Below are 71,719 nucleotides of genomic sequence, written 5' to 3'. Positions count from 1 at the left end.
GTTTGGACCCCTGAGGCCGAGGAAGCCCTCGGCAACCTAAAGGCGCTCCTTACAAAGGCGCCAGTCTTGGTGCCGCCGGCGGACGGAGAAACCCTCTTGGTCTACGTCGCCGCGACCACTCAGGTGGTTAGCGCCGCGATTGTGGTCGAAAGGCAAGAGGAAGGGCATACATTGCCCGTTCAGAGGCCGGTTTACTTCATCAGCGAAGTGCTGTCCGAGACTAAGATCCGCTACCCACAAGTTCAAAAGCTGTTGTATGCTGTGATCCTGACGAGGCGGAAGCTACGACACTACTTCGAGTCCCATCCGGTGACTGTGGTGTCATCCTTCCCCCTGGGGGAGATCATCCAGTGCCGAGAGGCCTCGGGCAGGATCGCAAAGTGGGCAGTGGAGATCATGGGCGAAACGATCTCGTTCGCCCCTCGGAAGGCCATCAAGTCCCAAGTGTTGGCGGATTTCGTGGCTGAATGGGTCGACACCCAACTACCAACGACTCCGATCCAACCGGAGCTCTGGACCATGTTTTTCGACGGGTCGCTGATGAAGACGGGGGCCGGTGCGGGCCTGCTCTTCATCTCGCCCCTCGGAAAGCACTTGCGCTACGTGCTGCGCCTCCACTTCCCGGCGTCCAACAATGTGGCCGAGTACGAAGCTCTGGTCAACGGATTGCGGATCGCCATCGAGCTAGGGGTCAGACGCCTCGACGCCCGCGGTGATTCGCAGCTCGTCATCGACCAAGTCATGAAGAACTCCCACTGCCGTGACCCGAAGATGGAGGCCTACTGCGACGAGGTTCGGCGCCTGGAAGACAAGTTCTTCGGGCTCGAGCTCAACCATATCGCTCGGCGCTACAACGAAACCGCAGACGAGCTGGCGAAGATAGCCTCGGGGCGAACGACAGTCCCCCCGGACGTCTTCTCCCGGGATCTGCATCAACCCTCCGTCAAGCTCGACGACGCGCCCGAGGTATCCTCGGCTCAGCCCGAGGTACCCTCGGCTCAGCCCGAGGTACCCTCGGCTCAGCCCGAGGTACCCTCGGTTCAGCCCGAGGCACCCTCGGCCCAGCCCGAGGTACTCTCGGCCCCCGAGGGCGGGGCATTGAACGTCGAGGAAGGGCAGAGCGGGGCCACGCCAGACCAGGATTGGCAGGCCCCGTACCTGCAATATCTCCGTCGAGGAGAGCTACCCCTCGACCAAGTCGAGGCTCGGCGGGTAGCGCGACGCGCCAAGTCATTCGTCTTGCTGGGCGACGAAGAGGAGCTCTACCATCGCAGCCCCTCGGGCATCCTCCAGCGATGCATCTCCATCGCCGAAGGTCGGGAACTGCTGCAAGAAGTACACTCGGGGGCTTGCGGCCACCACGCAGCACCCCGAGCCCTTGTTGGAAATGCTTTCCGGCAAGGCTTCTACTGGCCAACGGCGGTGGCTGACGCCACTAGAATTGTCCGCACCTGCGAAGGGTGCCAATTCTATGCGAAGCGGACACACCTGCCCGCTCAGGCTCTGCAGACAATACCCATCACCTGGCCCTTCGCTGTATGGGGTCTGGACCTCGTCGGTCCCTTGCAAAAGGCGCCCGGGGGCTACACGCACCTGCTGGTCGCCATCGACAAATTCTCCAAGTGGATCGAGGTCCGACCTCTGAACAGCATCAGGTCCGAGCAGGCGGTGGCATTCTTCACCAACATCATCCACCGCTTCGGGGTCCCGAACTCCATCATCACCGACAATGGCACCCAGTTCACCGGCAAAAAATTCTTGGATTTTTGCGAGGATCACCATATCCGGGTGGACTGGGCCGCCGTGGCTCATCCCATGTCGAATGGGCAAGTAGAGCATGCCAACGGCATGATTCTACAAGGGCTCAAACCTCGGATCTACAACGACCTCAACCAGTTCGGCAGGCGATGGATGAAGGAACTCCCCTCGGTGATCTGGAGCCTAAGGACGACGCCGAGTCGTGCCACGGGCTTCACGCCGTTTTTCCTGGTCTACGGGGCTGAAGCTATCCTGCCCACTGACCTGGAATACGGCTCCCCAAGGGCGAGGGCCTACACCGAGCAAAGCAACCAAGCCAGCCGAGAGGAATCGCTGGACCAGTTGGAGGAAGCTCGGGACAGGGCCTTACTACACTCGGCGCGGTACCAACAGTCCCTGCGACGTTACCACGCCCGAGGGGTCCGGTCCCGAGAACTCCAGGTGGGCGACCTGGTGCTTCGGCTGCGACAAGACGCCCGAGGGAGGCACAAGCTCACGCCCCCCTGGGAAGGGCCGTTCGTCATCGCCAAAGTTCTGAAGCCCGGAACATACAAGCTGGCCAACAGTCAAGGCGAGATCTACGGCAACGCTTGGAACATCAAACAGCTACGTCGCTTCTACCCTTAAGATGTTTTCAAGTTGTTCACATACCTCACACCTACGCAAAGTTTAGTTGTCAAGGAAGGGTCGGCCTAGCCTCGGCAAAGCCCGACCCTCCCTCGGGGGCTAAAAGGGGGGAGACCCCCTCTGCGTCGAATTTTTTCCTCGAAAAAGGACCTCTTTTTAGCAGGATTTCTTCCGTGCTTCTTGACTACTTTGGAAAGCGGATCCTGGAAACGACGAGGTACACGTAAGCAGCCAAGGCTGACCGAGCCGAGGGACTCCTACGCCTCCGGGATACGGATACCTCACTCGTCCCCTTCTGCGATAAGTAACTTGCGCTCGGATAAAGCGACTCCGTGGACCAAACGAGTCATCACGTTCGGAAGCTCTCCTGCCGAAGCAGTCCTTCAAGCTTTCTCGACTAAATCGGGGACAGGGCCTCATGGACGGGTGAAAGTACGCGTAAGCGGCAAGGCCGACCGAGCCGAGGGATTCCCACGCCTCTGGGATACGGATACCTCACTCGTCCCTTCCGCGAAAAGCAACTCTCGCTCACACAAACATCCCTATTACCGACAGAGTCCAGATGCTCGAAACAAGAGGAAAAAGGACGCAGCTTCACAAGCGCGGCGAGGGCGTGTTCTTCTGGCCTCGGCGGCCGCAGAAAACACACGCTACAAGACGATCTGATCCTGCAGGCTCGGGTCTTCACGCCGAGGGGAGCCGTAGCACCCTCGGCATCGACGACGTCTACAGCAAAGCCCGACCCAGCCTCGGGCGGCGCCGAGGTCCAGGGGCTCCTCCAGGAATCCGGCCCGAGCAGGCGGCTCAACCGGTTACCCCTGGGGCCTCGGGCAACCGGCTTCCAAGGGCGCTAGCCCGATCCGAGGCCTCGACTGACCGACTTGGGCGTCGGCACCGCTGACGGGCGACACGGCTAGGCTCCGGCCGACCAGGTTCCCCATTCTCGAGCCAACTCCGCCTCTGTTCATACTGATATCGCTACCCCCGGCCTCGATCCACCAAAGGGCGGCCGAGGGGTCCCTTCAACTAAGCTAGAGGAGCCTCACGTAACAAGGACGAACGGGCCGAGGGATTCCTACGCCTCCGGGATACGGATACCTCACCCGTCACCTTGACACGGGGCAACTCATGCTTGGTAAAGCGGTTTAGATAATAAAACAGGCGAGACTTAGTGCTCGGAAATGAGGAAAAAACACGGCTCCGTGCCAAAATTACATACACGTTCAGGCCTCGACAGCCACAATGAACGAACTCACTGGCATTCGAAGTGCCATTACAAACGGAACTCCGGTTCCCCCTCCGCAGGTACGAACAACCCCACTCCGAGGGGGAAGGCCTGCGGAGCAACGGAAGACCGACGAACGGCGCGCCGTCACCTGCTCCAGCAGTGGCGACGACGGCGACTTCTGCTCCGGGGGGCCGAACAGCGGCAACGCTGACCTCAGGGTGGATGCCGCTGTCAGGAGGCCCCCGCCCGTGCCAAAACTCGTGAGGCAAGGACGGGCAGAAGGCCGTAGAAGATGGAGGTCAGCCCGTGGCCGGTCCCGGCCGCCGCGCCGGCGGAAGAACCTCTTCCGGCTGCCGTGGCAGACACCGACGCCGCAAGGGGCCCCGAAGCCACTCGCGGCTGAAGACCAGGCACGCTGCAGCTGCCGGACGCCACGGGCAATGCCCGCTTCTCCCCCCATCACTGAGTGGAGGAGCGGGCCACCGCCCACGCAGGGGCCGACCCCAACTCGGCACTCTCCCCTCCCCAGCCTTGGTGATGAAAATCCTTGAGGCTGAGGAAGGGGCAGAGGCCGCAGCCCGGCTCGCTTTCCCCCACCATCAAGCTGGAGGTTGCCATCTCGGGTGACCGCCGGTGAAGGGGTGCGACCGGGCTGCGTGATGAAAATCCTTGAAGCCGAACGATGGCTGAGAGGTACCAACTCCCATGGAGTTGCGTTCCTCCAACGAGGAGGCGGAAAGGCGGCGGATATCCCCCATCCGGGGGCTTGGAAGACGGGAAGACCCGGCGCTTAAGGGAGGAAGAAGACATGGTCGCCTTACGAAAGGAGCCTCCCTCCTTTTAAAGGCAACTCCCCCTACGTGCGCCCCCAGGCGCCGCGGGCCGAGTCTTCTCCAACACGCTCCAAGGCCCTCCCCTGCGACTCGGGGGCTGGGTCCCGCATGTCATGCAAGCCGGCTCAGGGCAGAAGAAGCCAAACCGCCGCGCATGGTGCGCACGACCGTCCAGCGGTTACAGGCGACCCCCATTTCCGCCCAGACCAACGGGCAGAAGGGGCGAGCAGCCATGCAGGCGGCATGCAACCGCGCCAGATGGACGCGCTTCTCCAACTTCTGACACGCCAGCCTGGGGCCCAGGCCCACGCGTCGAGCAACTGGCACGCCAGTTGCTGCATGCAAGCGACCGCACCGCCACTTGTGCCACCGTCGCGCCTCTTCGGTTGCGAAGCCTATGCCACGACTTGAGGCGACCCAACAGCGCCAGACTGGCGCGTCGGTCAAAGCGACCGAAAGTGGGCCGGCAGTAATAGCGGTGGCAGGCGGGCGGGCGCAGCGGTCACGTCGTCAGCCAGGCTCACGTCCCATCCTGAGACAGCAAGAGAGCCTCCTCTCACGGCGTGAAGACGGTGCACCCGTGACCCGTCCCTCAAACGGATCACCTACGCGCAACGGCCGCCCCGCCAACCACTCGCCCCGTCGCATTAACTCCGCGGCGGGACACGCGGCGCTTCTGGCGGGAGGAGCGCGCGACGCTTCACCTTCGCCTTAATAACCGCGTCAGAAAAGGTACGCCACGTCGTCTGATTTCGTATCCTTTTCCGTTTTCCTCTTTCTCTATCTCTTGCAACAGGGACCGGGGAAGGGGGATACCCCGAGAGGGATCCTTCTCCGCGAAGGAACCGGGCTCCGCGCCCCCCATTACTGATCAGGGGTTCGAAGGCTGGCCCCCCGAGGGTTCAACAGCCGCCTCAGATCGCGTGGGCCCGACACCCACTACTGGTCAGGGGTTCGAAGGCCAGCCCCCCGAAGGGCTCCATGGCCGCCTCAGGCTACTCGGGCTCCGCGCCCATTACTGATCAGGGGTTCGAAGGCTGGCCCCCGAAGGGTTCACAGTCGCCTCAGACACCGAGCGAGGGATGACCAGGGGTACGTTCGATACATAACCGAGGCTCGGGCTGCGCTCCCGAGGTACCCTAGGACATATCCGAGACCAGCGGGAACGATCTTGTAACGGAATCCCATCGGAGGGAGGCATCGAGCCCTCGGACCCCGTCGCCAGGGGACCGGGTCCGGCAAGTCACCCGCAGGTACTTTTGGGCGTGCCTCTGGGCCCCTAGCCGACCCCCAACGAACGGGGCACGGACGTCCACTCGGATTACCCGCTTGCAGCTCACCGGAGACACCATGTTCGGTGCCCATCGAGGGTAACATGGCGCACTCCCCCCCTCCTCCTTGCGGAAAGGCGACGTAGGGGCGTATGTAAAAAGCCGAGTCTGTCCCTGATCGTCCTCTCGCCCTGTGCAGAGGCTCGGGGGCTGCTCTCGCAAAAACCGGCTCCGGCCAAATCGTTGACAGCGTCAACATACCAGCCCGAGAGCTTGGGCCCCGACCGTGCACCCGGGCTACGGCCAGTTCGCATGAGGGAACGACCAGACCAGCCGAAGCGTTAAGCGAAGTATTAAGACCTCGAAGGAGTGTAACCACTCCTCCGAGGCCTCGGGGGCTACACCCGGCGGGTGCGCTCGCGCGCACCCACCGGAACGAAATGCAACCGAGAAAGGTTGGTCCCCTTGCAAAAAAGTGCGACGAAAGCCTCCAAGCGAGTGCTAACACTCCCTTCGAGGCTCGGGGGCTACTGTCGGGGACCATAATTAGGGGTACCCTCAAGACGCCTAATTCTCAGCTGGTAACCCCCATCAGCATAAAGCTGCAAAGGCCTGATGGGCACGATTAAGTCAGGGATCAGTCCACACGAGTGACTCGATCGCGCTTCACCCGAGCCTAGCCTCGGCCGAAGGCAGCCGACCTCGAGAGACTTCCGTCTCGCCCGAGGCCCCCCTTTTTATGGCGGACACATCACCGGCTTGCCCAAGGCCTTGGCTTCGCTCAGAAGCAACCTTGACTAAATCACCACACCGACTGACCAAATTGCAGGGGCATTTAACGCAAAGGTGGCCTGACACCTCTATCCTGACACGCGCCCCCGGCAGAGCCGAGGTGACCGCCGTCACTCCACCGCTCCACTGGCCAGTCTGACAGAAGGACAGCGCCGCCTGCGCCACTCCGACTGCAGTGCCACTCAACAGAGTGAGTCTGACAGGCAATTAGGCCTTGCCAAAGGCGCCACGGCGAACTCCGCTCCGCCCGACCCCAGGGCTCGGACTCGGGCTAAGACCCGGAAGACGGCGAACTCCGCTCCGCCCGACCCCAGGGCTCGGACTCGGGCTAAGACCCGGAAGACGGCGAACTCCGCTCCGCCCGACCCCAGGGCTCGGACTCGGGCTAAGACCCGGAAGACGGCGAACTCCGCTCCGCCCGACCCCAGGGCTCGGACTCGGGCTAAGACCCGGAAGACGACGAACTCCGCTCCGCCCGACCCCAGGGCTCGGACTCAGGCTAAGACCCGGAAGACGACGAAACTCCGCCTCGCCCGACCCCAGGGCTCGGACTCCGCCCTGGCCTCGGCCGGACGACTTCCGCCTCGCCCGACCCCCTGGCTCGGGCTCGGCCACGGCAACTGAAGGCAAGACTCAACCTCGGCTTCGGAGGAAACCCCACGTCGCCCTGCCTAGAGCACAGACCGCCACGTCAACAGGAAACGTCATCATCGCCCTACCCCGAATCGACTCGGGTCACGGAGAACAAGACCGGCGTCTCGTCCGGCCAGCTCCGCCAGAGGGGCAATGATGGCGCTCCACGAGCTCTATGACGACGGTGGCCCCCAGCTCTCTTACGGCAGCAGGACAACGTCAGCAGGGACTCGACCGCTCCAACAGCTGTCCCTCCATCAGGCTCCGCCGCACCACCGATAGCCATGACATCACGCCAGCAGGATGCCCAGATCTCTCCGGCTGCCACATCGGCATGTACCTAGGGCACTAGCTCTCCCTCCGCTAGACACGTAGCACTCTGCTACATCCCCATTGTACACCTGGGTCCTTTCCTTACGACTATAAAAGGAAGGACCAGGGCCTTCTCAGAGAAGGTTGGCCGCGCGGGACCGAGGACGGGACAGGCGCTCTCTTGGGGCCGCTCGCTTCCCTCACCCGCGTGGACGCTTGTAACCCCCCTACTGCAAGCGCACCTGACCTGGGCGCGGGACGAACACGAAGGCCGCGGGACTTCCACCTCTCTCACGCTCGGCTCCGGCCGCCTCGCCTCTCCCCCCTCCGCGCTCGCCCACGCGCTCGACCCATCTGGGCTGGGGCACGCAGCACACTCACTCGTCGGCTTAGGGACCCCCCTGTCTCGAAACGCCGACAAAGCTCAAGATGCCGGGCCCCAACGGGGTCATCACCGTCGGCCCCACGTACAAACACGCGTTCGAATGCGACGTGGAGTGCGTGGAGTACGCCGAGGCCCTCGCCGAGTCCGAGGCCCTCATCGCCGACCTGAAGAACCTCTCCAAGGAGGTGCCAGACGTGAAGCGCCACGCCGGCAACTTCGAGCCAGCGGAGACGGTCAAGGCCGTCCCTCTCGACCCCAGTGGCGACACCACCAAGCAGGTCCGGATCGGTTCCGGGCTCGACCCCAAATAGGAAGCAGTGCTCGTCGACTTTCTCCGCGCGAACGCCGACGTCTTTGCGTGGAGTCCCTCGGACATGCCCGGCATACCGAGGGATGTCGCCGAGCACTCGCTGGATATTCGGGTCGGAGCCCGACCCGTCAGGCAGCCTCTGCGCCGATTCGACGAGGAGAAGCGCAGAGTGATTGGCGAAGAGATCCACAAGCTAATGGCAGCAGGGTTCATCAAAGAGGTATTCCATCCCGAATGGCTTGCCAACCCTGTGCTTGTGAGGAAGAAAGGGGGGAAATGGCGGATGTGTGTAGACTACACTGGTCTCAACAAAGCATGTCCGAAGGTTCCCTACCCTCTGCCTCGCATCGACCAAATCGTGGATTCCACCGCTGGGTGCGAAACCCTGTCCTCCCTCGATGCCTACTCAGGGTATCACCAGATCCGGATGAAAGAGTCCGACCAGCTCGCGACTTCTTTCATCACGCCGTTCGACATGTACTGCTATGTCACCATGCCGTTCGGTTTGAGGAATGCGGGCGCGACGTACCAGCGGTGCATGAACCATGTGTTCGGCGAACACATCGGTCGCACAGTCGAGGCCTACGTCGATGACATCGTAGTCAAGACAAGGAAGGCTTCCGACCTCCTCTCCGACCTTGAAGTGACATTCCGTTGTCTCAAGGCGAAAGGAGTCAAGCTTAATCCTGAGAAGTGTGTCTTCGGGGTGCCCCGAGGCATGCTCCTAGGGTTCATCGTCTCCGAGCGAGGCATCGAAGCCAACCCGGAGAAGATCGCGGCCATCACCAGCATGGGACCCATCAAGGACTTAAAAGGGGTACAGAGGGTCATGGGATGCCTCGCGGCCCTGAGCCGCTTCATCTCACGCCTCGGCGAAAGAGGTCTGCCTCTGTACCGCCTCTTAAGGAAGGCCGAGTGTTTCGCTTGGACCCCCGAGGCCGAGGAAGCCCTCGGCAACCTGAAGGCGCTCCTTACAAAGGCGCCTGTCTTGGTGCCCCCGGCGGACGGAGAAGCCCTCTTGGTCTACGTCGCCGCGACCACTCAGGTGGTTAGCGCCGCGATTGTGGTCGAAAGGCAAGAGGAAGGGCATGCATTGCCCGTTCAGAGGCCGGTCTACTTCATCAGCGAAGTGCTGTCCGAGACTAAGATCCGCTACCCGCAAGTTCAAAAGCTGCTGTATGCTGTGATCCTGACAAGGCGGAAGCTGCGGCACTACTTCGAGTCTCATCCGGTAACTGTGGTGTCATCCTTCCCCCTGGGGGAGATCATCCAGTGCCGAGAGGCCTCGGGCAGGATCGCAAAGTGGGCGGTGGAAATCATGGGCGAAACGATCTCGTTCGCCCCTCGGAAGGCCATCAAGTCCCAGGTGTTGGCGGATTTCGTGGCCGAATGGGTCGACACCCAGCTGCCAACGACTCCGATCCAACCGGAGCTCTGGACCATGTTTTTCGACGGGTCACTGATGAAGACGGGGGCCGGCGCAGGCCTGCTCTTCATCTCGCCCCTCGGAAAGCACTTGCGCTACGTGCTGCGCCTCCATTTCCCGGCGTCCAACAATGTGGCCGAGTACGAAGCTCTGGTCAACGGATTGCGGATCGCCATCGAGCTAGGGGTCAGACGCCTCGACGCCCGCGGTGATTCGCAGCTCGTCATCGACCAAGTCATGAAGAACTCCCACTGCCGCGACCCAAAGATGGAGGCCTACTGCGACGAGGTTCGGCGCCTGGAAGACAAGTTCTTCGGGCTCGAGCTCAACCACATCGCTCGGCGCTACAACGAAACCGCAGACGAGCTGGCTAAGATAGCCTCGGGGCGAACGACAGTCCCCCCGGACGTTTTCTCCTGGGATCTGCATCAACCCTCCGTCAAGCTCGACGACGCGCCCGAGCCCGAGGTACCCTCGGCTCAGCCCGAGGTACCCTCGGCACAGCCCGAGGTACCCTCGGCACAGCCCAAGGTACCCTCAGCCTCCGAGGATGAGGCACTGAACGTCGAGGAAGGGCAGAGCGGGGCCACGCCAGATCAAGATTGGCAGGCCCCGTACCTGCAATATCTCCGTCGAGGAGAGCTACCCCTCGACCAAGTCGAGGCTCGGCGGGTAGCGCGACGCGCCAAGTCATTCGTCTTGCTGGGCGACGAAGAGGAGCTCTACCATCGCAGCCCCTCGGGCATCCTCCAGCGATGCATCTCCATCGCCGAAGGTCGGGAACTGCTGCAAGAAATACACTCGGGGGCTTGCGGCCACCACGCAGCGCCCCGAGCCCTTGTCGGAAATGCTTTCCGGCAAGGCTTCTACTGGCCAACGGCGGTGGCTGACGCCACTAGAATTGTCCGCACCTGCGAAGGGTGCCAATTCTATGCGAAGCGGACGCACCTGCCCGCTCAGGCTCTACAGACAATACCCGTCACTTGGCCCTTCGCTGTATGGGGTCTGGACCTCGTCGGTCCCTTGCAGAAGGCGCCCGGGGGCTACACGCACCTGCTGGTCGCCATCGACAAATTCTCCAAGTGGATCGAGGTCCGACCTCCGAACAGCATCAGATCCGAGCAGGCGGTGGCGTTCTTCACCAACATCATCCATCGCTTCGGGGTCCCGAACTCCATCATCACCGACAACGGCACCCAGTTCACCGGCAAAAAATTCTTGGATTTTTGCGAGGATCACCATATCCGGGTGGACTGGGCCGTCGTGGCTCATCCCATGTCGAATGGACAAGTAGAGCGTGCCAACGGCATGATTCTACAAGGGCTCAAGCCTCGGATCTACAACGACCTCAACAAATTCGGCAAGCGATGGATGAAGGAACTCCCCTCGGTGGTCTGGAGCCTAAGGACGACGCCGAGTCGTGCCACGGGCTTCACGCCGTTTTTCCTGGTCTACGGGGCTGAAGCTATCTTGCCCACTGACCTGGAATACGGCTCCCCGAGGGCGAGGGCCTACACCGAACAAAGCAACCAAGCTAGCCGAGAGGAATCGCTGGACCAGCTGGAGGAAGCTCGGGACAGGGCCTTACTACACTCGGCGCGGTACCAACAGTCCCTGCGACGCTACCACGCCCGAGGGGTCCAGTCCCGAGAACTCCAGGTGGGCGATCTGGTGCTTCGGCTGCGGCAAGACGCCCGAGGGAGGCACAAGCTCACGCCCCCCTGGGAAGGGCCATTCGTCATCGCCAAAGTTCTGAAGCCCGGAACATACAAGCTGGCCAACCATCAAGGCGAGATCTACGGCAACGCTTGGAACATCAAACAGCTACGTCGCTTCTACCCTTAAGATGTTTTCAAGTTGTTCATATACCTCGCGCCTACGCAAAGTTTAGTCGTCAAGGAAGGGTCGGCCTAGCCTCGGCAAAGCCCGACCCTCCCTCGGGGGCTAAAAGGGGGGAGACCCCCTCTGCGTCGAATTTTTCCTCGAAAAAGGATCTCTTTTTAGCAGGATTTCTTTCGTGCTTCTTGACTGCTTCGGAAAGCGGATCCTGGAAACGACGGAGTACACGTAAGCAGCCAAGGCTGACCGAGCCGAGGGACTCCTACGCCTCCGGGATACGGATACCTCACTCATCACCTTCTGCGATAAGTAACTTGCGCTCGGATAAAGCGACTCCGTGGACCGAACAAGTCTTCACGTTCGGAAGCTCTCCTACCGAAGCAGTCCTTCAAGCTTTCTCGACTAAGTCGGGGACAGGGCCTCATGGACGGGTGAAAGTACGCGTAAGCGGCAAGGCCGACCGAGCCGAGGGATTCCCACGCCTCTGGGATACGGATACCTCACTCGTCCCTTCCGCGAAAAGCAACTCTCGCTCACACAAACATCCCTGTTACCGACAGAGTCCAGATGCTCGAAACAAGAGGAAAAAAGGCGCAGCTTCGCAAGCGTGGCGAGGGTGTGTTTTTTCTGGCCTCGGCGGCCGCAGAAAGCACACGCTACAAGATGATCTGATCCTGCAGGCTCGGGTCTTCACGCTGAAGGGAGCCGTAGCACCCTCGGCATCGACGACGTCTTCAGCAAAGCCCGACCCAGCCTCGGGCGGCGACGCGGCCCAGGGACTCCTCCGGGAATCCGGCCCGAGCAGGCGGCTCGACCAGTTACCCTTGGGGCCTCGGTCAACCGGCTTCCAAGGGCGCCAGCCCGACCCGAGGTCTCGACTGATCGACTTCGGCGTCGGCTCCGCTGACGGACAACACGGCTAGGCTCCGGCCAACCAGGTTCCCATTCTCGAGCCAACTCCGCCTCTGTTCATACTGATATCGCTACCCCTGGCCTCGGTCCACCGAAGGGCGGCCGAGGGGTCTCTTTAACTAAGCTAGAGGAACCCCAGACAACAAGGCCGAACGGGCCGAGGGATTCCTACGCCTCCGGGATACGGATACCTCACCCGTCACCTTGACACGGGGCGACTCATGCTTGGTAAAGCGGTTCAGATAATCAACAGGCGAGACTTAGTGCTCGAAAATGAGGAAAAAACACGGCTCCGTGCCGAAATTACATACATGTTCAGGCCCCGACAGCCACAATGAACAAAAAACACTGGCATTCGAGATGCCGCTACCAACAGAACTCCGGTTCCCACCTCCGCAGGTACGAACAACCCCCCTCCGAGGGGGAAGGCCTGCGGAGTAACTGAAGAACGATGAGCGGCTCGCTGCCGCCCGTTCCAACCGCGACGACAACCACCCCTGCCCTAGACAGCGAAGCGGCTTAGGCAGCAGCTTTGGGGCGGGTGTCACAGCAGGAGGACTCCCCCCCGCCGAGGACGAGAACCAGCCATTCAGGCAGGGAGACGGAGATCCAGGGCCACTAGCGCCCTACATATCCCGGCATGGCTGGAGGAAGTCTCCGTGGGGCTTAAGGACGCCCTTCACCCCCGGGCGCGGGGGGAAGAAAAGGGCAGCCGACCCACGCGGGGGCGGCCCCCCGACTCGCCTCATCTTCCATCTTGGCCTGGATGACGAAAATCCTTGAGGCCGAGGGAGGGGAAGAGGCCGCAGCCCGGCTCGCTTTCCCCCACCATCAAGCCGGAGGTCGCCATCTCAGGTGACCGCCGGCGGAGGGGAGCAGCCGGGCAGCATGATGAAAATCCTTGAAGCCGAACGATGGCTGAGAGGTACCAACTCCCATGGAGTTGCGTTCCTCCAACGAGGAGGCGGAGAGGCGGCGGATACCCCCCATCCGGGGGCTTGAAAGATGGGAAGACACGGCGCTTAAGGGAGGAAGAAGACATGGTTGCCTTCCGAAAGGAGTCTCCCTCCTTTTAAAGGCAACTCTCCCTACGTGCGCCCCCAGGCGCCACGGGCTGAGTCTTCTCCAACACGCTCCAAGGCCCTCCCCTGCGACTCGGGGGCTGGGTCCCGCATGTCATGCAAGCCGGCTCAGGGCAGAAGAAGCCGAACCGCCGCGCGTGGTGCGCACGACCGTCCAGCGGCTACAAGCGACCCCCCATTTCCGCCCAGACCAACGGGCAGAAGGGGCGGGCAGCCATGCAGGCGGCATGCAACCGCGCCAGATGGACGCGCTTCTCCAACTTCTGACACGCCAGCTTGGGAACCCAGGCCCACGCGTCGAGCAACCGGCGCGCCAGTTGCTGCATGCAAGCAACCGCACCGCCACTTGTGCCACCATCGCGCCTCTTCGGTTGCGGAGCCAATGCCGCGACTCGAGGCGACCCAACAGCGCCAGCCTGGCGCGTCGGTCAAAGCGACCGAAAGAGGTCCGGCAGTAATAGCGGTGGCAGGCGGGCGGGCGCAGCAGTCACGTCGTCAGCCAGGCTCACGTCCCATCCTGGGACAGCAAGAGAGCCTCCTCTCACGGCGTGGAGACGGTGCACCCGTGACCCGTTCCTCGAACGGATCGCACGCGCGCAACAGCCGCCCCGCCAACCACTCGCCCCGTCGCATTAACTCCACGGCGGGACACGCAGCGCCTCTGGCAGGAGGAGCGCGCGACGCTTCACCTTCGCCGTAATAATCGCGTCAGAAAAGGTACGCCACGTCGTCCGATTTCGTATCCTTTTCCGTTTTCCTCTTTCTCTATCTCTTGCAACAGGGACCGGGAAAGGGGGATACCCCGAAAGGGATCCTTCTCCGCGAAGGAACCGGGCTCCGAGCCCCCCACTACTGATCAGGGGTTCGAAGGCTGGCCCTCCGAAGGGTTCAACAGCCGCCTCAGATCGCGTGGGCCCGACACCCACTACTGGTCAGGGGTTCGAAGGCCAGCCCCCCGAAGGGTTCCATGGCCGCCTCAGGCTACTCGGGCTCCGCGCCCATTACTGATCAGGGGTTCGAAGGCTGGCCCCCGAAGGGTTCACAGTCGCCTCAGACACCGAGCGAGGGATGACCAGGGGTACGTTCGATACATAACCAAGGCTCGGGCTGCGCTCCCGAGGTACCCTAGGACATTTCCGAGACCAGCGGGAACGATCTTGTAACGGAATCCCATCGGAGGGAGGCATCGAGCCCTCGGACCCCGTCGCCAGGGGACCGGGTCCGGCAAATCACCCGCAGGTACTTTTGGGCGTGCCTCTGGGCCCCTAGCCGACCCCCAACGAACGGGGCACAGACGTCCACTCGGATTACCCGCTTGCAGCTCACCGGAGACACCATGTTCGGTGCCCATCGAGGGTAGCATGGCGCACTCCCCCCTCCTCCTTGCGGAAAGGCGACGTAGGGGCGTATGTAAAAAGTCGAGTCTGTCCCTGATCGCCCTCTCGCCCTGTGCAGAGGCTCGGGGGCTGCTCTTGCAAAAACCGGCTCCGGCCAAATCGTTGACAGCGTCAACATACCAGCCCGAGAGCTTGGACCCCGACCGTGCACCCGGGCTACGACCAGTTCGCATGAGGGAACGACCAGACCAGCCGAAGCATTGCGCGAGGTATTAAGACCTCGAAGGAGTGTAACCACTCCTCCGAGGCCTCGGGGGCTACACCCGGCGGGTGCGCTCGCGCGCACCCACTGGAACGAAATGCAACCGAGAAAGGCTGGTCCCCTTGCAAAAAAGTGCGACAAAAGCCTCCAAGCGAGTGCTAGCACTCCCTTCGAGGCTCGGGGGCTACTGTCGGGGACCATAATTAGGGGTACCCTCAAGACGCCTAATTCTCAGCTGGTAACCCCCATCAGCATAAAGCTGCAAAGGCCTGATGGGTACGATTAAGTCAGGGATCAGTCCACACGAATGACTCGATCACGCTTCACCCGAGCCTAGCCTCGGCCAAGGGCAACCGACCTCGAGAGACTTCCGTCTCGCCCGAGGCCCCCTTTTTATGGCGGACACATCACCGGCTCGCCCGAGGCCTTGGCTTCGCTCAGAAGCAACCTTGACTAAATCGCCACACCGACTGACCAAATTGCAGGGGCATTTAACGCAAAGGTGGCCTGACACCTTCATCCTGACACGCGCCCCCGGCAGAGCCGAAGTGACCGCCGTCACTCCACCGCTCCACTGGCCAGTCTGACAGAAGGACAGCGCCGCCTGCGCCACTCCGACTGCAGTGCCACTCGACAGAGTGAGTCTGACAGGCAGTCAGGCCTTGCCAAAGGCCCCACGGCGAACTCCGCTCCGCCCGACCCCAGGGCTCGGACTCGGGCTAAGACCCGGAAGACGGCGAACTCCGCTCCGCCCGACCCCAGGGCTCGGACTCGGGCTAAGACCCGGAAGACGGCGAACTCCGCTCCGCCCGACCCCAGGGCTCGGACTCGGGCTAAGACCCGGAAGACGGCGAACTCCGCTCCGCCCGACCCCAGGGCTCGGACTCTGGCTAAGACCCGGAAGACGGCGAACTCCGCTCCGCCCGACCCCAGGGCTCGGACTCGGGCTAAGACCCGGAAGACGGCGAACTCCGCTCCGCCCGACCCCAGGGCTCGGACTCGGGCTAAGACCCGGAAGACGGCGAACTCCGCTCCGCCCGACCCCAGGGCTCGGACTCGGGCTAAGACCCGGAAGACGACGAAACTCCGCTCCGCCCGACCCCAGGGCTCGGACTCGGGCTAAGACCCGGAAGACGACGAAACTCCGCCTCGCCCGACCCCAGGGCTCGGACTCCGCCCTGGCCTCGGCCGAACGACTTCCGCCTCGCCCGACCCCATGGCTCGGGCTCGGCCACGGCAACGGAAGGCAGACTCAACCTCGGCTTCGGAGGAACCCCCACGTCGCCCTGCCTAGGGCACAGACCGCCACGTCAACAGGAAGCGCCATCATCATCCTACCCCGAATCGACTCGGGTCACGGAGAACAAGACCGGCGTCCCATCCGGCCAGCTCCGCCGGAGGGGCAATGATGGCGCTCCACAAGCTCTATGACGACGGCGGCCCCCAGCTCTCTTACGGAAGCAGGACGACGTCAGCAGGGACTCGACCGCTCCAACAGCTGTCCCTCCGCCAGGCTCCGCCGCACCTCCGACAGCCACGACATCACGCCAGCAGGGTGCCCAGATCTCTCCGGCTGCCACATTGGCATGTACCTAGGGCGCTAGCTCTCCCTTCGCTAGACACGTAGCACTCTGCTACACCCCCCATTGTACACCTGGATCCTCTCCTTACGACTATAAAAGGGAGGACCAGGGCCTTCTTAGAGAAGGTTGGCCGCGCGGGACCGAGGACGGGACAGGCGCTCTCTTGGGGCCGCTCGCTTCCCTCACCCGCGTGGACGCTTGTAACCCCCCTACTGCAAGCGCACCTGACCTGGGCGCGGGACGAACACGAAGGCCGCGGGACTTCCACCTCTCTCACGCTCGACTCCGGCCACCTCGCCACTCCCCCCTTCGCGCTCGCCCACGCGCTCGACCCATCTGGGCTGGGGCACGCAGCACACTCACTCGTCGGCTTAGGGACCCCCCTGTCTCGAAACGCCGACAATATTGTTGTTATTATTTAAATACACAAGCAAACAAAATCTCCAACATGATGCATCATTCTTTTACTTAGTATTTTTTTATAGGTAGTCAGAGTTAATCCCATGGTTTGAAGTATGCTAAGATGAGAATAACAACACAAGTGATCCATTGACCCTTTTATATTTCTCATTTCTTGTATCTTCTATTGCTCTCACTATTTGGGTATTACAATTCTACTCTTACTCTCTTATGACATCTCCCGTAGCGGTTTTCTCTAAATTTTCTCCACATACCTTACTACAATCATAAAATATTATTTACTACACCTATTTTTATCAATCAAGTTTTCTTCTACTAACAATTAATTATGGGCATAGAACAATATACTCGAGCAGTACAAGGGGGCACACCACGACTGGCGTGTGTAAGAGAATCCGCCATGTAGGGGGCATGGCAGGGCGATGCGCTGTAACTGCAAGGGGCGGGACTGTAGCCTCTGCATGGCGGGAGGGGGTTGCTCACGGTGACCGTTGTAGATAGTTTCATCCCATCTATGGTCGTGCTCATTTCTGTGTCAACTTGGCCTGATCGACTCATCCTCCATTCGTAGACCCGCTCTGATGGTGTTAGGGTGGTTCGAGTGCACCATCCTTCTATCGCCCTATGTCACGTCAGTTTTCGACTCCATTCTCGTCCTTGTCGTTCCAGTGCATAGCTTAGAGAGGCTATAGCCTCAGCCTGCAGCCACATCATCTTTTCTATTTCAGAATTAAGTAATTTATGCAGATTTATTTCAACCCTTAAAAATCACACAACATCATATTTTTTTATCGAATTTAAAACTAAAGTGTATAATAATTTATAGATGAAATTTGTGATTTTTTGTATTTTTTCAAAAAAATTGGAGTCCAAACGATGAAAAACGACATCAATGTGACATCGACGTGGCTAGCTGAACCAATCGGAAACCACCGCTCGCTCTCACCTGCACGTCGACCTAGAGTTGGACGAAAAACTCGTAGCTCGTTAACTCACTCGACTCAACTCGATAGTGGCTCGACTCGAGTATTTTATAATTTGTAACGAGTTGATCTTGCATTTCAACTCGTTACGATAACGAGTCAGCTCGCGAGCCAACTCGCGAGCCAAACGAGTTGAATTAATTAGTCAAATCACAATAATCTCCGATCCAAAATAGTTAATCTTGTACTCTATCATAGTTAATCTTGTTCTTTGTTGAGTCTAGAATCTTAAGTTACAAACTCTATTTTTTTTCTAAATCGATCTCTTTGTTTTCTTTTGCTACATGTGTTTATATCCGTTCGTAGACACTAGACATGGTATTATCGAGCTGGCTCGTGGGCTAAGCGAGCCAGCTCGAGTTGACAAACGAGTCGAGCCGAGTTAGATATTTAGCTCGTTAACATAACAAGTCGAGTCGAGCCAGCTTGATATCCACACCTACGCCGACCACGCCATAACCCGCCTCTCGCCCGCTATCACCGGTCGCGAGCGATGTCGCCCGGAAATACTCTCTCGCCTTCGATCGGCCGAGAGGAACGCCGTGCCGGTCGTTCTGCAGCCTGCATTGGCATCAGCCTGCCTTAGGCTGACTGCAACGGAGCAGGCATCCCGCCATGCAAAGGCAATTTGCCTGTTCATACGGGTACTGTAGGCCTTCCAACGAGGCAGCTATACGCGGCAGCAAAAATGGCAGCCAAGAGAGAGGAAAGGTAGAATGGCTGTCGCGACACACAACCAATTTGATTTCTTTGTCTCTGACTAATTAACCTCATGTGCATATGTTATGTACGGCTCACTCTCATCCTTCTTTTCTACGTGTGATGTCCAGCTATTTTATATGGTCTGTTGCAAAGTTAAAATTTTTATCTGGCCAGCCAAAATTGCATGGGCATGCAAACACCTAAATAGCTGGCCAATATGACTGCTATCTCTTGGAGGTAGTCTAACCGGTCGTCATCTTTTTAACTTGTTTTAAAGATGAAAGAGAAGGAAAGATTAAAAAAAGGAAGCGAAGAAAACCGAGTGTCATTTAGGCTTTCTGTTTTATTATCACTAGGAGTACCGCAGTGTCAGAAAGTTAACATTTGCTCAAATATTTGATTTGATTAGGAGGTAGGAGTACCAAAACCAAAATGCTGCTCTTTCCATGGTTTTACGATTTGAGTTTAAAGAAAAAATGCTGCAAGGGAAAAGCTCCGCGTGGATCTACTCGCCACATCACGTGAAGATCAGCCACCCGCTCTGACTTCTGACACGGTGTCAGCCTTTTGTTTCGTTCCGCGTTTAAATAATTTTTTATAGCCATTGCGCCATGCCGTGTCCAAGCCTCGAGAAGACAAGCACGAGCAGCGGAGCAGGGACAGCTCCAGGATCAACGCTATTTGGGTTAGGAGACCACCAGAGCCCAGCACGTTTGCCATGGGAATATTCTGGTAGATAGAGGTTTCAGTTCACTCTGTCACTAAAAACTAAGAGGGTGTTTGAATGTATTAGAGCTAATAATTAGTTGACTAAAATATTACTAGTACAATTAGCTAGCTAATAAATAGCTAGCTAACTAGTAGCTAATTTACTAAAAATAGCTAATAACTGAAATATTAGCTAAGGTGTTTGAATGTCTCTAGCTAATTTTAGTCACTAACTAAAACACACATTAAATATTTGACGGATGTAGTAGTCGTCTCATGTGGAACGAGTGCGCTTGACGGCGACCAACAAGACGAAAAGAGGTGTGCCGTCATCGCCCTGATGACTGTGGAGTGCATGCGTATATCTAGAAAATGACCCCCACAGTTGCCAAGCTAAACAAGTGCCTTAGCCAGCTGCAGCCTTAGGAGTTTGTAGTTTATTACTCCCTCCGTTTCGTTTTAGATGTCGCTGGATAGTGCAAAATTGAACTATCTAGCGACATCTAAAAAGAAACGAAGAGAGTATGTGATAATGAAATCTCTCGTAAAGGAATATGATATATTTTACGTGCACTACAATACTATAGTATTAGGACAACCGGAGTCTGGTTTAGCTTATGGCATAATGTGTCGAAGAAGAAGAAAGGCTAAAAAATTACAAATGCGGCTCTCTCAATTATGCGTATATCTAGAAAATGACCACCACAGTTGCTAAGCTAAACAAGTGCCTTAGCCAGCTGCAGCCTTAGGAGTTTGTAGTTTATTATGTGATAATGAAATCTCTCATAAAGGAATATGATATATTTTACGCGCACTACAATACTATAGTATTAGGACAACCGGAGTCTGGTTTAGCTTATGGCATAATGTGTCGAAGAAGAAGAAAGGCTAAAAAATTACAAATGCGGCTCTCTCAATTATGCCAAGAACAAGATTTAGAAAAAAAATAATAGTTCCAAGCAGCCATTCAAGAAGTCAGGGCATAACGGTGATCAAGGCTCTTCAAACAGCAAGGCTTCCGACAGCTCCAACAAGCAAAGACAGTCCGCAAATTTTCTAGTACCTCCTACACATGTCTGTACTATAAGGAAACTAGGCACAACATGAGGCAATGCCCATATTTTTAAAGTATCTTATTGAGACGGACTTTTCGTACAAGATAAGGGCCTCCAAAGAGGTAAAGAACAATTAGAGTGGTTAACAGAGTAGATGCACCAATAGAAGCCATTGGAGATCTACATCTTAGTTTATATGATGGCTTCATATTACATTTGAAAGATGTTCCTTTTGTACCCTCCTTGAGGAGGAACTTTCAGTATTGAGATTAGACGACCAGGACATTCATTATCGATGTTGTGACCATAAGCGTGTAATTCAAGTCAATAGTAATAGCGTGGGTCTCACCATTCGATTACATAGATTGCATCAAGGGTAAATTTGCGATGCAAATTTAGAAAATAGTCAAACACGGTACAAGAGTATTAGAAATTTTACACAGATATTTATGGTACTTTTCTAGCAAGGCAGTTGTCGACGAAATTTCTATAGTGAATTTATAGGACGTATCATGCGCGAGGATTTAGACAGGTTTAGCCTCTCAATACGAGATAATACCATACATTCTATGTGTTGTGATGTCTATTGACTATGCAATATGATAAGACGATCCAATAGATCTGTATTGGATGGACTCTACCCCTTTTTATAGTTTAAGGAGGTGCGGTTGATTACATAAAACTTATCTAGCTATGAGCTAGATAAGGACTAAGATCGGCCTAAAACGACCCCCACCTAAAAAGCAAGAAGACTTATCTCTTTCTTTACATGTGGACTCCCTTATAGATCAAGATATGTTGTTGTTACAAAGACACCGTCCTTATAACAAATTATCATCTTCTATTAACTGTTTATACGTGCCGAGTTTGTTCCGATATGTTGGTCGAGTACCCTAGTGTCCAAGTCTGAGTTCCTCAATTGAGTCTGAGCCAATCATGTCCACGATTCAGTGTCTTCATTGTATTTCACTTAGCAGAGTTATCAACACGGGTATTTTGGACTATGATAATCGGATCTTGCTTGACGTTATTCTTAGTACCTTCTCTGAGTTGCTTCCCCCTGGTAGCCAAATTATCTGCATCAGGATGTGGCTTCTGGGTACTAGGACTGGGCCTTTTATTGTTCATAAGTCGACAGAATTTCATCGAACCAACGCTTCAGATTTCATGTACCGCTCTGCGTACTGCTTTAGTTCCTAGCTCCCACTTCTAGCTAAATCAGGTCGTCCTATTTATGAGGTATTTTCAAGAATTCCTACTTTAGGTCGAATCATTTTAGATGGTTTAGGTCATGGGTGAAACATAACTACTGCACTAATCGTTTTGGTTCAATTTTTCAGCCAAGTCAGATAGATCTAATCGACTTCTATTCGAAAATATTTAAACATCTTGCTTTACAAGAAGTCAAACGTTCTAAAATTTAATTAAATACATAAAACTATTAATATTTATAAAGCATATTAAATATAGTTAAATTATTGATAATAAATTGTTCATAATAGATATATTAAATGGAATAAAAAGTTGATGATATTGTATTTTTAAATTTAGAAAATGTGGACTCCTCAAAAGGCTACATACGCCTGTTCGTTTGACTTTAATCTGTATCAGCTTGTACTGTTTATACAATATTTTGTCTATATAGATTACAATCGCAGCAGTCTTAACAGTTAGTGGAAGGAATATAGTTGTTCAATCTTAGATTGTCTCTAGCAAGGGACTGTAAACGGTCCGGTACGTTAAATATAGCGTTTTCAATCCTCCAGAAATCGTCCAACAACGTTCGATATACCCTCTCCACTAGAATATAGCGTTCATCCTTCGCCCGCTACATTTACCGATATCTTGTGCGTCCTCTATCCATCAAATCCTCCAGCCCACTGTCGAAGAGAGGACGAGCGCCTCGACGCCGGTCGTTGGAGTTTTGGATTAGCAATCGTCGGGGACATTGAACACACACAGAATCGCCGGAGACGAGGATGAGCTTGTGTGGCGGATCAACGGGGAGGAGCACGAGTACGTGTGGCCGTGGACGTGGAGGACGACCCCCACAATCGTCGTGGACGTAGGCGTAACAGTCACTGGGAGGACGACGAACGCGCGACCACCGAGGATGTGGGCGCGATAGCTGAACGAGGAAGAGGAAGACATATAGCAAAATAACGAGGAGTTCAACGATATCGAGCACCAACGCCATGGCGGATCATAGAGAGCCAGCAGCGGCACCCACGCCGAACACACACGTGCAGAGGACGAGATCTAGCTGGGAAATTGACTAGCCGCATATTTTAGCCTGCAAATAAAATATGTTTCCAAATTTTAATGTAATATACCGTGGCCATACTGTACAAGATAAAAAATAGAGGACCATATTATATGAAAAGAGAGAATAAATATTCTAGGTTAATTTCGGAGATATATATGATTAAATTTAGGGGACGTTGTTTAAGATGGAGAAGATATAGATGATTAAATCTTTTATAGTATTTCTATAAAGGATAAGGAATTTTTTAGAGGATAAGGCCTTAAAACTTTTCGAGAGAGAGAGAGAGAGCACCTAAATTTTTGGTCGCACGTCGCGCCTCCCCTGGCGCACTCCGGTGAAGCAGCTAGGGCGAGGCAGTGGCCAGGCGAGCGCTAGTCGCTGACTGGCGAGACCAGACCTGCGGCGAGCCAAAAAAAAAAAAAAACTGTGGTCGAACGTCCGGACGGGACACGGGAGGGAGATGCCGACGGAGAGCTCCAGAGCGGGGATGATCGATCTGTTTCCTCTGCTACACCCGGCCCCTACCGTTCTGGCGCTGTCCACGCTGCGGCGGGCGCGTGCAGCAGCCAGGCGCCAGCAGGCTCGTGCCTTTGCTGAGAGCTGCCGAGCTGGGGACTGGGGTCCCGGGGGGCCGGGGCGGCGGGCTCGTGCTACGGATGCTAGGGCAACAAGGACATGGCGTGTCGTCCCCCACGCCGGCAGCCGCAGCGGTCCACGGGTTTTGGCTGTTATCACGCCATGATTGGGCCGTAACCCCCCGATCCGGACCTCGCGGGGCAGGACTACGAGGCTGATCACGGAGCGCGGCAGCCGCGTACGGCGTGGAGCTGTAGCCAGCTTGCCGCCCGCGTTCGGGCTGCCAGTTGGCAGTTGCTGCGCCGGTGACGACGTCGAGCTCGGCGGTGACGGAGACCGACTAGGCAGGAGGATGCTACTGGATGTTTTCAAACGAACGCATGCCGAGTGCGAGGCCGTTGTCGTCGCCTCGTCGGAGTCGGAGCACAGCACACACGGGAGGCGTGCCGTTGCAGCTTGCAGGCATGCGGCGAGGGCTGTGTAAAAGCTGTGAGCTCCAGCAGTTCCAACTGACACGCTACCCTAGCAAAAAAAAAAAAAAAAACTCTTCACTGCAACAACAGCAAGTGAAAGCGAACCTATGATGAATCTCTGACCACCCAATGGGGTCGACCATCACGAAATAAATTCAATTCTTCAGTCCGACGATACACCCTTTCAGATAAAGCCTTCACGCACGCACACATTTCGAGCCCACACACTGCTGCTCCATTGTCCAGCCGTGAGCCGCCCATAACTCCCTCCGTGCACTTTAGAAAAAGATAACAAATATGTATGTCTTCAAGAAATATGAAGTATAAAAGTTCAGTCCATTACAAATCTAAATGATATATATATATATATATATATATATATATATATATATATATATATATAAAAGATGATACGATAAGGTATTATACTTTTTATATAAATCTAATCAAACGATTTGACTGAACACTATTCTAGAATCACATATTTTTTTTATGAAACAAAGGTCCTACTACTCCTATATTTGCTAAGGAGTCCAATTCCAAACAGTGGCGGACCCAGAATTTGAGGACAGCCTAGGCAAGATTAAGTTGTTATCCTCTATGCCTGTGCTTGCTTGCTTCTCTCCATTACCGTAGGATTAAGCGTATGGTGCTTGCTTGCTTCTCTCCATTGCCGTAGGCAAGCAGCCCGGCCACCACTTGTGGTGCCTGGGTGGTGAGTCCGCCACTGATTTCAAAGTCGTCTTCAGATACAAGTTTACAAATGAAACACCACGAACTACAATTATATGGCTCAAAACAAGCATGCACGAAGCTCCACACTTCATTCCAACCGTGTGGTATTGATAATGCTTGTCTTGCTTCGTTCAATGATCTGAAAGTATGCAGCAGTGTGGCATTGACATCTCATATGAGAAACCTATCTGTTCAGGGGTGTGTGTTGGGGAGGGGGGAGAGTAACGTCAATTTAGATGGAACAAATAGCATCGACATACAGTTCCACACTCACACATGCACCAAAAAACTGTACTTGTCAACAACATACACCACCGCCTTATATATTAAGTGCACTTCAGTGCTTATACAATCATCTAAAGCCTGAAGCAATATGTTAAGTCTTAAATAATGAGGCTATGCACAATAATCATCAGTTCCACACTCACATCAGGAGAACTCTCGATATAATTTAATGTTCCGTTTGGATGTCAATATTGGAGAGGATGAAATTGAATTGGGTTGAATACCAAATCAGGCATGGTACTGAAATGAGATGTAATTCTAATTCTATTGTTTGGAAGTCACTGAATTGAAGTTTGGAATTGTGTGGTCTAATTCCACACAATACTAAGGGGTGAGGTTTTGTATCGAGAGAGGAGATTTCCAGTTACAGTCCAATTCTAGAGAATTGAGTCTCTGATTCCAAATCTCAATTCCAATTGCAACGAAACAACAAAATTTAGGAAAGCTGATTCCAATTCCCAATTCTGTGCTCCAATATATACATCCAAACGGGGTATAAGAAAATTTCATCGTTGCGTTAGTTTCAAATCGCTATTTTCCAATCTAGAGTAGTTCAAACTTTTTTTTTACTATCGGAATAGCGTGACATTAACTACCATTGTCCAGTAAGATTATTAATGTCTTATTGCATAAGCTTTGGATGTCTGCACTTGAAACATAATTGAGGAAGTTAGTTTATCCAAATCGATGATCCTAAAGGTGTCCTTAAGACCGAGCAACTAGCAGGGACTGATCACTTGAACATATCTGGTAAATTCCACTCTAGACCCAGCTAGCCTCTTAGTGGGACTCAAACTATGGATGTTGGCCACATGATGCAGGTGCCATACGACAAGTCATTGTTTGGTAAGAAACCACAGTTTGAGAAAATAAAAGCGTTCATTCTAAAATAAGAGAGGTGCGGCTTTCAGCAATCACATGTGCCATGTAAAACATAATCAGAAATGTAGCAACTGATATCGTCGATTACTGATTTTTCGTACAAACAAATCGTCAATTAGTGAAGTTGCACCTAAGATGCTTACTTGTGCAAAATATACAGGTCTCTGTTTTAGTTTTCAGTTGCTGTCTCAATTCAAGGTTTTCCTCCAAGTAAGGGCTTGTTCGGTTATTTCCAATACACATGGATTGGATGGGATTGAAAAAAATTGAGAAGAAGTTTGACTTGTTTGGGATTCAAACTCATTCAATCTCACTCAATCCACATGGATTGAGAGCTAACCGAACAAGCCCTAAAACTGAGTTAGCCTCAGACATATTTGAATTATCGTAGCATGGTAGTATATATTGAGGTAAGCATCTGCATTTAAATCAAGGACCATAAATCAATTTGCCCCAATGAAACAAAATTTCTCGTTTACCAAAACTATACACATGACAGTGTACAGGAACAAATAGAGAGCACCATGGCAGAATCAAAATTTTCAGCTGCCGTGTCTGGTTTGTGGATCAACATAGCCTACGCTAGTCCGTATACAGATGGCTAAGCTCCCACACGGTAGGTTTAACATTTTCAAGAGAATCGTGTTTGGTTATGTGTATAGGTTTATACGGACCAAATGCGGTTGTTGTTCGGTTGACTGCGTTAGAACGAGACCAGATAAATAATAAATCAAATCCTTAAAATTTATATAGCAAGTGAGATATAGTTTTGTTCATAAAAATGTCAAGATCGCAAAAATGAAATCAGTATATTAATTAGATGTATTAATCAATAGATATGTCTTTTTTTTTCGAACACGCAGGAGAGCTGCGTATCATTATATTAAAAGAAGAAATAAACAAGATCTAAAATAGACCGGGGTACAACTGACGCCTTACGGCGGCCTGAACAAAACTAGCATAGACTGACTCATCTATAAAACTCTAGACTACATGAGAGAGGGAGGCAACAAGGGATGTCAACCCCTTGGCCCCGGTAGTCTCCCACAGACGGCGCTCATCCCCCACATGGATTAGGAAATTAGCAACATTAGGGGAAAGGCCATCAAAGATGCATCTGTTCCGGTGATTCCACAAAATCCAAGCGCCCAGCATAATGAGGGAGTTTAGGCCATCTCTGAAGGACCCCCTGAATAGCTTCATTTGCTTGATGCCACCACTCCATAAAATTAATATTCGTTGGTATCAGAGACCCCCTGAATAGCTTCATTTGCTTGATGCCACCACTCCATAAAATTAATATTCGTTGGTTGGGGGGCCAAACCCTGCAGCCCGAATTGCCTTAGAAGGAGGAACCAACATTCTCTTGAGAAAACGCAATTCACAAGCAGATGGTCAATTGTCTCCCTCTCCTGCTCACATAAAGGACATTTTTCCGGATGATCCAGCCCCCGCTTCTCAAGTCTATCTGTTGTCCAACATTTCTTGTGAGCCACCAGCCACAAGAAGAATCGACATTTGGGCGGAGCCCAAGTTTTTCAAATCCGCTCAAAAGGTTCAAACTCCACAGATCCAATGAAGAGCCCCTCATAAGCGGCTTTAGTCGAATATTTGCCATTAGCAGCCAACCGAAAAATATGTTTGTCCTCCTTATGGGGGTCCAGATCAACATGTGCCACCAAATCCTAAATACGCAGGAAGTCTGCAAGTGCACCAACAGATAAACTCCCAGGAATATCATTAATCCAGCCATTATCCTCGATCGCCTCCTGAACTGTCCTTTTGTTAATCAGCTTCTTAGGAATGGTCTCAATAAGTCGGGGAGCGATATCCCCAATCCGCTGCCCACCCAACCATCGACCCCTCCAGAAAAGGGTAGAAGCTCCATTTCCAATCTCAGAATACAAGGCTACTTGTAGAAACTCTCAAATTTTTTTCGGGGTATGCAAAGGCAGGGATGCCCAGGGTCGACCTAGCTCAGTTTTTTGCAGCCAAGCCCAACGCATTTTAAGGGCCCAACTCAGTTCAGTGATGCTGAAAATACCCAATCCACCAAGCTCTCGAGGTCTGCACACACTGCCCCAGGCCACTACACAATGGCCACCCATGGCATTTTTACGACCACGCCAAAGGAACCCTCTTCGAATTTTATCAATGTCCTTCAAAGTAGTAGAAGGCAAGTCTACAGCCATAACACTATAAATCAGCACCCCTGTCAAAACAGATTGCACCAATACACTTCTTCCTGCTTTAGTCAACAAATCAGCTTTCCATCCAGGTAGTTGATTAGCTATTTTATCCACAATGGGCTGCACCTGCTCCCTTCTTAATTTATGTAACGACAGGGGCAGCCCAAGGTACTTGCAAGGAAAGCTAGATATCTCACAGGGCCAAAATTATTGAATAATCTCTAAATTGTCTTCATGGCATCTGATGGGGTAGACACTAGATTTCTGATTATTATTATATAAACCAGAAGCCTCACCAAAAAGCTGAAGGATGTCTGAAACCATAGTCATGTCCTCTGCCACAGGATTAATAAAAAGAACCACATCATCAGCATAAAGAGAAACCCGGTGTTAAAGCTGCCTAGTAGAAAGAGGTTGTAATAAACCTTCCTCATCTGCTTTAGAGACAAGTTGACCAAGCACATCCATGACAAGCACAAACAGCATCGGAGAAAGAGAATCCTCCTGTCGCAGCCCTCTTCTATGAGAAATTATGCTTCCCGGATGACCATTAACTAACTCGAGTAGAGGAAGTGAGAAGCAGCCCTGAAATGATATCTCTCCAGATCTGCCCAAACCCTAGATTCTGCATGACCTCAATAAGGAAGGGCCAGGAAACCGAATCAAAAGCTTTAGTAATATCCAACTTGAGCATCAGGCAAGGATGCCTTTGTTGATGAAGTAATTTAGCCGTCTGCTGAACCAACATGAAATTATCCTGGATAAAGCGACCCTTAATGAAGGCATTTTGGTTTGGAGAGACCAAATCGTTGAGCCTTGAAGCCAATCGAGAAGCCAATATCTTTGTGATTAGTTTTGCAAAGCTGTGAACAAGGCTGATAGGTCTAAAATCTTTGACTTGATCAGCATTATCTTTCTTTGGGATTAGAGTGATAAAAGCAGAGTTCAGCTTATGAAAATTATCAAATTTTCTATTCCAAATCGCAATCACCGCAGCCATAAGATCCTCTTTAATAATGGACCAGCAAATTTTGTAAAATCTACCAGTAAATCCATCCGGTCCAGGAGATTTATCAGAGGACAGAGAATTTATAGCATTGCACACTTCTTGCTCAGTAATGGGGCTGTCCAACTCGATCAAATTTGGAGATGGAGTGCCAGCAGTTTCCAGAGCCTCAAGGTTAATCGAAATATTTCTGTCTTTACTAGCCCCAATTAAATCAAAGTAAAACTGATCCACTGCTGCAGCTATGTCGATATGAGCAGTAAGGACTTGATTTCCAACAGTAAGCTTGGATACACTATTAAAACTGATCCACTGCTGCAGCTATGTGAGAGCACCTAGAGGGGGGGGGGGTGAATAGGTGATCCTGTAGAGACTTAAACTTATAGCCACAAAAACTTGTTAAGTGTTAGCACAATGATTGCCAAGTGGCTAGAAAGGAGTCTCAGCAAAACACAATACCACAAGAGATCAAACACAGAGATGACACAGTGGTTTATCCCGTGGTTCGGCCAAGACCAACGCTTGCCTACTCCACGTTGTGGCGTCCCAACGGACGAGGGTTGCAATCAACCCCTCTCAAGCGGTCCAAAGACCAACTTGAATACCACGGTGTTTTGCTTTGCCTTTCAATATCCCGTTTGCGAGGAATCTCCACAACTTGGAGCCTCTCGCCCTTACACTTAAGATTCACAAAGAAATACGGAGTAAGGGAGAAACTAGCAACGCACACAAGACTCAAAATCAGAGCAACAGCACGCACACAAGTCGCAACAAGAGCTTGCAACACAACTCAATGAGTCCACAACTCAACAAGAGCTCTAGATGCTATCACAATGAACCAAATGCGTGGAATCGATGTCTTGGTGCTTAAGAATGTTGTAGGAATGCTTGGTGTGCTCCTCCATGCGCCTAGGGGTCCCTTTTATAGCCCCAAGGCAGCTAGGAGCCGTTGAGAGCAATTCTGGAAGGCTGATCTTGCCTTCTGTCATCGGGCGCACCGGACAGTCCGGTGCACACCGGACACTGTCCGGTGCCCGATTTCTTTCCTTAAATGGCGCAGCCGACCGTTGCAGATCTGGGAGCCGTTGGCGCACCGGACAGTCCGGTGCACACCGGACAGTCCGGTGCCCCCTTCCGACCGTTGGCCCGACCACGTGTCGCGCACAGATTCCGCGGCCGACCGTTGGCCCGGCCGACCGTTGGCTCACCGGACAGTCCGGTGCACACCGGACAGTCCGGTGAATTTTAGCCGTACGCCGTCGGCGAATTCCCGAGAGCGCCGAGTTCACGCCGAGTCAGCCTGGCGCACCGGACACTGTCCGGTGCACCACCGGACAGTCCGGTGACCCACCGGACAGTCCGGTGCTCCCAGACTCAGCAGATTCTTGGCTGCTCGAGCCAAGACATTTCCAATTGAATTTTTCCTGTTTCCAGCACTTAGACACAATACATTAGTCCATAAAACAATGTACTAAGTCTGAGAAACATACCTTAATTCTTGATTTGTACTTTGTCCACCTTTTTACACTTAGGCACTTGTGTTGGACACTAAATCACCAAAACACTTAGAAATGGCCCAAAGGCACATTTCCCTTTCAATCTCCCCCTTTTTGGTGATTTATGCCAACACAACATAAAGCAAGTAGAACAAGTACAAAATCAAATTAAATAAGAACTCAAAATTGTTTTGATTCAATTTTGACATATATGGATCATCCTTTGCCACCACTTGGTTTGTTTTTGCAAATCAAACTCAAATCTCTATCTCTAAGTCAAACACACATGTTGAAGCATAAAGAGAGTCATTCCAAAAGAGATTGATTAAAGATTTCAAAAACTCCCCCTTTTTCCCATAATCAACACTTCTCCCCACAAGAGGCCAACTTTTGACAAAAGAGACATTGCAAGAGTTTTGACAAACCAAAAGCTCTATCCTACTGTTTTCAAATTCAACACTTCTCCCCACAAGAGGCCAACTTTTGACAAAAGAGACATTGCAAGAGTTTTGACAAACCAAAAGCTCTATCCTACTGTTTTCAAATTTTCTCAAGTGGTAGCTGATCCATTGAGAGCACCTAGAGGGGGGGTGAATAGGTGATCCTGTAAAAACTTAACTTATAGCCACAAAAAAAACTTGTTAGTGGTTAGCACAATAATTGCCAAGTGGCTAAAGAGAAGATCTTGCACAATACGACAATCACAACACAGAGGAGACACGGTGATTTATCCCGTGGTTCGGCCAAGTACAAAACTTGCCTACTCCACGTTGTGGCGTCCCAACGGATGAGGGTTGCAATCAACCCCTCTCAAGCGGTCCAAAGACCCACTTGAATACCACAGTATTTTGCCTTGCTTATCTTTATCCCACTTGCGAGGAATCTCCACAAATTGGAGTCTCTCGCCCTTACACTTAAGATTCACAAAGAAGCACGGAGTAAGGGAGGGAAGCAACACACACAAATCCACAGCGAAACGCGCACACACACAGCCAAGATTCGAGCTCAAAGACTATCTCACAGTTTCTCACAAGAACAGAGCTCGAATCACTTAGAATCACAAATGGATGCGCAAAGACTTAGTGTGGATGATCAAGTATGCTTAAGAGTTGCTTGGGCGTCTCCTCCATGCGCCTAGGGGTCCCTTTTATAGCCCCAAGGCAGCTAGGAGCCGTTGAGAGCAAATCTGGAAGGCTGATCTTGCCTTCTGTCGTCGGGCGCACCGGACAGTCCGGTGCACACCGGACAGTCCGGTGCACACCGGACAGTGTCCGGTGCCCGATTCCTTTCCTTAAATGGCGAAGCCGACCGTTGCCGACCGTTGCAGATCTGGCGCACCGTTAGCGCACCGGACATGTCCGGTGCACACCGGACAGTCCGGTGCCCCATTCCGACCGTTGGCTCGGCCACGTGTCGCGCGCCGATCGCGCGGCCGACCGTTGGCCCGGCCGACCGTTGGCTCACCGGACAGTCCGGTGCACACCGGACAGTCCGGTGAATTTTAGCCGAAGTCGCCGGAGAAAAACCCGAGAGCGGCTGGTTTGCTCCGCGCTGGTCTGGCGCACCGGACACTGTCCGGTGCACACCGGACAGTCCGGTGCCCCAGCCCGAAGCAGCCCTCCACTCCTCTTCTTCTTCCTGTTTCTAACACTTAGACAAGAATATTAGTACACAAACCAATGTACTAAGGCTTAGAAACATACCTTAACTTGTGATTTGCACTTTGTTCATCCTTGGGCATATTTTCACATTTAAGCACTTGTGTTTGCACTCAATCACCAAAATACTTAGAAATGGCCCAAAGGCACATTTCCCTTTCATCCATTTATTGCTTTGGCCTTTATTTTCTCCCCCTTTGGCATCAAGCACCAAAATGGGATCAATCGTGGCCCTTTAACCCCATTGCCTCACCAAAATCTTCAACTAAGAGCAAATAGGCAATAAGAGTATAAAGATGAACTTGGAAGAGTTACTCTTTTCATCGGAGTGCAGTGGAAGTCTTGCATGGTCCAAGTCCACCTTTTCCCTTTTAATTCTCCTTCGAGACTAAAACAAGCAAACTCAAGCATATGGTTAGTCTCAAAGGGTCAAGTTGTAACACATCTCCCCCTAGACATGTGCACCACTTTGCAACGGACTTGTGAGGTCCAGGGAGTGTTTGTACAACTTGAGCACCATTATTAAGCAACAAAATGCAGAAGGAACATGATCAAAAGCATAAACACATGTATGCTACAATTCAATCCAAGTTCCGCGAATCTAAGACATTTAGCTCACTACGCAGCCTGCAAAAGGTCTTCTCATCTAGAGGCTTGGTAAAGATATCGGCTAGCTGGTTCTCGGTGCTAACATGAAACACTTCGATATCTCCCTTTTGCTGGTGGTCTCTCAAAAAGTGATGCCGGATGTCTATGTGCTTTGTGCGGCTGTGTTCAACAGGATTTTCCGCCATGCGGATAGCACTCTCATTATCACATAGGAGTGGGACTTTGCTCAGATTGTAGCCAAAGTCCCGGAGGGTTTGCCTCATCCAAAGTAGTTGCGCGCAACACTGTCCTGCGGCAACATACTCGGCCTCAGCGGTGGATAGGGCAACGGAGGTTTGTTTCTTAGAGTTCCACGACACCAGGGACCTTCCTAAGAATTGGCACGTCCCTGATGTACTCTTCCTATCGACCTTACATCCAGCATAGTCGGAATCTGAGTATCCAACCAAGTCAAAGGTAGACCCTTTTGGATACCAGAGTCCGAGGCAAGGCGTAGCAACCAAATATCTTAGAATTCGCTTCACCGCCACTAAGTGACACTCCTTGGGATCGGATTGAAATCTAGCACACATGCATACGCTAAGCATAATATCCGGTCTGCTAGCACATAAATAAAGTAAAGACCCTATCATTGACTGGTATGCTTTTTGATCAACGGACTTACCTCCTTTGTTGAGGTCGGTGTGTCCGTCGGTTCCCATCGGCGTCTTTGCGGGCTTGGCGTCCTTCATCCCAAACCACTTTAGCAGATCTTGCGTGTACTTCGTTTGGGAGATGAAGGTGCCGTCCTTGAGTTGCTTCACTTGGAACCCAAGGAAGTAGTTCAACTCGCCCATCATCGACATCTCGAATTTCTGCGTCATCACCCTGCTAAACTCTTCACAAGACTTTTGGTTAGTAGAACCAAATATTATGTCATCGACATAAATCTGGCACACAAACAAATCACCATCACATGTCTTAGTAAAAAGAGTTGGATCGGCTTTCCCAACCTTGAAAGTGTTAGCAATTAAAAAGTCTCTAAGGCATTCATACCATGCTCTTGGGGCTTGCTTAAGTCCATAGAGCGCCTTAGAGAGCTTACACACGTGGTCGGGGTACCGTTCATCCTCGAAGCCAGGGGGTTGCTCTACGTACACCTCCTCCTTGATCGGCCCGTTGAGGAACGCGCTCTTCACATCCATTTGGTACAACCTGAAAGAATGGTGAGCGGCATATGCTAGCAAGATACGAATTGATTCTAGCCTAGCCACAGGAGCAAAAGTCTCCTCAAAGTCCAAACCTGCGACTTGGGCATAACCTTTTGCCACAAGTCGAGCCTTGTTCCTCGTCACCACCCCGTGCTCGTCCTGTTTGTTGCGGAATACCCACTTGGTTCCCACAACGTTTTGCTTGGGACGAGGCACCAGTGTCCAAACTTCATTTCGCTTGAAGTTGTTGAGTTCCTCCTGCATGGCTAACACCCAGTCCGGATCTAGCAAGGCCTCTTCTACCCTGAAAGGCTCAATAGAAGAGACAAAAGAGTAATGCTCACAAAAATTAACTAATCGAGATCGAGTAGTTACTCCCTTGCTAATGTCACCCAAAATTTGGTCGACGGGATGATCCCTTTGAATCACCGCTCGAACTTGGGTTGGAGGTGCCGGTTGTGCTTCTTCCTCCATCACATGATCATCTTGTGCTCCCCCTTGATCACACGCCTCCTGTTGATGAACCTGTTCATCGTCTTGAGTTGGGGGATGCACCGTTGTTGAGGAAGAAGGTTGATCTCGTTCATCTTGTTCCTGTGGCCGCACTTCTCCAATCGCCATGGTTCGTATAGCAGCCGTCGGAACATCTTCTTCATCTACATCATCACAATCAACAACTTGCTCTCTTGGAGAGCCATTAGTCTCATCAAATACAACGTCGCTAGAGACTTCAACCAAACCCGATGATTTGTTGAAGACTCTATATGCCTTTGTATTTGAGTCATAACCTAACAAAAACCCTTCTACAGCTTTGGGAGCAAACTTAGAATTTCTACCCTTCTTCACTAGAATGTAGCATTTGCTCCCAAATACACGAAAGTAAGATACATTGGGTTTGTTACCGGTTAGAAGCTCATACGACGTCTTCTTGAGGAGGCGGTGAAGGTAGACCCTGTTGATGGCGTGGCAAGCCGTGTTCACGGCTTCCGACCAGAAACACCCGGGGGTCTTGAATTCTCCAAGCATCGTCCTCGCCATATCGATTAGCGTCCTGTTCTTCCTCTCTACCACACCATTTTGCTGTGGTGTGTAGGGAGCGGAGAACTCGTGCTTGATCCCTTCCTCCTCAAGGAACTCCTCCACTTGAAGGTTCTTGAACTCGGACCCGTTGTCGCTCCTTATCTTCTTCACCTTGAGCTCAAACTCATTTTGAGCTCTCCTGAGGAAGCGCTTGAGGATCCCTTGGGTTTCAGACTTATCCTGCAAAAAGAACACCCAAGTGAAGCGGGAAAAGTCATCAACGATAACTAGACCATACTTACTTCCTCCTATGCTCAGATAGGCGACGGGTCTGAAGAGGTCCATATGTAGCAGCTCCAGGGGTCTTGAAGTGGTCATCACATTCTTGCTGTGATGTGCTCCTCCCACCTGTTTACCTGCTTGACATGCTGCACAAGGTCTATCTTTTTCGAATTGCACGTTAGTCAGACCTATCACGTGTTCTCCCTTTAGAAGCTTGTGAAGGTTCTTCATCCCCACATGTGCTAAGCGGCGATGCCACAACCAGCCCATGCAAGTCTTAGCCATTAAGCATGCATCTAGACCGGCCTCTTCTTTTGCAAAATCAACTAAGTAAAGCTTGCCGTCTAGAATACCCTTAAAAGCTAGTGAACCATCACATCTTCTAAAAACAGACACATCTACATTTGTAAACAAACAGTTATATCCCATATTGCATAATTGACTCACAGATAGCAAATTATATCCAAGAGACTCTACTAAAAACACATTAGAGATAGAGTGCTCATTTGAGATTGCAATTTTACCTAACCCTTTTACCTTGCCTTGATTCCCATCACCAAATATTATTGAATCTTGGGAATCTTTATTCTTGACGTAGGAGGTGAACATCTTCTTCTCCCCCGTCATATGGTTTGTGCATCCGCTGTCAATAATCCAGCTTGAACCCCCGGATGCATAAACCTGTAAGGCAAATTTAGGCTTGGGTCTTAGGTACCCAACTCATGTTGGGTCCTGCAAGGTTAGCACAAATATCCTTAGGGACCCAAATGCAAGTTTTGTCTCCCTTGCATCTTGCCCCTAATTTTCTAGCAACTATTTTCCTATCCTTTCTACAAATTGCAAAGGAAGCATTCAAAGCATGATATATTGTAGAAGGCTCATTAACTTTCCTAGGAATATTAACAACATTCCTTCTACCACCATTTCTATCATGCACATATGAAGAACTAGAAGCAAACATAGCATGAGAAAAATCATCGTAAGCATTATAACTCCTATAAGCATTTCTAGTTTGTCTCCTATCATGATACAAAAAGGCATGGTTCTTTTTAGCACTAGTAGCCATAGGGGCCTTCCCTTTCTCCTTAGCGGGAATGGGAGCCTTATGGCTTGTTAAGTTCTTGGCTTCCCTCTTGAAGCCAAGTCCATCCTTAATTGAGGGGTGTCTACCGATCGTGTAGGCATCCCTTGCAAATTTTAGTTTATCAAATTCATTCTTGCTTGTCTTAAGTTGAGCATTAAGACTAGCCAATTCATCATTAAGCTTGGAAATTGAAACTAGGTGTTCACTACACGCATCAATGTCAAAATCTTTACACCTAGTACAAATTACAACATGTTCTACACAAGAATTAGATTTATTTGCAACTTCTAATTTAGCATTTAAATCATCATTAAAACTCTTTAACTTAGCAATAGTTTCATGACAAGTAGATAGTTCAAAAGAAAGCATTTCATTTCTCTTAATCTCTAATGCAAGTGATTTTTGTGCTTCTACAAATTTGTCATGTTCTTCATACAACAAATCCTCTTGCTTTTCTAAAAGCCTATTCTTATCATTCAAGGCATCAATCAATTCATTAATTTTATCTATCTTAGATCTATCTAAGCCCTTGAACAAGTATGAATAATCTATGTCATCATCATCACTAGACTCATTATCACTAGAAGAAGCATAAGTGGAGTCTTGAGTACTCACCTTCTTCTCCCTTGCCATAAGGCATGTGTGATGCTCGTTGGGGAAGAGGGATGACTTGTTGAAGGCAGTGGCGGCGAGTCCTTCATTGTCGGAGTCGGAGGAGGAGCAATCCGAATCCCACTCCTTGCCTAGATGTGCTTCGCCCTTTGCCTTCTTGTATGCCTTCTTCTTCTCCCTCTTGCTCCCTTGTTCCTGGTCACTTTCATTATCGGGACAGTTAGCAATAAAATGACCAAGCTTACCGCATTTGAAGCATGAGCGCTTCTCCTTTGTCTTGGTCTTGCTTGGCTGTCCCTTGCGACCTTTAAGCGCTGTCTTGAAGCGCTTAATGATGAGGGCCATCTCCTCATTATTTAGCCCGGCCGCCTCAACTTGCGCCACCTTGCTTGGTAGCGCCTCCTTGCTCCTTGTTGCCTTGAGAGCAATGGGTTGAGGCTCATGGATTGGACCATTCAATGCGTCGTCCACGTACCTTGCCTCCTTGATCATCATTCGTCCGCTTACAAATTTTCCAAGAACTTCTTCGGGCGACATCTTGGTGTACCTAGGATTTTCACGAATATTGTTCACCAAATGAGGATCAAGAATGGTAAATGACCTTAGCATTAGGCGGACGACGTCGTGGTCCGTCCATCGCGTGCTTCCGTAGCTCCTTATTTTGTTGATAAGGGTCTTCAGCCTGTTGTAAGTTTGGGTTGGCTCTTCTCCCCTTATCATTGCGAATCGTCCAAGCTCGCCCTCCACCAACTCCATTTTAGTGAGCATGGTGATGTCGTTCCCCTTGTGAGAGATTTTGAGGGTGTCCCATATCTGCTTGGCGTTGTCCAAGCCGCTTACCTTATTGTACTCTTCCCTGCACAAAGATGCTAATAGAACAGTAGTAGCTTGTGCATTTCTATGGATTTGTTCATTTATAAGCATAGGGCTATCCGAGCTATCAAATTTCATTCCATTCTCTACAATCTCCCATATGCTTGGATGGAGAGAGAATAAGTGACTACGCATTTTGTGACTCCAAAATCCGTAGTCTTCCCCATCGAAGTGTGGAGGTTTGCCAAGAGGAATGGAAAGCAAATGCGAATTCGAACTATGTGGAATACGAGAATAATCAAATGAAAAGTTCGAATTGACCGTCTTCCTGTAGTCGTTGTCGTCGTCCTTTTGGGAAGAGGTAGACTCATCGCTATCGTCGTAGTAGACGATCTCCTTGATGCGCCTTGTCTTCTTCTTCTTCCCGTCTTTGCGCTTGTGGCCTGAGCCCGAGTCAGTAGTCTTGTCATCCTTCGGCTCGTTGACGAAGGACTCCTTCTCCTTGTCGTTGATCACGATTCCTTTCCCCTTAGGATCCATCTCTTCGGGCGATTAGTCCCTTCTTGAAGAGAATGGCTCCGATACCAATTGAGAGCACCTAGAGGGGGGGGGGTGAATAGGTGATCCTGTAGAGACTTAAACTTATAGCCACAAAAACTTGTTAAGTGTTAGCACAATGATTGCCAAGTGGCTAGAAAGGAGTCTCAGCAAAACACAATACCACAAGAGATCAAACACAGAGATGACACAGTGGTTTATCCCGTGGTTCGGCCAAGACCAACGCTTGCCTACTCCACGTTGTGGCGTCCCAACGGACGAGGGTTGCAATCAACCCCTCTCAAGCGGTCCAAAGACCAACTTGAATACCACGGTGTTTTGCTTTGCCTTTCAATATCCCGTTTGCGAGGAATCTCCACAACTTGGAGCCTCTCGCCCTTACACTTAAGATTCACAAAGAAATACGGAGTAAGGGAGAAACTAGCAACGCACACAAGACTCAAAATCAGAGCAACAGCACGCACACAAGTCGCAACAAGAGCTCGCAACACAACTCAATGAGTCCACAACTCAACAAGAGCTCTAGATGCTATCACAATGAACCAAATGCGTGGAATCGATGTCTTGGTGCTTAAGAATGTTGTAGGAATGCTTGGTGTGCTCCTCCATGCGCCTAGGGGTCCCTTTTATAGCCCCAAGGCAGCTAGGAGCCGTTGAGAGCAATTCTGGAAGGCTGATCGGCGCACCGGACAGTCCGGTGCACACCGGACACTGTCCGGTGCCCGATTTCTTTCCTTAAATGGCGCAGCCGACCGTTGCAGATCTGGGAGCCGTTGGCGCACCGGACAGTCCGGTGCACACCGGACAGTCCGGTGCCCCCTTCCGACCGTTGGCCCGACCACGTGTCGCGCACAGATTCCGCGGCCGACCGTTGGCCCGGCCGACCGTTGGCTCACCGGACAGTCCGGTGCACACCGGACAGTCCGGTGAATTTTAGCCGTACGCCGTCGGCGAATTCCCGAGAGCGCCGAGTTCACGCCGAGTCAGCCTGGCGCACCGGACATTGTCCGGTGCACCACCGGACAGTCCGGTGCTCCCAGACTCAGCAGATTCTTGGCTGCTCGAGCCAAGACATTTCCAATTGAATTTTTCCTGTTTCCAGCACTTAGACACAATACATTAGTCCATAAAACAATGTACTAAGTCTGAGAAACATACCTTAATTCTTGATTTGTACTTTGTCCACCTTTTTACACTTAGGCACTTGTGTTGGACACTAAATCACCAAAACACTTAGAAATTGCCCAAAGGCACATTTCCCTTTCACTATGTCGATATGAGCAGTAAGGACTTGATTTCCAACAGTAAGCTTGGATACACTATTTTTCTTCTCAAAAATGAATAAAAACGTTGTTTCATTTTCAATGCACACATCTACCTAGCCTGGCTCCGTAGAGATCTCCAATTCAATATAGTGGAAGACCCGGTTCGTCACCTGGTGGCGAATCTGTGCAAACAGAGGAATGAGTTGAAATAGACTTCAAGCGAGGTTGGTTAACTCTAACATGGATGTAGGAAAGCATTTCAAGTTTGGCCAAACCACGTGATAAATCTTTGTGTCTTTGTATCTCTGTTCTATTTCTATTTGCTTTATCATTTATACTTCACTACGTATCTTTGGTATAAGTTATTTTTGAAGTGCATGATCTTTTGAGATAGAAACTAGTATTCGGATGCGATCTACTTGAGCTAATCTTCATTCTGTGACATACATTTCTTCAAGTATAGTAAGAAAATTCTAATTTTTAGTGTTAATTTTTATTCGTCTATTCACCCCTCTAGATAACGTCTAGATTTGTGTTCCCCCATAAAGAGAACTTTCAATTGGTACCAGAGCTAGGCTCTCCAGTCGCGAGTTTAGCCTTCCGGAGATGACAATGTCGTAGGAGGAGGTAACACTGGAACTTCTCATTTTGATGGCTCTAACTATACATCCTAGTCTTTTCATTTGAAAAATACTTTTAGGAGTTTAGGTCCTGAAGTAGAACAAATATTTGATGCTGGTATATTGCATGTTGATCTTGATAGGAAAACCTCATCTAAATATAAACTAAGATGCCACATCTAAATTATCTAGCCTGTGACATCTTAGTCAAGTCTCTTAGCAAAAATGTTTATTTTGCTATCATTCATCAAAATGATCCTGTTATTGTAGCTCACAACATTTTGGCTAAGATCCATGAAAAATATGCAAAATGTAGTGAAACGTCTTTCGCTTCTACTTCCTCGATATTTTGTGAGAATAACTTGGTAGAGGAAGAAGAAGATCACGATCGATGGATGATGAATCCTCATCACCAAAAGGTTCGTCTTCCATTGTTTATAAATGCTTTATTACTAATAATGGTGATACTAGAAATGAGAGCGATGAGAAGGAATATGACGACGACGACAAGGGTGACGAGGATATCAGCGTCATCAATTTTAAATGTAAGTTGGCAAAAGATCATGAGGGCTCTCATAGTAATTTGGCCACAAGGTATGACGCTGTCTCAATTGAGCAATCTAGTAGAGAAACTGATCCATCATATATTGCTCATATTGAAAGTGAAAACGCTATGCTCAAGAACCTAGTAGAGAAGCTAAAAATTGAAAAATCTAGCTCTACTAGAAAAATATGATAGGTTGCCTGTTTCTCATGAAAATTTATTAGATAATCATATCATGCTAGATGTCGCTCATGAGGTTGTTCTTGCTAGTTTAGATTCCTATGGGCATTCATCTCTTTTAGATGCACTAACATGATAGGAAGTTTCTAATCTGGTGCTTCACAATTCTAGTGATTCATGCTTCCTTCATTGCAATTGATATTGATGCTTAATTCATGCTTCAGTCACTTTGTGTGTTTAATTGGTATTGTATGTATCACTAGATTGTAGGGTGTTTGCAACTAGTGTTTCACCATGTGGTTTTTTAGTATCATTCGTATTAGTTTCTATTGATACTAGCTGAATGCCCGTGCGTTGCAACGGGAATATATAATACCAGTATACTACGATAACTTATATACAAAATGTGTGTTATACCGTTATGAGAAAATGTTTCATAATCAATTTGTGATTCTAGCCATACATAAATTTTGTTATTTATAATCTATCTGTTTCACCACTACATTGCAACCATCAGTATCATGCAGACTTTGATATATGTCACGATTTGCATGGTCTCATCATTGGAGAGCACGTTTCACACATACCGGAAGAAATTCCCTCGTACATCGTTAGTCATCAGACACGTACCACCATACGCTTTTGCTTAAACAAAAAGGCAAGTGTGTGTTTGCGAAGAGAATTAAAGGCAAGCTGGCACAAAAGCTACCCCAACGGTGGCGAGGATGACGAACTGGTCATTGTTGTCGGTCCTCCTCTGTGTCACCTCTGGCGCCAAGATGACGCCACAGTCCTCGATATAGTAGTCGTCGAACGCGCGCGACATACCGAGTACTGATGACTCTTGGCTGTGCTGTAAAACGAAGTGCACCTCAGGCTCATCAACAAGGTAGTATCCCTGGCCGTTGCACCACCGGATGTGCTACTCCTCTACATACATCGTGTTCGAGGACACTCATACAACGTCAGCAACGACCATCGTCTCAGCGCACAAGAATTCATGGCCAGTCAGTAGCGACTTACGTGGCAGGTTGGGCTTTAGGTGGACGATGAGCTGGACGACGTGATGGCGTCGTCGTCGAATGCGATGCCTAGAACAACCCGAGAGTCGCCGATGTTGGCGACGACCATGAGGTCCCCCTGCTTGACGATGGACAGCGCGGAGCAGCTGCTCTGCACCGCGTCCAAGCGGCGGCTGCGCCGGAGCTTGTTGTACATAGCGACACATGCGGCCACGTAGGACTGTTTCTAGAGGTCGAACTGACAGTCGTCAAGTTTCTTCTTGTCGTCGATGAGCGACCCCAACGCGAGTGCCTCCTGCTAATGGTGTTTGTTCGGGGTTTTCAAGTAAGAACATGGATTCATGTTTGGCGTTGGTTTATAAAAATGACTCACAAGTCAGATCCATGGAAAAAATATTACGAAGAATAAATGTCACGCATGCAAAAAAGGAATTTAAGTTGAAAACATTATTCAAACAAAAGAAATTGCATGCAAGGCTCTTCTTTAAATACTACTCATTGTGCAAGGGTAGCAGGTGGACTTGGGGAGAGATGTAGTAGATGTGTTTTCTGTTATAGATGTAGATATAAACACACATGTGGTATAGTGGTAGCTACTGCTAGCATTTGTTTGAGAGGTCGTGGGTTCGAATCTCCTTGGGACCATGTGTATTTTTTTAATTTTAGCTAGGCGTCGGTTGTACGAGGGAATGAGAATGGTCTTTGTGGGGAGGGGGAATGAGAATGATAGATATAGAATTGTGGCAGAACATGGGAATGGACTGTGCGCGGAGAGGAGAGAATCGGAAAGGCAGAACACGGAATGGGTAGAACAAGGAATGGCAGAACGCGGAATGGCCGACTACTATTGCAGCCTTAATAAGTAGTACTAGGTGAGTGCCTGTGCGTTGCAACGAGGACATATAATACCACAGTAACTTATATACAAAATGCGTGTTATATTAAAATAGAGTGCAAAATAATGACAAACAAGAAAAACACAAACACTAAATCAATAGCAGGCATATTTCATGAGGCTATGGTTCACAGCTTCCCAGAGGCTTGGGGTCGAAAAGATAAACATAGGTAAATCCACCCTCGATATACAACTTCAACTTTCTACAAGGAAATGTTGCTATACGAACCCTGTACATCCACCAGATGAAAATTCTTGAGATAACTGCCACATAAACTACTCTATGCAAAAGCTCCATGTACATCACCAAAAGACTGCTTTTGGAACAAGGCTGCCTTCATATCCTGTTCATCTGCAGTTTGAAAGCATTCTCGGCTTCAGTTCAGACATACTTCAGGACATTAAAAAAAGATGATCCTAATACTAACCATCCATTTTCAATTAACAAGGAGGTTACTCACCATTCATCACATGTAAAAAGTATTCCCAGCTTTAGTTGTAAATCCTCACAGGCTTCTCAAAAGAATGGCGGTTCTATAATTGCTCTAGTATCATAATCAGAATATGTTCAACTTTTATGCAACAGTAAAGTCTTTTAATGTGAGCATTCTTAAGCATGATACCTGGTTGTTGCCTAAGTAGGACCTTTTTGGGGTAGTGGCTGTATGCTCCAATCCAAGGTGTTGTTCCCAACCTCCATAAACAGGTCTCTGTTTCTAAAACAATACCAGGAAAAGCTTATACAATACTTCAATGTTACAATGAATGTTCTTGCGAAAGGATTCTTTCGCCAAAAGGAAAACGTATCTCACATGGAATCTGTTCATTACAATATCTGAATCTTGGAGGTATTCTAGCTTACTGAATGTAACATGAGCAAATTTCCACTTGTGAAAGAAGCATAACATCAGATATTATCCATTATGCATGATAGATGCATAACAGTGTGGTTGCATCATCCGGTGCTGTTCTCGTGGCCTCAGGAAGGGCTTCTGTGTAACGAAAGTAGTGACAGGGTCATCACAGTATCAGACGATGAAAGGCATGCGACAATGCACATCCATATGAATTTAATGAAAAACTAAAAAGCCAATACAACATGAGACGGTTGATGCCAGTTTGAGTGTAGGACTATACCTGCCCTGCAGACCACTCTAAAGTTTCAAGACATGCTATGCAACACCTTATTTGAAGATACTATAGAATTAGAGTGATTCATAAGACAATTAGTTACGAGTACCTTCCGCATCCACCTCTGGGTTGTCTGGGTGTGTTTTATAACTGCCTTCAAGACTCATAGCTGGACTCCTGCTCAGATGGCTAGTAGCTGAGGAAGGTTCAAAATTTCCAGATGATTTAGCATCGAGGTGTTCTGAGAAACTTGCTGTGGTGTTTCCATAGCAACCACAATGACATCAGGCCTCTTCTCACTATACTTCCGTACCATTTTCCTCAAGATTTCAGCTACCATCCTCTCCATGTGACTAAGTGGACAATTCACAGGACAACTTGACAATGCAGCATGAGCTGCTTTGTAGAGTGCGTCCAACAATCTTCCATTATCAAGCCATAGACATCTTGTAGTAATCTTAAATTTTCCTTTCAAACCAGTCTGCGCTAAACCATGTTCCTTCTGAGGTCGGAAGATCTCCATGCTGCAAAGGAGTAACATGTAAAATGTTTAGGTGCACCGAACAATACTATATATGGTTTACCATTTTGACTATCACAAGGTTCGACATAAATCACTATCATTTCACATGTGAGGAGAAATTTTTGCTGAAGATAAACCTAGAAAATACTCCAAAACTGCACAAGAAACTACCTGACAAAAATAATGCCATCAGATGCGATTCTTAGTCTCTCATCAATGCAGAGATCAATGGATGTACCAAAAGCCTTATCACTATCACTATACATGAGTTGTAATATCATATACCATGTTAGATATCATAACTGCAAAAGACAGAAAAAACGACGTGTAAAATAAATGGTTCACCTGAAGATCCTCCTTCCCTAATGAAACAAACCCACTGGACAAAACTCTTCTATTTCTTAGATGCGATACACCAAGCATTTCTCCATTTTTTATTACCTGCAATTATAGAAGCAATCTAAGAACCCTACCAATGCTAACAAATATGAGCTTTGCTATATTATGGCAATGCAAATAATACTTGGATTAAAAAAATACAGATCAAACAAGGTTCTTTGTGAATACTACACTGCTACTATAGTCCTACATTTCTTACTGCTTGTTGAAATTCAATACCCACTACAGACTAAGAAACATGCACATATTCTCTCCGTTGGCATACAAATCCAGAGCACCAAGTTACTGAGATTACTTACAGTTGTGTGCCGTATGCCAGTTGATCTTCCAAGTGATTCATGTTCTTTGAGAAATAGGAGTTCTCCATGAACATGCAAGAAATGTTGTGGTTTAACAATCCGAAGAACTTCCTCCTGCAAATAATAAATCAAAGGCCTCTTGTCATCTTAAGGCAACAGCACAACACCATAAAACAAGTAGAACGAAAATTTACCAGCTCCTCTCGGTAGGCATGCCCAGAGGTATGCAGGCCAAAATCTTTACCCATGATAATTTTTGGGCCAAGATCAGTGAGACGATTCATCATCTTCATTACCCGTGTCTCATTTCCAGGAATAACCTGAAAAGAAAATATATGCAGGACAATAAATTGAAATGCTAACTTCCATAAGAATAATAATTTTCCAGGCATTATCTTGACTAAAAGCGAATAATAATTTGTACAAGCCTTCAAATATGAAAATAATTTCCTTCATAATATAAGCAAATCCTGTTCGATACAGCTTCCACCCACCAGCATTAAGAGCACCCACTTATGTGAATACATAACCAATATAAAACAGGCCTAGATAGCTAACATGTATAACAACTCCCATGTGACTAATCTCAAATATTGTGAAAGCTATCAGGAAAACAATAGTGAAAGATAAATAGAAATACCTTAGCTGAATAAAGAAGGACATCCTCTTTTGATAGTTTAAGAGCGTGACTTCCCCCATAAGATGCAAGATTCAGAGCTGCACGTGGCTCTCCCTGGCAAAGTTGAATCGAGAGATGCAAGAGTTTTAAGGTGGCTGCTGAGAACAATTGAAAAATTGAGGCCTATAGCATGTATGTCTTACTTGTGAACCTGTAGTGACAACCAAAAGATCTTTAGGGGCATACGCATCCATATCCTCTACCTTGATCTGCAGGATGCTTCAACTAAGCAATTAGGAATAGTGCATTCTGTAACATATCAAAAGATTGCACGGACAGAGATCATGTAGCATATCAATGTGTTGATAACGTTAAAAGGTAAACTATCTTAATATCTAAAAATAACTCAACCATCAAATCAGACTATTGCTCATAATCATTTAACACACCTAAACATTGCACAAAACAATCATGTGTTGGTGCTAGCTGTAGAGGAGTTACACTTTTGGGATTTGGATGGAGCACGAGGTAATAGGTATTACTCACCTCCTTGCCTAGCGCCTCCTGAAGGATAGTTTGTCGGTGTTAAGAGTTTGTGGACAAAGTACATTAATCTAATCCATGGCTCTAAAAGAACCCATAAATTTAACCGCACTGCCAGATCGGTCATGGGAACTTAAACATTACCAAATAGGCAACTACAAGTGGTTAAGAACTGAACAGAAAAGGACTGAAAAAACTGAATACGTCCTTTTTGTTGTTGTGAACATTACCAATTGAAAAAACTGAATGTAACCTATTAACTTCTGTCTTGCTGAACATATATGAAGCAGATTTTTTGGTTGAACATTACAAAAATAGTGTGCAAGAACATGGATTCAATGTTTATTTAAACTTCATAACTGATACAACAAAACAGAGAGGCACATAATCAATCCATGTTGATGAATTACAGGTGGGCTATAAGAGTATGCTGTAAAAAACCAAATCATGTGATAATAGACAAAATCATTTTCACCCATTCACTTCCTTGGCCTCAAATTAACATAGGACAACAATCACACACATGGATTTTATTGAATGGAAGGAAATTGAATCAACAACAGAAATCTAGTGAGCGGAATATGAGGAGCCTAGTACCAGAGGTCCAAGTAACATCGATAGCCATAACAATCCAGGTTTAACAAAAACCAGCGACTTTCTATTTACCTTCGACCTAGGAAGCTATGAATGAATAAATTAATTTGAAACCACACAATAATCAAAGGGCCAAAAGGCAAATGCTTTCCTCCGAAAGGCGGAATGGAGGAAGTGGATAGGGGCATACCAGGAGGGAGCCAGAAGTGTAGCGTTCAAAAAGCCTCGATGTGTAACTATCCCTCAAATTTGGTTGTATTTTTTCATAATAGAAATCGTGGATTTCAAGTACTACATAATGAACCAATTGCAATGGTTCTTACTGTTGCTCCTAAATGGCTTCCATTTTTGTTTGAGTGAGAACATATGAGGCCATGATGACTGATATATGACTGAATTCTAAGAATCAGATTTATAGTACTATGATGCAAGACATAAACAAATCACTTATGCCATCAAAATGGTGCACATCAATGACTGACTGAGGGCCTGTTTGGACGCTGACATCCAGCGCCACACCCCGCCTAAGGTGCCGCGGCCGATTCGGCCGCCACAACTGCGGCGCGTGAAGTGTGGCGTGGCATGTTGCCAGCGGCGGTGATCCAAACACGCCCTGCCCATCCTGGCGCAACAAGTGCAAACTACAACAAATAGACAGTGTATCAGTAGAGATGGAAATGCATGTTCCAGTACATAGTTGTGCATTCTGAAAGCTGGTAAATTTCAGAGCTGTTTTTCGTTCTTTTCTATATGTCCTATTTACAATAATGATTGTGCGCCTCACTTTTCAGAGTAAAACCATGTACCACTTTTTTTTTGAAAGAACATACCAGCTGGTGCTAGTAGTAACAAGAAACGGTATGTCTGCATTTTCTTGTTTCACAACCAGGACATAATTTCAGAGAGAAACCCAAAGGGATAAAGAAAGTCATCATGGCAGTAAGGCATATTGCGTATGGTTTCATAAAATAATTACCAGAGTCCTAAATCTCTGGTAAGGGAGAGAGTGACATTTGGATATATCCTAGTCACATCACTCTTCATTTTCAGAACACAATAAGCTCTCTCATGACAGCAATGATGACTGAAGAGTCATATAAGCAAAGTACAAGAGGTCTTCGAGAAATATATACCAGGCTCATAATAAAGGTAAACAGAGCAGTTCAATGGGCTGCTTCATTGGGCGAAACATAAATATAATGCATTTGTGAGACCTTATTCTCTGCCAAACTACATGAAAATTCCTCTGAACTCATGCATCTCATTGGATTTAAGCTTATATTTTGAAGTTGCATAGTGATCAATTTCTACTCTGGATCAAAACCTGATACATAGTGCTCATTATGTTTTATAGTGCTTTTAATGTTTTACATTGTCTAGTCGATTCATGTCTATATCATAAATTATATGACACAAGAGATCTTTAAACTTTCAAGTAACATAAACAAAAATCAGCGGTGTCAATGTTATTACCGTCATGTCCAACTGTGTTGATCGTTTCTAGAATCCTTTCATGACCTTTATCTGTTTCGCTGGTTCCATTTGCTGAAATGTGCAGTGAAATATAGAAGCCACTTATAAGACAGTCCAAAAAGGTGTTCAGATTACTACTTTTTACAAAATAGATCTCCAGATTTAGAGAGGATAAACTTCATAAATGAAAATTCATTTGAAAGCCAAGCAATACCAATCGTCTGCACAATTTGAAGATTCGCACACATGCCATCAGTCCATTGAGCATTTAAGAATCCCCAATCTATCTCAAATGTCTCATCAACATCACTCCGACTTCTAAACAACAATATGACCTTTAAACAGTTTAAATAGAAATATTCCAAAGGCAACAACCATTACCTTTACTTTTAGGTTTTCAAGATTGTGACAACTCCTTAGCAAGGTAAACATGAACAAAATGGGCCTACTCTCGACAACACTTGAGCATAATCTATGTCACTACAGTGAAATATCTTTTTTCTTGTATTGCTTATTAACAAAATAATGTGTGATTGGTGCTTTTCTCTATAAAGAAAGCTAACTGAACGTATTTATAAACAAACTTATCAATCAAAAGAAGCTCACGTAGATAGTACTCACACAATTCCAAGATTGGGCAGCCCAGCAAGCTCCCTTGGGATCGGCCCCGTCTGGCGATTGTGATCCAAACGCCTGCCGACAGAGTTGAAGAAACGTTCATGCAAGAATAGAACCAATGGCAACTAACGAAACTAACCATTGTATTCCCGGACTCACAGGAACTTCAGGGACTTGGCGTTCCCGAGGGCTGCGGGTATAGCTCCTGAGATGCTGTTGCTGGACAGGTCCAGGCTGATCAGGTTCGCCAGGCTACCGAACTCTGATGGGATTGGTCCACTGATGCTGTTCCCAAAAATTTCCCTATTATTTAGAATTTCAGGGGTTAGTGATACTGATACCTCGTTTATTGACATGTACAGTACAGTGGACAGGAAAAAATTTCAGGCCCGAAGCACAGCAGAAGGATCAGAAGAGCAAACATGTATTGCAGCTGATCCAGTTGTCCTAGCTCGGGTGCCAGAGGACCCGACAGGTTCAGTCTCCCGAGATCCCTGTCGACAAAGATGCAGTTTAGAGCAAACAAATCGAGTAGTAGTAGTAGTTTTGCAAAATGCTTGTATACAGCAGATACAATCATAACAGAAGAAAGGAATGCAATTCTAACTATGATATTTTCTTCAATTAAGATCTCAAACAAATACAATCCTAACTACTCTGTAAATTTTGAATATCAGTAAATTCAAAATGTATACGTATGCGGTTGCAAAAAATAACACCAACTGAATTATGTAGAAAGTGTTTTTTAAAGATAGCGTTGATTTTATAACCGTTGATATGGTAATGTTATAAATCTATGCTCAAAATCTACTGTGAAAGATTTTCGTGTGTTCGAGTAGTACATCTCACGTCGATGGGCGATTGGCGCACAACTGTCTACACGAACAAAATAGGCGATCCAAGATCGAAATCGAAGAGGGCGGCGACAATCAAAAGACATGCAGGCAAGAAAGAAGCGGCTATCGCGTCGTAGCACAGATCACTCACAGGCGGATGACGCGGTTGTCGCCGTCACACACGACGTGAAACCACGCGTACTAATCTCTTATAAAAGTTGCCAAGGGCAAACCACGCGTAACATACTACTCTGGTTCGAGTTGCTTTCTCTGCAGGTACGAAGCGATCACAAAATTCTCTAATGAGAAGCATGCTTCCAGTCATCTCATTTCCTCCTTCGCCATCACCTAAAAGTAAGAATAGAAACAAAGTAGAGCGTTTTCACTAAGTAGAACCAAGGTACACCCTGTTGGAAATAATCATGTCCAGTGCATGTTAGTGTCTAGGTTCATAATATTTACTTTAGCTAAATTTCAGCATGGAGTAATAGGTAGTAATAGGCTGATTAGTTGGGTAATATTATGCATTTATTAGGGGCCATCACAGCCTGATTTGTAGCTCACATTAGCTATATTAATAGAAGAGAAAACCAGAAAAGGTTAAGTCATCCTAGCCACCAAAACACTTGTGCTCTTGTGTGATACTCTGTTCCTGTGTCCTGTTGGAGGCTTTAGGCCTGTTACACCCTCCAAATTGAATATAAGTCATTTTATATTTTCATACTTTTTAAGTGTAAATCATCAGAGTTTCCAGGCAACTGGCCATAATTTTATTCTCTACGCTTATGCCATTTTTTTTCTTGAACATATAGGAAAGCTACATATCATTTCATTAAAAGAAAAGTAGAGTAGAGTACAAATGAAGTACAACGCACACCTCAGTCCCACCACCAACAAAGCTACATATTACAGTAACTCAGGATACAAGAGAAGAACGACCTCAGGTAAAGGGATTAAGTCACCCCCTCATCATGCTTGCCTATATCAAGGGCACGCTTATGCCTTTGCTAACTGAATGCTATCACCTATGGTGGGGGTATCTTTTGCAATATGTAATAAGTGCACGACAGTAATACCACTTCAATACTTCCTCAGTTCATATGCACAAATCTAAAACAACTTATGTTCAGAATCAGAGGGAGTAGGTACACAAATTAAATGTCATTTTTTGGGACAGTTTCTTAGCTTATATTATGGATAGTTTCTTGTATCTTTGTTTTAGGCCTCCTTAGGAGGGTTTCCTTGTAACTGAGTCCATTTTGGACTATTTCTATTTTCTTCTTAATATAATGACGGGCAGCTTTTCTGCACTTTCGATAAAACAACAAATTAAATGGTCATCAATCTCGAACCTGGTATAGTTTGTAGTCCAGTTGTAGGGAACTCGATTTCCTGTATATGCATCACAACCTCTTAATAGTTGAGACCCACACAAAATAAAAAGAATTCAATTAAATTATCAGTTTGAAGCGAACCAGTAGCTGTTTTCCATCCTTGAAAGCTGATTCAGCAGCTTCTTTAGCCTGAAATCACTACATGTGTATCCCATTAGTCATGCAATCTACTGTGAAAGATTTTCGTCCGTTCGAGTAGTACATCTCACGTCGATGGGCGATTGGCGCACAACTGTCTACACGAACAAAATAGGCGATCCAAGATCGAAATCGAAGAGGGCGGCGGCAATCAAAAGACATGCATGCAAGAAAGAAGCGGCTAGCGCGTCGTAACACAGATCACTCACAGGCGGATGACGAGGTTGTCGCCGTCACACACGACGTGAAACCACGTGCACGGGTCCACCAGGTTCGGGTCGCAGTCCGTGAGCGCGCCAAACTACTCGAGTGACAGCAAGTGCCTGATGTTAATTGAGTGAGTGAGTGAGAGTGTCTTCTCGGTTACCTTGTTGCAACCCGGCACGAGATCCTGCAGCGGCTTCATTCGCTAGCTGATCTTCTCCCTTCTCACATGAATTATCCATAAGAAGCAAGGAAAAAACTCAACACACGAATCTCTGTAGCCAGCAAGGATGACGATGAAAAGAAATAATAGTGCAACAGAGCCTTAGGAAAATGTACCCTCTCCACGAGGTTGTGACAGTCCATCGCCTCGCCATGCCTTGCTCGCCACGCCTTGCCCAGACATGGATGTAGTCCTTAGGCAGCTAGGGGGGCTTCGTTGCACTGTCCTTCCCCTGCTTCTTTCCACCATTCTCGGGTTGTCCTCCATGCCACAGCGCTTGGTCGATCTGCACCGCTTCCCATTGGATTCCTCCTGTAGAGAACACAACCAGAATGAAATATTTTGCCCCAAACCTAAACCGCCTAGGGAATTAAGGGAACCAAATTGCCGCCATGACAATGCAGTTGAGGAAAGGGTTTCCAGTGTCGATGACGACATCAATCTGGGGTGACCTGAAGGAGCCCAAGAAGCCGTCGCAGGGTATTCCTGTTCCTACCGGCAGCAGGGGAGTTGAAATTCGTGGGCGCGCGGTTGGAGCTCCCAGGCATCGCGCAATCGCCAACTCGTTGTACCCGAAGGCGTCGACGACGGAGTCGAAGTCGGTGGCTGGCGCGAGCGACGTTGCCAGGTGGGTGTTTTCGTTTACCTATCCCACCCAGATCTGGCAGGACTAGCAAGGTTTGGGAGGAGGACATACCGGGATCGAGGCGTAGAGGTGGCGCTCCGGCGGTGACCATGGCGAGGGGGAGGGTGCGCCCTGTGGCGGAGGTGGAGGCGATGGGAGGTCATGGTGGCGCGGTCGTCGTTGTCGGGGGCCGTGAGGCGTCTATCGCGGCAGGGGGTGGGCAACGCGGCAGAGAGAGGAGAGGAACGTGCGGGGGAAGGTTAGGGATTAGGTGCGGTGGTGCGGTGGAGGGGGATGGAGCGTGGGAGACGCAGACGCACGATAGGATACGGACGGTCCAGATCGATGGACGACAGAACGAGGAGAGTCAGACTACATTTACTGTCTTAATATGTAGTAAAGATAGATATTAAAGTGATAACTAGTTTTAGAAATATTCTCTTGTGCCATTAATGCTACAACTTGTTTTTAGCGTGTTCGTTAGCATTATAATATTATATAATTAAACCACTAGATGTTTATACATATGTCCCTGAACATATTATTTTGGCCTCTTTTACACACGAGGGCTCCTTAGCTTATGAGACATGGTACACCCCAACAACATCAATGGCCAAGCGATGATCGATAGTAGTGTACTTCAGGTTTCCAATATGAACTGAAGCGATATGGCCGAGCCTTGGCTAATCTTTACAAGAAAAAGAAATCGGCGCGCGCATTATATTTTCAATGTAAGCCAGCAATAAAGACGTTCATCTCGCAGCGGCTATGGAAATGGTGGCGCTCAAGTAAGCAATGCACTCGGTGGGCAGGCTGAGAAATGTGTTCATGAAGAGGTCATCAATTGGGTCGACGACGGCCACCCCAACCAGCCTGCATCTGCCTTCTTCGTCCATTCTTTCTCCGGTGCCGGATCTTATGGCTCCCCTCGACTCCTCGGAGGTCAGTGTTGTCTCGACGAACAGTGGCGGCGCTTTGTAGACGCTCCCAACCGAGAAGCAGAACCTCGATCTAAACTTGAGATCAACCTGTGCAAAAGGAACATAAGCACAATGCTTGCCAACAGTATTTCGTTGAAGGCTTTTTGCGACTTCAGATCTTGGTCATGATATATTCTGAGTTCTGGTACTAACAAGCCAACAGGATTCATTAATGAATCTTCCACAGAAAGAAGAAAAAAGAGCAAATAAATCTGGTAATATAAATAGGTAAGAACTACTCTTGCCTGGATGCAGCAGACACACGGTTATTACCTGACCAGTGGCTCGATCGATGGTTCCGCCCAGTGCCTCGGGCAAGATATCGATCTTGAGGTACGGCGGTAGCGGCAGGCCGAGGAACCTGGTCGTCGCGCCGGACATGGGCGGGATGTACAGGGTCGCCACGTCGAAGTCGACGAGTACCGTGCCAATGCCATCATCCTCCCCGCTCTTCGACCCGCGCCCGGCGCCCACGCCGCGGCCGCCCTGCGCGTTGTACGCGAAGTCCGGGTACCTGGCGATGCCGAGCCGGCAGCCGTCCCGCGTCCGGAACTCGACGCTGAGCGTGCCGGGCTCGGGCCGCACCTTTGCCGCGACGGCCGGAGAGGATTGCTGCTCGCTTCCGCGGGCGCATGCTACCACTACCACCACGGCTCCGCGTCTGATCGACTGAGGCCGTGGGAGTCTCGGTAGCGCACTGGCAGCGGAATAAGCCCGTGGTCTTCTCGTCGAGTTTGCGAACTTTTGCCGGGCTGGGACTGGGAGGTCTGGCGAAGGGGCTCTGATGCCGCCGCCGCCGCCGGGTGCCATTGGGAGTGCGTGCACGGCGCACCGTGACACTGCAGCGGCGGTGAAAAGCAGCAGCCGATGCTGCTCTGAAGCGTGAGGTAGAAATTCCCTTCGCTGGTCATGACCTTATCGTTTCGATGTTGCTGTTGCCCCTGTTTGTTTTCTTCGTCATCACTTTCTCGAGGCCGGGAATTTGCCACGCACTGTTATGCCTATATAATACTTAAGATGCAAACGTGCAAACAACAAGCTGTTCACTTAGTTTTAATCCGAAACGAATTTTACTGTTTCTACACTGTTTTATCTCTATAGGTTACAAGTACAGCAGTTCGAACAACTGACTTTAATTAAAGCGAAAGTGCCCAAAATCTTTAGATTACGATCTAGTCATAGGTCAAATTTAACGCTTGAACTCTCCACAGCTCGTGCAGCTTTATTAAAAGAAAACGACACATGTGCAAGTATTAGGTCCAAACATGCAAGTAAGTCTTCTAGATCTTTAGATCATGGTGCAAACATAGATCAAATTTAACATTTAAACCTCCCACCAGCTCTCATCGCTTTATCAAAAAAATCATAACAAACCACGGTTGTATGTATGCTTAGATCATTGTCGAGTACCCAGGAAAGGGGTACCCAAAGCGAGGCCCATAAACCTCTCTTCGACTTGTTTACCGACCAAGTCCCCGCTGAACAAGTCTATGAGACGAGACGAACGACCAAGCCCCCGCCGAGCAAGTCTGCGAGACGGGACGAATGACCAAGTTCCTATCGAGCAAGTCTGCTAGGTGAGAGTCAACCAAGTCCCCGCCGAGTGGATCCACGAGGAAGGAGCCAGGGCCAACGTCGTTTCCCCATGACGGCCGCGATGAGGAACAACGTCACCAAACCATGTCTACGTCATGTGTACGACAACAAGGGGAGTCATGGCATCGAAGTCTCAACCCACGTACCAGGAAGGACATGACGGCAAACCCTGCGTGTGCTCGAACATGCTGAAGGGTGACGCAAGGGAGTTGACGAAAGATGAAGTCGTACTGGACACGAACCTCAACCTTACCGGGAGTACGTTCTGTGGGACCCATCCGGTGCGATGGCATGGGCATAGAGTAAACTATAGGGTCCTGAAGGGTAGATGGATGGGATAGAGCGCCATGCAAGGAATATGAAGGCACACGACCTGTCAGAAGGAGCTATAACGTGCGCATGCACACCCCAAGATTGGCCCCAGAGGGGCCCACTACGCAATACAACTGAGGGCGATAGTTAAAGAACTCTCTCTCACTTTGTGTCTTTCTCCCTCTCTCACTTGTAAGGATCGTCCCTTAAAGTATAAAAGAGGGTCCCTCTCCCCTCGTACGCACACAAGCCCACCAGTTGTAACACGCTCTACTGTAATACTACGATCAGTACTACACTGGACTAGGGCTCCGGTCCGAACCAGTATAACCCCCGTGTTTCAAGTTTTTCGTTTGAATCCTAGTGATTCACCATTCAGAATGAGTCCGCACTAGCACCCCTATCGAACACAGACTTATTGTCCCCCCAGTTTCCGAAACCATGACAATCATAATCTAAAGACCTAACAGACTCGCTTATACGCTTACACCTAAGACTCGCTTGCACAGCAGTCGAACGACTGGTGTGCACGCAAGTCTTAGGTGCAAACGTACAAGTGAGTCTCTTGAGCCTTTTACATTATGATTCAAGTGTAGATGCAACTGTAGTTTATTAGGTGTTTTTATAATGGATGTTGTGCAAGTAAGTCTTAGGTGTAAGCGTGCAAGTAAGTCTTCTGGGCCTTTAGATCATGATTCAAGCATAGATATAACCATAGTTTGTCAAGGGTTTTTTTATAAACTTGTCCGAGCGGGTAGATGTTCAAGTGTTAAATGTGATTTATGGTTGGATCACGACCTAAAAATCTAATTAGTAGGCTCGCTTGCACCTAGGATGGAAATTTTAACTCGTAAACTCGAAACCCGATGTGTACCCGACCCGAAGGGTGCGGGTACAGGTCAAGATTTTGACCCGCGGGTGAACCCTGCACCCAACCCGAAGTGTTTCGTGGGTGCGGGTTTATATTTCAACCCGCGAGTGACCTGCACCCAACCCGAAATTTGGTTCATTCGTTATTTTGTACAAAAATATTTAAGATACAATAATAATTATTTTGAATAAGTAACGTGGCTAATGAGTAATGATTAATGAAATGTTTTGCTGCCGCTCAACGTGAAAAGGTTTAAAATTTGTACATATAACTCGACTATTGTTGCCACTTAATTGCTTATTGCAAAATTATTATTTAAATGTGCACACTCAATAAAACCCGCGAGTGACCAGAAACCCGACGTGTTCGGGTGCGGGTTTGGAATTGCACCAGCGGGTGTGATTGTGGGTGGCTTTTTGCTCGACCCGACCCATTGCCATCCCTACTTACACCTAAGTCTTACTTGCACAACAATCGTTCTCTTTTGATAAAGTTGTGTGGGCTGGAAGAATAGTTTAAGTGTTACTAGTCGGTTGCTCGTGCGTTGCAACGACTCACAACAATACCCACGTAAACTATCCACCAAAAAGATCTTAAGTTTTTTATTGATTGTCTCCACTCTCCGTATAATATTTTTTGATTTGACTAACTGATGTTGTTGTTTACTCCATTCAATATGTCTTGATACAACATGACCAATGAAGAGAGCGATTAGAAGAGAGTTCACAACGACTGAATAAACAATCAGAGATTATAGAATGACATAATTCCACCATACATAGACCAAATAAGAGGAAGTTTGCGATTTTAAGTTTCTAAAATAAGTCACATGAACTAAAACTTATAAAAAAGATAGATCAAAATATGGAGTGGTTGCTAAACTAGATGCGCTCCATACAAATTATTGTACTTCGTAGCAATTACTAACGTTTAAAACCAATAAATAACCTTTCCTTTTACTGTTAGTGTGACAAATCATTGTTGCTCCATCCAATTCAGTAACATCAAACACCATGGAGTCTATTGCGCCAATGTGGTCTCAGAAACGACCTAATGCTTGCAAGAGCCAAGAACACAAGAGACGAGCACCCCGTGGTAGTGCCCGCATGGATCTCCAAATGCTAACACATTTGTAGGATCCATGAGCCATCATCAGAATAACACAAACCATGTGTAGACAATAAAAAAAGTATTAACACACCCAAATTATGTTCAGTCCTTAGCACAACAAAAAACTAACACCCAAAACAACATAGGAACAACACAATAATTTTTGCAATGATAGAAGGATGGGTGACAGGTACATAGAAGCGGTACAAGCATACCGAGTCGACACTGTGGTAAGGAAAAGGCCATGTAGACAGGCGATGTCGAGCCATAGAATGGGTACCATAAGCAGCAAATCAGTGACCCCATCCCTCGCCTCCCAACCTCCAAGGTTTCGTAGAGCATGAAGGGAAGGGAAGAGGCGGCCATACCCGTTCGTTGCCGAAGGATACGACGAAGACCTGGACATCTAGAGGCAACATAGGTATTATATCGCTAGATACATATAAGGAGAGAGCATGCAAGCGGAGAAAGAAGCCCAGCTGGAGCAGCTCCAAACCGAGAGGCACCCGCACCAGGCGTCGGTCCGAGAAGGGTGAGAGAATGCGAGTGCCTTCCCAGCCCTGGACTCACCGAGGCAACACAACACCACCACCAACTTCGTAGCATATGTTGACTACTGCCGCGCTACGGGCCTTAGTTGTCCAATATCTCAGACCTGGACTCCTCATCGTCAAGATAACCTAAGAGTGGCAGGCGCCACCGTGTCCTCCTCGGCGGCACACACAAAGAAAGGCCAGGAGCAAGACCGACTCGCCCCGTACCCGCGTCGAAGAGCATCGGTCGGCTCGCGGCTGCGATCGTGGGCGGGGGCAGTAGGTTGGGGAGGAAGAATAGGGCAAAGGCAGGGAAGACGAACGGGACGTTCGATGACGGCAAAAACGATGGTGCGCGCATACTGTGAAACGTCCTCATGGACATACAATAGCCACTATGCGGGTCGGTGTCGGGACTGGTGTTGGACGAATACTGGGAGGAGGCGCCTACTCTCATGCCCTCTGCCGAGAATGGGGTGGCGCGGAGGCGGAGACATGAAGAGAGAGAGAAAAGAAGCATGATGACGAACGAGATGGCGACAACTAAGGTGAGGATCATAATTATCGTGCGGAGGTATAGATGACCAAATGTGCCGTGTATGACGGGCCGACCCGAGTCACGACCCATTTAATAGTGCCTGGGCTAGCCCGACACGATCGTCGTGCCGTGCTTGGGCTGTAAGCTCGGCCTGTAGTGTTGGCCCGGCCCGACACGATTATATTTTTTTTATTTTACAAAAAAATGTATATAAATATGTACAATTTCTATTCAATATTAAAAATATCTGACCATGATGTTCTACTGGTTAGGCGACTTCATCCAATGTCTCCCGCCCTTCTTCCGTCAGGGTGTGACTTCGAACCCTACCTTCTGCACCGCTTTTTTAACATTTTACGCTCATTTAACCAAATGGTCCGACAGGCTAACAGGCCGGCCCGGCACAGTCAGCAGACCAACATGCTGTGCCTAGGCTAGAGCTGTGGCCCGCGAGTGTCGGGCCCCTGCCGGACCGCCGTATTGCCATCTATATGCGGAGGTGTGTTTTGGGACGCGAAGGTTGGTTGCGCGGAGCGGAAGGACGTGCTGCGGGTTAATTTGAAATAGATGTGAGGACTTATTTGTAAAAGAATGACGCGAGACGACTGTTGAAACTGGTGATTTAATATAGTATAGAAATGTAATCTACGGTTGGATCGCGTTCTAAAGATCTAGAAGGCCCATTTAGACGTTTACAACTGTCACTTGCACAATAGTCGTTCCCAATAACATAATTGTAAAATCCACTTTATTTTTGAAGGTTATCTTAAAGATCGAACGACATAGTTCTGAAAACCAGATGATTGTTATTCCTTGATGTCCAATGTGCGTTAATTTTAGTTACAAATATAATATAATGATAGTAAAATGTTCATATACTATAAAAGGCAAAATATTTCTATTATGTACTCTTAAGGATGTCTCCCGGAGCTTACTCATTCTATCTTTTATCCTATTTTTTATTTCAAACATCACTTTATGAACATTACAGTATACAGTGTAAAATAGTATATTGCACGACCATATACACGCTGAGACAATCTAATAACAAGATATGTTTTCTGAAGCCATTTTGTCTTCAGGAAAGAAGAGCCTAAAAGTCGAACCATGAAAGCACCTTTCGACTATCAGTCATCATGCAATTTCAACTCTAGGTTTTATCGTCTCATGATGTAGCCTGGCCTATAGTTGATCGCATCGGTCTCAATGTAAGTTTTGATTGGTCGAGTTGGTACCGACCGTCGATACCAGTCGGTGTATTGGACGGTCGAGTCCATATTGATCGGTTGGTTCGACATGCCCTATCTTGATTAGTCGGCTCGGTTTGGTTAGTACTGATATGAACCAATCAGTATCAAATGACTTTTTGGATATTTTGTTTTGATTGATCTACGTGAGCTAACTATTGCACATAGCTATTTTGAACAGTTTGAAATCCAAAAATTTGAAAAAAACAAATGTCTAAAAAATCTTAGAATCTAACCTACAAATAGAGGGAGGTGTTTGGCTTCATCTATGCTCCTCATTCTCTATTTCACTCATCTTCCTTCCTATTATAGCCTTCTAGTCTCTATTTCAATATAGATCTTAGATGAAAACTGAACATTCAATCTTCACAGACTTGTCAAAGCAACTTTAATTAGAGAAAGAAGAAGCGACATAAGAGGTGTAAGATGAAGATGAGGAATGCAAGCAGTAGTTTATTAGTTATATTTATATGAATTATGTTATTTTGTTTTTATGTTTAAGTTGTGTTTTTAAATTCTTTGCGGACCATGTAATCTCTACTACTTATTAAGCCTGTAAGGGTAGCCTGTCGTTCTGCCTCCGTTCAATCTGGATCATCCATCGCTGTTGTTCAATCTGGATCGTCCATCGCCACACTAAGCCGCGCCCTCCTCACCCCGCCCCATCCGCGCGCGCAAAAATTTGACACATGTTGACAATACCACAAGCTGATTGCTTCCTGTGTAGCAGGAAGGTTTATAAGTTGCTACCGCAACCTTTGGCTGACCGATATGACACAATATATTTGCGCAGCTAGCCTACGTGTGCTGCGTTATTTGGTTAACGTATGAGGCCCATCTATCAATTAAATTCTATAAGGCCCATCTAGGAAAAACCCTAGAGACGTTATCCCCGCAGGCAGTCGCGCGGCGGCTCTCATCCCGCAGGCAGTCGCGCGGCGGCTCTCATCCCCGCCGGCGAGCCTCCACTTCCCTTCGCCAGTAAGCCTCCACTGCCCCATCGGTCGCTCCTCACCCGCCGGTGGCCTGCCCCTCGGCGGACAGCCTCTCCTAGCCACACCAGTCGCGCGGCCACCCTGTGCTCTGCACATCGCGCGACGCCCGCTGCTCTGCTCAGCGCCGGCCTGCCCCTCGGCGGACAACCTTGCCTCGCCACACCAGTCGCGCGGCCACCCTGTGCTCTGCACATCGCGCGACACCCGCTGCTCTGCTCAGCGCGCGTCAGTAACCGCTCTCCCCACGACTACGTCGCGTGCTTCTTCTCCTCCACCACTATTGCCCCCTCTTCGCTGTCACAGCGACCCGTCGTGTCCTGGCTCCACAATGACTGCTAAGCTGACGTGGATCGATACCGCCGCACTGGCGGCGCACGTTGCAATGCCAGTGCTCGTCCTCGGGTGGGGTCTCCCCAGGGCTGCCACCGCCTACGACGCCACGTCCTGGGCCATCGCGGTCGCGCAGGTGGCGTATGTGACGCGCCACTGCAGGGAGCGAGGGTGGGACGGCTGTCACACCCGGGCTTTAAGGAACAAAGCCGGGTGCATCTCATACATGCGCCGAGAAGACAACATATATAATAACAGAGTGTACAGAGATAAATGTCACAATAATCAGAGTATTTATTACATAACGGAAGGCTTATTACAAAATAAAAGAATAAATATAAAACGAACTAAGGATCGTCATTGGCGCAGAAGTCAACTGGGAAACACCACCTAGATCAGATCAAACTCCTCGCTTTGTGGCTCCTCCTGAACCACCTGTTCTTCTCCTGTGGGGGGGGGGGTGTGAGACAGCAAGGGTGAGCTCACACATGATCATAGCTCAACAAGTTGTGGGGAATAATGTGGCATGAACTCACCAAAGGTGAGAGTTCATGTGATGTGTAAGGCTGATCAACAATAATGGTTTAAGCTGAGCATTGCTTTTAATAAGTTGGTCAAATTTTATTAGCAATTACTAAATGTAAGTGAATACCGAACCATAATAAATAATAATTGAACAAAATTAATAACAAATCCCATGCAATGCATATGACAAATTGAGTTTAGGTTCCATATTTAATCATCAGAGAGTCCTGAGCTGCTCGTGACCGTGAGCTCAGCTAGTATACTAGTTTTACACTCTGCAGAGGTTGTACCCTATACCCACAAGTCGTGTATCCCATGTTGCCAGGGCTAGCTAGACCCTTAGACACTACCGAGGTGAATGGCTAGAGATCCACTACGAGGCCTTTACAAAGTTCCACTAGCTTCCGAAAACCCGCTAAGTTATGGGAAGAGCACTTGCAAGAATCCCCCGTCTGACCGCCATCGCAGCAAAATCAACCCGAGAACCTCCTTGCATGCAATCCCCTACTGCCCTTGCCCCTTTGGGGTAAGGTAGTCTTCCACTAGCTTTCCTAGTTAGTTGGCCAAGGACGTCCCATTAAACCCTTGTGGTGGCACGTGTTTCTCAAGTTAAGCTCTATGTTCCAATTAACATTAATGATCTTGACATGAACATAAATAGAATAACAAAATAACTGGAACATGGATATAACAAAATATTATCCCAAAACCATGTAAAGCAATAGCAAAACTACCCAAGTGATTCAGGGATAACAAGGTAAAGAGATAAACAATCTAGGGATACCTATCGGGTCCCATCAAAATTAAGCCTATGCATGGTAAATGATTATAAAGAACATTATTGGGTAACAAAAGTGAATCAAGGGCACAACTTGCCTTCAATGAGCTCCTGCTCAGCTACTTATATCTGCTGCTCACCAGAATCCTCAGTCACAGGTTCTTCTACTCGCCACAATACAAACAAGCACAGTGTATAGAGAAAATTAATCATCACACCAAACATGTAAACAAAATACATAATAATCTACACATTAAAATAAAATCCTAGGAACAGGAGTTATAGGTTTTAAGATATGAATTTCCAAAGGTTTTATGTGTTTAAAATAGGATTAAATGAGAAATTATTTTTCTTACCGTTTTCATGTCAAACAGAGACTCTAAGTGATAAAGAATAATATTACAAAATTTTAGAAATTGGAATGGGTTAATTTGGAGTTCATATAAATTTTCTATGATTTATTCAAATTCTAGCACTCATTTATATAATAAAAACCTATTTTCTAATTCCCTTATTCAATTTATAATGGCACTGGACTGGGCCTCAAATTCAAAGAAACCCAGGGGGCTCGGAGTAAGACTCTGCAGACATAGAGTACAGGGTAATAGGACAGCGGGTTCTATTTCAAAGAAACCTAGGGACTCTTATGTAAAAATTCTCGGCCGAAGGGGTATCAGCCATGATCCATCGTCCGATCGCCTATCGACCGCCAGGATTAGATGCATACTCGACCGAATCGGTATTCAATACCGGTTGATGGATCGAAATCCAACGGCCCATATTTCCTAATACCCTGACACCCTCTGACCGACCGATCGCGATCCTACGGTTGAGATGATTCTTGTGAAGGGGTACGCGCGGCTTCTAATCTAAACCGTCAGCATCCCATCTGACGGCGCAATAGCGTCTTCTACCCTGGTTCACATGGAACACGGCAGTGCCAGCTCGATTTACGGCGACAGATCACCGGAGCCGCATGCCCTTTCCTCCAACCGTGCCCTAAAATGAAACCCGACAAGTGCTATGCAAAGCCACGGTCAAGCCGAATGGTAGGGAGGGGGTAATTACCCAAGTTGTCGCGGCGAGGTAGACTAATCCGCGATGAGGGCGGATCTCTGGAATCACGCGACGTCCGACGAGCAATCTCGTCACTCCCAGTGGCCGCCTCCGCCTATGGACGTCACGGTACCCTTCCAAAACCGTAGGAGTTGCTCCCGAACCGATCACCGGGGGCCCGACGCCGGCGACCACCCGATTTGATCACGGCGGCGATCTTCGTCACGACGACGGCTGTGAATTGCGGTGCAGATGGTGATGGTCGCGAGGGCAAGAAAGAGAGGAGGAATAGGCGAGCCCGTGGGTCGTGGCTTCCTATATGGGCGCGGTCGTGGCCAGAGCGCCACAACGGAATACGCCGAAGTCCGCGGCTTCGCATGTCCCGCCATGCTCGGCACCTCCGTTGACGAGGGCGAGGACTGACTCGCCAGGTCCACGCGCCAGAGAGCGGAAAAGGAACGAGCGCGGGGAAGACCGACTGGCCACTGGGGCCCGATCGTCATTATGCAAGAGCGCGATCGTGTGGGCAGTGGTTGGGCCTCGTGGAGGGAATGTAGACTGGCCGAGAAGTGAAGTTGGTCGGCCCAAAGCGCACAGTGTTGTTTCTTTTTTTCATTTCTTTCTATTCTAGTTTCAAATTTAAATCCCAGTTTAAATTCAAACATGTAACAGTTTTATCCTCAGATTATATTTCTCCATAAACAATACCAATTTGGAGCTATATTTATATATATTATTTATATCTTTATATATTTTCTCTTTTTTCTAACTTCTAGGATTTCTTTTATATTCTAAATTCCATTTTGGGACTTTAATATACTTCTTGTCATTTTATGTTGTCACAAAATGCACACCAAATAAAACCTCAGCATGATGCACAGTTTATTGGTTTCACTTTTATTAATCCTTTGTTTTAAATGGGATGTTACATGTGATAATAAATAGTGAGTGCACATGCATAAAGGGAATAATTTCACCTTTTACCTTTCCTTACAAATTGGGTATTACAAATCCTACCCCCCTTAACAAGAATCTCGTCCTCGAGATTTAGGAAGGACTAGGGAAAAGATGGGGAAAATCTATGCGAAGCTCTTCTTCTCTTTCCCATGTAGCTTCATATTCTCCATGGTGACTCGATTGCACTTTACACATTTTTATCACTTTATTCTTGTAACTCGAGTCAAAGTGTCAATAATCTTAATAGGGTATTCCGTATAAGTCAAATCCCCCCGAACACTGAGCTCTTCCATTGGTAACCGTTCCTCAGGGACACGAAGACACTTCTTAAGTTAAGACACATGGCATACATTATGCACATCAGATAGATTATTAGGTAGCTCGAGTTGATAGGCCATCTCTCCAACTCGCCTAAAAACTTTGAATGGTCCAATAAAGCGAGGGGATAATTTTCCCTTGACTTTGAATCTCCTCATTCCACGAAGTGGTGACATCTTGAGGTACACATGATCACCTTCCTCAAACTCCGGTGGTCTTCTTCTATTATCAGTGTAGCTCTTTTGCCTGGTTTGAGCTACCCTCAAATTCTCCCGAATTATACAGACTTGTTCTTCTGCCTCTTGAATAAGTTCAGGTCCAAAGAACTGTCTTCCTCCAGTCTGGTCCTAATATAGAGGAGTCCTGCACTTCTTGCCATATAGAGCCTCGAACGGTGACATTTTCAGCCTGGCCTGGTAACTATTATTATATGAGACCTCAACATAAGGTAGACTCTTGTCCCATCTACTACCATGCTAAAGGGCACAAGCTCTCAACATGTCCTCCAATACTTGATTAGTCCTTTTAGTCTGTCCATCAGTCTGAGGATGGTAGGCCGAACAAATATGCCACTTCGTATCCATATTCTCATGAAAACTTTTCAAAAATCTGGAGATAAACTGTGATCCTCAATTCGAAACGATCTTCTTCGGTACACCGTGTAGAGACACATCCGAGCCATATATACTCTGCCAATTGAGATCCCTTATAAGTAGTCTTGACCGGAATGAAATGAGCCACTTTGGCCAGTCTATCCACAATCACCCATACAGAATCACATCCTTTCGAGGTGGGAGGCAATCCAGTAATAAAATACATACCAATCTCTTCCCACTTCCATTCGGGTATCTTTAATGGGTACAATAGTCCATCTGGCCTCTGGTGTTCAACCTTAACTCTTTGGCACACATCGCACATAGCCACATGTGCAGCCACATCTCTCTTCAATCCATACCACCAGTATTTTTGCTTCAAATCCTGATACATCTTGGTACTACCAGGATGAATAGAATAATCCGAGTCATGGGTTTCCTTCAGTATAGTATCACGAAGGCTTTCAATATCAGGAACACATATCCTGTCCTTGAACCATATGGTGCCTTGCTCATCCTCCGTAAACTCTGGACCTCTACCTTCCGTAATAAGATCCTTAATCTCTTGTATTTTAGCACCAATCTGTCCTTTGCGGATTTCTTGCTCCAAGGTAGATTCCACATCAATAGTAACTCCTTCCGTGTGAGCAACTATCCCCAGGTTAAGTCTCCTGAAATCCTCAACAATCTCATCGGGTAGCTAGGCAACAACAACTGAATGAACATGCTCCTTTCGGCTCAAGGCATCTGCAACCAAATTTGCCTTGCCCGGGTGATAGTGAATCTCCAAATCATAATCCTTTATGAGCTCCAACCAACGGCGTTGCCTAAGGTTGAGGTCCTTCTGTGTGAATATATACTTCAAACTTTTATGATCCGTTTACACTTGACACTTAGTCCCCATAATATAATGCCTCCATATCTTAAGCGCATGCACTACGGCTGCTAATTCTAAGTCATGAGTGGGGTAGTTCAATTCATGTTTCCACCACTGACGAGACACGTAAGCAATCACGTGTCCTTCTTGCATGAGCACACATCCCAAGCCTTGGCCGCAGGCATCACAATAAATGTCAAATCCTTTCTGTAGATCTAGCATAACCAACACTGGTGGCGACATCAATCTCTTCTTTAATTGATCAAAGCTATCTTGGCACTTCTCATCCCACTTAAACTCTCTTCCCTTCTCCAGAAGTGAGTTTATAGGCTTAGCAATCTTAGAAAATCTTTCAATAAATCTCTGATACTATCCAGCAACTCCCAAGAAACTCCGAATCTCCATAACTGTAGTGGGTATGCTCCACGCCACTATCTCCTTGACTTTAACAGGATCCACTAATATCCCTCCATTAGAAATGATATGTCCAAGGAATGGCACCTTGTCAATCCAGAACTCACATTTGCTATACTTAGCGTAGAGTTGATTATCTCGTAGCTTCTGTAGCACCAATATCAGATGTTCCTCATGATCACAATCACTCTTGAAATAAAAATATCGTCGATGAAACCACGATGAATCTGTCCAGATCATGAACACCTTATTATTTAGATCCATAAAATAGGTTGGTGCACTAGTTAGTCCAAATGACATAACAGTGAACTCATATAAACCATATCGGGTCGAGGAATCTGTCTTGGGAATACCCGAAGGTCTAATCTTCATTTGATGGTAACCCAGTCGGAGATCAATCTTCGAGAATACCCTTGCGCCTCTCATCTGATTAAATAAATCCTTAATGCAGGGTAGTGGATACTTGTCCTTCACAGTGACATCGTTAAGGGTCCTATAATCCACGCACATCCCTTGCGATCTATCTTTCTTTTGTACAAATAGAACTGGTGCTCCACAAGGTGAAGAACTCGGACGAATGTACCCATCCTCTTGTAATTCCGTTAATTGCTTCTTAAGTTCCTTTAGTTCTTCTACGGACATCCTGTATGGTTGTTTGGGAGTAGGGGTAGCCCAGGTAAGGGATCAATGATAAACTCAATTTCCCTATATGGTGGCATCCCTGGTAACTCTTCTGGGAAGACATCCGAAAAATCTCTAACCACACGGATGTTGACACCAACAAACTTCCCATCTACTAAGAATGCCGCTAGTCTGGTGGCAGTAGCTACTACAATTCCAACTTCAAATCTTTCTCCTTTGGAACTGGTGAGTTCTATGGTTCCATTAGCAATTGTCTTTGCCTTTCTTAACCATGACATACCAAGGATCAAGTCTATACCGCTCTCTTCTAACAGTATAGGGGTTGCACATCTGGGTTAGAAACACATGGTAAGAAAGGAAGAATTGTAGATAAGGCAAGTAATTACGAGGAATGTTACTGCGGGGGATTTATTAGCTAAGTAGATTAGTGTGTCACCTACTAACGCTAATACATTACCTTATGGTGGTACATGCTAAGATGCCCGTCTATACTATTTCAATCAATCAAAGAAGCAAATCAGGCATTGATCATCAGAACAATCAACCAACATTTTTTAATAGATAAAATAGTTTTAATTTTGTCTTGAGTTTCCTATCTCAAAAAAAGTTCATAAATGTAGGATTCCAAGGTGTGAAATCCATCTTGTCTTAGAGTAGAAAAGATAAGAGTAATAAGAGTATGATAGCAAAAGGTGAGACAAGATCAAGACAAGATGAGTATAGAAAGAATCAGAGTAAGATAAGTAGGTAAGGGTTTATCCATTTCTATCTAGGTTTCGTCCTACAGTCAACATTTCCTCTAATACCACTTCTGTCACACCCGAGCTTTAAGGAACAAAGGCGGGTGCATCTCATACATGCGCCAAGAAGACAACATATATAATAACAGAGTGTACAGAGATAAATGTCACAATAATCAGAGTATTTATTACATAGCGGAAGTCTTATTACAAAATAAAAGAATAAATATAAAATGAACTAAGGATCGTCATTGGCGCAGAAGTCAACTGGGAAAACGCCACCTAGATCAGATCAAACTCCTCGCTTTGTGGCTCCTCCTGAACCACCTGTTCTTCTCCTGTGAGGGGGTGTGAGACAGCAAGGGTGAGCTCACACATGATCATAGCTCAACAAGTTGTGGGGAATAATGTGGCATGAACTCACCAAAGGTGGGAGTTCATGTGATGTGTAAGGCTGATCAACAATAGGGGTTTAAGCTGAGCATTGCTTTTAATAAGTTGGTCAAATTTTATTAGCAATTACTAAATGTAAGTGAATACCGAACCATAATAAATAATAATTGAACAAAATTAATAACAAATCCCATGCAATGCATATGACAAATTGAGTTTAGGTTCCATATTTAATCATCAGAGAGTCCTCAGCTGCTCGTGACCGTGAGCTCGGCTAGTATACCAGTTTTACACTCTGCAGAGGTTGTACTTTGTACCCACAAATCTTGTATCCCATGTCGCCAGGGCTAGCTAGACCCTTAGACACTACCGAGGTGAATGGCTAGGAATCCACTACGAGGCCTTTACAAAGTTCCACTAGCTTCCGAAAACCCGCTCCAGTTATGGGAAGAGCACTTGCAAGAATCCCCCGTCTGACCGCCATCGCAGCAAAATCAACCCGAGAACCTCCTTGCATGCAATCCCCTACTGCCCTTGCCCCTTTGGGGTAAGGTAGTATTTCACTAGCTTTCCTAGTTAGTTGGTCAAGGGCGTCCCATTAAACCCTTGTGGTGGCACGTGTTTCTCAAGTTAAGTTCCATGTTCCAATTAACATTAATGATCTTGACATGAACATAAATAGAATAACAAAATAACTGGAACATGGATATAACAAAATATTATCCCAAAACCATGTAAAGCAATAGCAAAACTACCCAAGTGATTCAGGGATAACAAGGTAAAGAAATAAACAATCTAGGGTTACCTATCGGGTCCCATCAAAATTAAGCCTATGCATGGTAAATGATTATAAAGAACATTATTGGGTAACAAAAGTGAATCAAGGGCACAACTTGCCTTCAATGAGCTCCTGCTCAGCTACTTATATCTGCTGCTCACCAGAATCCTCACTCACAGGTTCTTCTACTCACCACAATACAAACAAGCACAGTGTATAGAGAAAATTAATCATCACACCAAACATGTAAACAAAATACATAATAATCTACACATTAAAATAAAATTCTAGGAACAGGAATCATAATTTTTGGAGTTATAGATTTTAAGATATGAATTTCCAAAGGTTTTATGTGTTTAAAATAGGATTAAATGAGAAATTATTTTTCTTACTGTTTTCATGTCAAACAGAGACTCTAAGTGATAAAGAATAATATTACAAAATTTTAGAAATTGGAATGGGTTAATTTGGAGTTCATATGAATTTTCTATGATTTATTCATATTCTAGCACTCATTTATATAATAAAAACCTATTTTCTAATTCCCTTATTCAATTTATAATGGCACTGGACTGGGCTTAAAATTCAGAGAAACCCAGGGGGCTCGGAGTAAGACTCTGCAGACACAGAGTACAGGGTAATAGGACGGCGGGTTCTATTTCAAAGAAACCTAGGGACTCTTATGTAAAAATTCTCGGCCGAAGGGGTATTAGCCACGATCCACTGTCCGATCGCCAGGATTAGATGCATACTCGACCGAATCGGTATTCAATACCGGTTGATGGATCAAAATCAAACGACCCATATTTCCTAATACCCTGACACCCTCTGACCGACCGATCGCGATCCTACGGTTGAGATGATTCTTGCGAAGGGGTACGCGCGACTTCTAATCTAAACCGTCAGCATCCCATCTGACGGCGCAATAGCGTCTTCTACCCTGGTTTACATGGAACACGGCGGTGCCTGCTCCATTTACGACGGCGGATTGCCAGAGCCGCATGCCCTTTCCTCCAACCGTGCCATAAAATGAAACCCGACAAGTGCTACGCAAAGCCACGGTCAAGCCAAATGGTAGGGAGGGGGTAATTACCCAAGTTGTCGCGGCGAGGTAGACTAATCCGCGGCGAGGGCGGTTCTCTGGAATCACGCGACGTCCGACAAGCAATCTCGTCACTCCCAGTGGCCGCCTCCGCCTATGGACGTCACGGTACCCTTCCAAAACCCTAGGAGTTGCTCCCGATCCCATCACCGGGGGCCCGACGCCGGCGACCACTCGATTTGATCACGGCGGCGATCTTCGTAACGACGGCGACTGCGAATTGCGGTGCAGATGGTGATGGTCGCGAGGGCAAGAAAGAGAGGAGGAATAGGCGAGCCCGTGGGTCATGGCTTCCTATATGGGCGCGGTCGTGGCCAGAGCGCCACAACGGAATACGCCGAAGTCCACAGCTTCGCACGCCCCGCCATGCTCGGCACCTCCGTTGACGAGGGCGAGGACTGACTCGCCAGGTCCACGCGCCAGAGAGCGGAAAAGGAACGAGCGCGGGGAAGACCGACTGGCCACTGGGGCTCGATCGTCATTATGCAAGAGCGTGATCGCGTGGGCAGTGGTTGGGCCTCGCAGAGGGAATGTAGACTGGGCCGAGAAGTGAAGTTGGTCGGCCCAAAGTGCACAGTGCTGTTTCTTTTTTTTCATTTCTTTCTATTCTAGTTTCAAATTTAAATCCCAGTTTAAATTCAAACATGTAACAATTTTATCCTCAGATTATATTTCTCCATAAACAGCACCAATTTGGAGCTATATTTATATATATATTATTTATATCTTTATATCTTTATATATTTTCTCTTTTTATAACTTCTAGGATTTCTTTTATATTCTAAATTCCATTTTGGGACTTTAATATACTTCTTGTCATTTTATGTTGTCACAAAATGCACACCAAATAAAACCTCAGCATGATGCACAGTTTATTGGTTTCACTTTTATTAATTCTTTGTTTTAAATGGGATGTTACATGTGATAATAAATAGTGAGTGCACATGCATAAAGGGAATAATTTCACCTTTTACCTTTCCTTACAAATTGGGTATTACAACGGCTCTCGTGGGACGCGCTCCAGGGGCTTTGGCCCTTCGCCAAACTCTCCATTCGCTCGAGGAGGAGCGACGCAAGATTGAGGAGCTCAAGAACAAGTCCGCGGACTGGCAGCTCGGCCTCCTCCAGTTTGGCTCCAACAACTCCGAGGTAATTGTCACCATGATCGGGCGCTTCGCTTTCCTCCACTTCTGTTGGTCTCGTAGCCAAATCCTTTTATCATGTTGATGCATTGTAAATGCCACCAAACTACTAATAAGGGAAAGAGAGACGGTCACTTGTCGCCACTGTCGTTCAGGAATCATGATTCATCTCTTCTCCCATGTAATTTAAACTGGATAATTAGCTCTACTTCTAGCAAAATTAGCACAATATTTGTGTGCTATTTATTTTACCCCTGTACGATTCAGTATTGACTTTCGATTTTTTGGGGAAATTCACATGGGATCCCCACTTGAATGTATGTATTGATTGCTCAATTTCCCAAGGCAACAATGTTTATTAAATTACATCATTTTGATTTTTGTGTGTGTGTTTTGATGCCATGTAGTCTGATTTATGTTTTTTCTAAATACATTTTGTTTTTTCTTATTTTGCCATGCAGCTTGATAAACACCATGATAAGTTGATTTAGGTATAATTTACAATAATCTCGACGGGCAAATCTGTCGCGCCTAGATGTTTAGTATTTTTATACG

The 71,719-nt window shown here is 48.1% G+C and overlaps 3 protein-coding genes and 1 pseudogene across 4 annotated transcripts; all 4 read right to left on the bottom strand.

Annotated features, from left to right (window-relative positions):
- Positions 1-42,782: 42,782 nt before the first annotated feature.
- LOC103653914 (ubiquitin carboxyl-terminal hydrolase pseudogene) lies at positions 42,783-43,617 on the bottom strand (annotated as a pseudogene). Its single transcript, XR_565800.2, has 4 exons — positions 43,531-43,617; positions 43,342-43,434; positions 43,180-43,252; positions 42,783-43,070 (listed from the first exon to the last, which is right to left on the bottom strand). The product of XR_565800.2 is annotated as a ubiquitin carboxyl-terminal hydrolase pseudogene (transcript).
- A 413-nt stretch (positions 43,618-44,030) lies between these two features.
- LOC103653913 (uncharacterized) lies at positions 44,031-46,431 on the bottom strand. The gene is made up of 7 exons (XM_020552207.2): positions 45,893-46,431; positions 45,711-45,803; positions 45,265-45,390; positions 45,071-45,184; positions 44,718-44,813; positions 44,479-44,543; positions 44,031-44,373 (listed from the first exon to the last, which is right to left on the bottom strand). Exons 1-7 carry the CDS (start codon positions 45,941-45,943, stop codon positions 44,031-44,033), a joined length of 888 nt encoding a protein of 295 aa, XP_020407796.1. The 5' UTR covers positions 45,944-46,431.
- Positions 46,432-48,916: 2,485 nt separating this feature from the next.
- Positions 48,917-51,691, bottom strand: LOC103653912 (leucine-rich repeat protein 1). Its single transcript, XM_020552206.1, has 5 exons — positions 51,653-51,691; positions 51,495-51,586; positions 49,340-49,411; positions 49,077-49,220; positions 48,917-48,992 (listed from the first exon to the last, which is right to left on the bottom strand). The coding sequence occupies exons 1-5, from the start codon at positions 51,689-51,691 to the stop codon at positions 48,917-48,919; spliced, it is 423 nt and encodes a 140-aa protein (XP_020407795.1).
- A 1,267-nt stretch (positions 51,692-52,958) lies between these two features.
- On the bottom strand, positions 52,959-54,206 carry LOC100278102 (uncharacterized). Its single transcript, NM_001151489.2, has 2 exons — positions 53,591-54,206; positions 52,959-53,365 (listed from the first exon to the last, which is right to left on the bottom strand). The coding sequence occupies exons 1-2, from the start codon at positions 54,125-54,127 to the stop codon at positions 53,090-53,092; spliced, it is 813 nt and encodes a 270-aa protein (NP_001144961.2). The 5' UTR covers positions 54,128-54,206; the 3' UTR covers positions 52,959-53,089.
- Positions 54,207-71,719: the final 17,513 nt, after the last annotated feature.

The sequence above is a fragment of the Zea mays genome, chromosome 4 (genome assembly GCF_902167145.1).
Source record: "Zea mays cultivar B73 chromosome 4, Zm-B73-REFERENCE-NAM-5.0, whole genome shotgun sequence".
Lineage (NCBI taxonomy): Eukaryota > Viridiplantae > Streptophyta > Magnoliopsida > Poales > Poaceae > Zea > Zea mays.
This window is presented reverse-complemented; position numbering and strand designations above follow the sequence as displayed.

Coding starts and splice junctions, on each gene's coding strand:
- LOC103653912 (XM_020552206.1), bottom strand. CDS start 51,691: ATGAAGCCGCTGCAGGATCTCGTGCCGGGTTGCAACAAG. Junction 51,587..51,652: donor TCGTGCCGGGTTGCAACAAG/GTAACCGAGAAG, acceptor TCACTCGAGTAG/TTTGGCGCGCTCACGGACTG. Junction 49,221..49,339: donor CTGGATCAGCTGCAATACAT/GTTTGCTCTTCT, acceptor TCTAAATAATAG/GGAAATTTTTGGGAACAGCA.
- LOC100278102 (NM_001151489.2), bottom strand. CDS start 54,127: ATGGCACCCGGCGGCGGCGGCGGCATCAGAGCCCCTTCGCCAGACCTC. Junction 53,366..53,590: donor TCGATCGAGCCACTGGTCAG/GTAATAACCGTG, acceptor CCTTTTGCACAG/GTTGATCTCAAGTTTAGATC.
- LOC103653913 (XM_020552207.2), bottom strand. CDS start 45,943: ATGGATGCGTATGCCCCTAAAGATCTTTTGGTTGTCACTACAGGTTCA. Junction 45,804..45,892: donor TTGTCACTACAGGTTCACAA/GTAAGACATACA, acceptor CAACTTTGCCAG/GGAGAGCCACGTGCAGCTCT. Junction 44,814..45,070: donor CTGGCATACGGCACACAACT/GTAAGTAATCTC, acceptor CTATAATTGCAG/GTAATAAAAAATGGAGAAAT.